The 71,469-nt window shown below is 32.3% G+C and overlaps 9 protein-coding genes, 2 non-coding genes and 1 pseudogene across 11 annotated transcripts; 10 read left to right on the top strand and 2 right to left on the bottom strand.

Moving 5' to 3' along the window:
* The first annotated feature begins 8,102 nt into the window (after positions 1-8,102).
* Positions 8,103-10,045, top strand: LOC126686245 (late embryogenesis abundant protein Lea14-A-like). The gene is made up of 2 exons (XM_050380288.2): positions 8,103-8,332; positions 9,688-10,045. The coding sequence occupies exons 1-2, from the start codon at positions 8,157-8,159 to the stop codon at positions 9,935-9,937; spliced, it is 426 nt and encodes a 141-aa protein (XP_050236245.1). The 5' UTR covers positions 8,103-8,156; the 3' UTR covers positions 9,938-10,045.
* A 685-nt stretch (positions 10,046-10,730) lies between these two features.
* LOC126654062 (desiccation protectant protein Lea14 homolog) lies at positions 10,731-11,849 on the top strand. Its single transcript, XM_050348104.2, has 2 exons — positions 10,731-11,008; positions 11,520-11,849. Exons 1-2 carry the CDS (start codon positions 10,806-10,808, stop codon positions 11,767-11,769), a joined length of 453 nt encoding a protein of 150 aa, XP_050204061.1. The 5' UTR covers positions 10,731-10,805; the 3' UTR covers positions 11,770-11,849.
* A 397-nt stretch (positions 11,850-12,246) lies between these two features.
* LOC126654061 (fructokinase-1-like) lies at positions 12,247-14,892 on the bottom strand (annotated as a pseudogene).
* A 1,529-nt stretch (positions 14,893-16,421) lies between these two features.
* Positions 16,422-19,464, top strand: LOC126687929 (uncharacterized). Its single transcript, XM_050382480.1, has 4 exons — positions 16,422-16,617; positions 17,217-18,395; positions 18,483-18,935; positions 19,022-19,464. Exons 1-4 carry the CDS (start codon positions 16,422-16,424, stop codon positions 19,462-19,464), a joined length of 2,271 nt encoding a protein of 756 aa, XP_050238437.1.
* Positions 19,465-35,038: 15,574 nt separating this feature from the next.
* On the top strand, positions 35,039-35,111 carry TRNAA-AGC (transfer RNA alanine (anticodon AGC)). The gene has a single exon. It is a non-coding gene; the product is annotated as a tRNA-Ala (tRNA).
* A 2,764-nt stretch (positions 35,112-37,875) lies between these two features.
* On the top strand, positions 37,876-38,866 carry LOC126688193 (uncharacterized). The gene has a single exon (XM_050382809.1). It carries the CDS (start codon positions 38,019-38,021, stop codon positions 38,676-38,678), a length of 660 nt encoding a protein of 219 aa, XP_050238766.1. The 5' UTR covers positions 37,876-38,018; the 3' UTR covers positions 38,679-38,866.
* Positions 38,867-42,559: 3,693 nt separating this feature from the next.
* LOC126687980 (late embryogenesis abundant protein At1g64065-like) lies at positions 42,560-43,390 on the top strand. The gene has a single exon (XM_050382533.2). The coding sequence runs from the start codon at positions 42,612-42,614 to the stop codon at positions 43,266-43,268; it is 657 nt and encodes a 218-aa protein (XP_050238490.1). The 5' UTR covers positions 42,560-42,611; the 3' UTR covers positions 43,269-43,390.
* A 4,863-nt stretch (positions 43,391-48,253) lies between these two features.
* LOC126686497 (RING-H2 finger protein ATL67) lies at positions 48,254-49,389 on the top strand. Its single transcript, XM_050380555.2, has one exon. The coding sequence runs from the start codon at positions 48,687-48,689 to the stop codon at positions 49,308-49,310; it is 624 nt and encodes a 207-aa protein (XP_050236512.1). The 5' UTR covers positions 48,254-48,686; the 3' UTR covers positions 49,311-49,389.
* A 253-nt stretch (positions 49,390-49,642) lies between these two features.
* LOC126686495 (probable methyltransferase At1g29790) lies at positions 49,643-52,214 on the top strand. The gene has a single exon (XM_050380553.2). The coding sequence runs from the start codon at positions 50,481-50,483 to the stop codon at positions 51,918-51,920; it is 1,440 nt and encodes a 479-aa protein (XP_050236510.1). The 5' UTR covers positions 49,643-50,480; the 3' UTR covers positions 51,921-52,214.
* Positions 52,215-55,974: 3,760 nt separating this feature from the next.
* Positions 55,975-58,177, top strand: LOC126686496 (reticulon-like protein B5). Its single transcript, XM_050380554.2, has 5 exons — positions 55,975-56,372; positions 56,869-57,049; positions 57,154-57,295; positions 57,574-57,643; positions 57,740-58,177. Exons 1-5 carry the CDS (start codon positions 56,174-56,176, stop codon positions 57,904-57,906), a joined length of 759 nt encoding a protein of 252 aa, XP_050236511.1. The 5' UTR covers positions 55,975-56,173; the 3' UTR covers positions 57,907-58,177.
* An 884-nt stretch (positions 58,178-59,061) lies between these two features.
* LOC126687251 (golgin candidate 4) lies at positions 59,062-67,293 on the bottom strand. The gene is made up of 15 exons (XM_050381736.2): positions 66,858-67,293; positions 66,335-66,433; positions 65,885-66,013; positions 64,834-65,001; positions 64,515-64,653; positions 64,349-64,413; positions 63,592-63,759; positions 63,396-63,470; positions 63,113-63,259; positions 61,908-62,204; positions 61,754-61,819; positions 60,927-61,129; positions 60,693-60,747; positions 59,785-59,964; positions 59,062-59,612 (listed from the first exon to the last, which is right to left on the bottom strand). The coding sequence occupies exons 1-15, from the start codon at positions 67,059-67,061 to the stop codon at positions 59,316-59,318; spliced, it is 2,292 nt and encodes a 763-aa protein (XP_050237693.1). The 5' UTR covers positions 67,062-67,293; the 3' UTR covers positions 59,062-59,315.
* A 1,630-nt stretch (positions 67,294-68,923) lies between these two features.
* Positions 68,924-69,069, top strand: LOC126654268 (small nucleolar RNA snoR145). Its single transcript, XR_007632520.1, has one exon. It is a non-coding gene; the product is annotated as a small nucleolar RNA snoR145 (small nucleolar RNA).
* The last annotated feature ends 2,400 nt before the right edge of the window (positions 69,070-71,469 follow it).

Below are 71,469 nucleotides of genomic sequence, written 5' to 3'. Positions count from 1 at the left end.
TACGGATCCGGATATGTCGAGCTCCAGACCCCTCAATATCCATGCGTATTATTGGACGATTTCTTCTACCAGGCTGTCTCTGCATATACCAATTTAAAATAATATTAGTTAAATAACAATATTTGAATTAAGTAACTAAAATTAAATGCAACTAATTAATTTACCGACTAAACTAACCTTAAAATACAAATGTTAATTAATTTACCGATAAATTATTTATATAATTTATTAACTAACTAATTTACCGTTAAACTATTTAAATGACTAAATATCTAATTTATAAACAAATGATTTAATTTATTAATTAAATAATTTACCAACTAATTATTTTATAATTAATTCATTTTAAAAATATTTAATAATTTTTTAAAAACAAATTAAAAAAAAATGAAAAGGGGACGTGCTTGGACGTTCCGGACGTCCGCCGGAGACGTGCGGCAGGAATCCGCACGTCTCCGGCGGACGTGCAGTGTCCAGCCGGACACGTCCGGATGGACACTGCACGTCCGGCGGAGAAGTGCAGATTCCTGCGGCACGACTCCGGCGTACGTCCGGAGCAGCTGCAGACGCATTCCGGAGGCGTCAGGATTGCGTCTGCAGCAAAAAAAAATTCAAAAAAACCGAAAAAAACTTGTAAAAATTTGTAAAAACTAAAAACAATTACTTACCGGTTGTTGTCGTCCACTTTCCCGGTTAGAATCCGACATTTGAGCTCGATATAATGATCGTCGTTCTTTGGGTTTGAATATGAGTTGAAAGAGTTTGAATGTGAGTTTTTTAGGTAAAGGATAGAAAGGTAATAATAGAGGCAGTATGTAGTTAAATTGGGGCGGTATTTAGCAGTCCACAGTAAAAATCACATACCAGTAGCCTCATGCCATATTATCATTCACTCTAAATTAAAATACAATATATATACCGGAAATCTTTTTTGGACAGAAACGTATTCTTCACATAATTTTTTCTTTTTAACTATCCAATTAAAAATCATGAGCCAATAGGCCTTATATTATCACAACATGCTTCAGAGTGATTTTAGACAAAAAAAAATAATATAATTATTTTCTATTTAACTCAACATTTATTAAAACAAAAACCTGCATATACATGGTATATACATAAAAAAATTGAACCAATAACAATATCACCTTTTCATTATATTTATTATCATTAAAAAAATAAACAACTTGAATGAATTTTACACTAATATGAAAATATATATAAAAAAATATTTATAATTTTCAGTATTTTATATAAGAAATTATATCTTTAAAACTGTGTAAATATGTCTACAAATATCTCAGATACATCTTCTGCATATCTTAGATGCATTTTTAAAATATTTTCAATATATTTTTTAAATATGTTACATATTTCTTCTGAAATAAAACAATATTCTTAATTTTTTGCTAAAAACATTATTTAAACTATCAACTACCAAAAAAATAGATAAAAAATAGCAGTAAACAATAACAAGCTGACGTGATTAATAGGATGAATATGATATACATAGATAACATATCTTTAAAACACTAGTGATACATGATATGCTTTAGATATACATAAATTATACATATTATGATACAATTAATAATCAAATGCATAAAATTAACATCAAAAAATATTAAACTACAAATATAAAAGTATTGTGACAAATCATATATAATTCTTTTTTAAGCTGTTAAAAATATCGATTAAAATTTATACAATTCTGATGCACTTTAGATTCATTGTATGTTGCAACATTTATGATACATAGCTTGTATTTTTTAAAATTAGTTAATTTACCTTGATTTTTTTTTTGTGTTCGCTGCTATCCTATGACTTTTTGTAGTGACTAGTTTTAACCTAAAATCACAACTTTCCTTTTTAACCAATCACCATAGACAACCATGCATGATGCACGCCAACATCTTCATAAAATCTGCTGAGAGCTAAAATAAAAAAAATATAAAAATGATCCTGTTTTAAAAGAGAGAGATGTATATACCTATGTCAAAGACTTAAGTGGCAATATGCCCCCTCAACTTGTAAGCAATGGGCAATTAACACATAAATTAACTTTGTGGATAAATTAGTACACGAACTTGGTGATTATGGGCAATTTACCTCATTTTGGCAATTTGCTCATTTAATTTATAAGTTAATTGTATTCTAAATTGGCAATTTGCCCCCTTAACTTGTAAATTAATTTTCCAAAATGGGCTAATTGCCCATAATCAGTATATTCGTGTATTGATTTGGCAACAAAGTTAATTTATGTGTTAATTGTCCATTGCTTACAAGTTGAAGGGGCAAATTGCTACTTAAGTCCTATGTCAAATGTTAATTGAACTCTGATCTTAAAACCATATATAAAATATCAAAATAACATATATTATTATTACTAAATTAAAAAGAAAGATAAAATAGAGACTGAAAAAAATACATACAATATACATCCCCTAAAAAAAATGAATATTTCGAAAGGACGACTTATAAAAGAAAGAGAACATCGATTTTTGTTTGAAAATTTACAAAATAAAAAAAATAGAGGTCTAGATTTAAAGGCGATGAAAATAGTAAAAGAGTTCAAATATAAAAGTTTGAAAATGGTAGTCATGGTTGGTAATTTACAAAATTAATTAAAGAAAAGAAATGGTGAAGTAACGAGAAAGAAAATAATTCTTTCTTGTTTTGGTGTGTTTATCTTTACTTGTTTTTTTTTTGAAATCAGTATGAAACTACATTAATAAAGAGCATCAGAGCTCAAAATAGGATACAAAAGAGAAGGAGGGATAGAATCCCAGAAGCTATAATCAGACGTAGAAATGGAAGCTCTAACTAGGCTATGAGCTGCATAATTCGCTGATCGAAAAACAAAGCGTATATAAATAGATGAAAGACTAGAAACAAGTGTCTTGCAATCAAGAATTACAACTCCGAAATAGTTGTGATCGGATGAATTTGAGCGCATTGATTCGACAACTTGAAGTGCATCTAACTCGATAATTACATTATGCAAACAATGATGCTTAAGTCAGCTTAAAGTTTTCTTAAGGCTTAAAGCTTCAGAAATGCTTGCATCCATAGGACCTCGAATTTTTCCACACTTTGCAGTTATCATAGTACATGATTGATCTCTAACGATCCATCCAAAGCCAAGACAATTTTGCGATGCAAAAACAGACCCATCTACATTGCATTTCAACCAACCAGATGGAGGACAAGTTCAACGTCGATCTCCATCACCTTCACGAAAGAGAACATGAGTGGTGATATTCTTTTGCCTTGCCTGCCACTGAAAGAGGAATGAGGATACCATATTTACATGTGTTTATAAGTTTGTTTTCCCGTAATTGAAATGAATTATATATATTGGAGTTATATACAATGTAAAAAGAGAGAGCGTATTTTTCTATAGTTTTTTTAGTTAATCAAGCTAAATTTATAAATGGGCTTTGATTGGTCGTTAAACTTATTCAGTTCGTGAGAGAAAATATAGATTTTTTTTTCCTCTTAAATTAATTTGAAAGAATAATAAAATATCAAAACTTTTGATTTTTTGATTTTGCAATTTTTTATTTAATATATTTTACCACTTTATTTTCATATTTATTCAATAATATAAAAGTTTGATTTACACTTTATTTATTTTTCTTTCAACTTTTTTTTTGTGCAATGATTTGAAAGGAAAGATCCACCATTAATCATGTAAATATAAGCTGGCAAGGACCCATTTACTCGAGGTTTGGCGTGATTCATAAGCAAATAGGAAAAATTATTATATAGTCTTAGTCTATTATTATGAACTGAACAATTATGTTATAACACGTTATTTTAAAGTTTAACCATCCAAAAAAAATGTCAAACCTATGGATTGGGATTCCCTCAAGTTCATTTTCAATTTAAGGGGGTCATGTTCAGATCTACACCGTTCATTATAAAATAAACGGTGTAGATCAAAAAGATACAATTTTAATTAAATTAATCTACGCCGTTCATTTTATAATGAACGGTGTAGATCTGAACATGACCCCCTCAAGTTGAAAATAAACTTGAAGGAATCCCAATTCCAAACCTATACATCTTGTGTCAATTATAGTCAAACCTTAAAAATTACTAAATTTAGCCAAATCTTATACGTTCTGTTTCCTTTTCAGCCATTTTTAAATCGAACCGGTTTTTCTGACACCGTGTCGTCCACGTCACCGCCAACTAAGCAATTAGCTGGCATAACATTTGAAATATTTAAATAAGGTTTGGCTATAACTGACACAAAATGCATAGATTTGGTATTTTTTGGTGAATAAAATTAATTATAAAATTAAATAATTAAATGATTAATTATATTATAATAAAATTCATATATATTTAAAAAAATAATATTTTTATTTAACGCTAATTAAAATTAATTTATTTTTTAACTAAATTTAAATAATTCTAATAATTTTTTTTTACATATTTGATGGATATATAATTAATTTAAATTCTATTAAAAACAAAAAATGTCATATTCATCTTAAAATTTATTTTTTTTAAATTCCAGTCGTCGGTTTTTTGACATCGTCGTCGTTTGAGACCAATTGTTCGTCTTCCGACGAACAATCTGAGTACACAACAAACATACGACAGTGTTCATAATTCAACTTTACACACATAAACATAAAAATAATCACTGAATAGACTGCTTATTTAAAGGACGAGTGTAATTATTTTCTCATTTTTTAAAAAAAAGTGAAGCTCATTGTGGTGTAATTAATATATATCATGATGTTTATAAGCATAAACGCATATGTCATTTTACTCGGCATAGCCAAAACTTACCTTAATTTACACATAACTATTTTATTTATTACCTAAACCCAGTCATAACAAGATCTCAACAACATTAAAAATAATAAATCAAGTTCAAAATCATCATGAACATTAAACCCTTTCACCAAATTTAATTCAACATTAATTCCTAAGTAATACATTAATTCATTTTTTTAATTACATATTCATTAAAATATATTATAATATAAATTTATTAGATTTAATTAGATTTAATAAAAAATTAAAAATAATTTTAATTAGTATTAAATAGGAAATATTAATTATTTTTAAATATAAATAAATTTTATAAATGATATAATTAATTTACTAATTGTTAAATTTAAAAATTAGCTTGAATTTAAAATTAGATTTATTCACACAAAAAATATCAAACCTGTTTTTTTGTGTCAGTTATAGCCAAACCTTATTTAAATATTTCAGCTGCCATGCTAGCCAATTGCTTAGTTGGCGGTGACGTGGACGACACGATGTCAGAAAAACCGGTTCGATTCAAAAATGGCTAAAAAGGAAACAGAACATATAAGATTTGCTTAAATCTGGTGATTTTTAAAGGTTTGGCTATAATTGACACAAAACGTATAAGTTTGACATTTTTTGGTGATTAAGCTTTATTTTAATTGTAATTTTATTTTTTATTTTTTTACACTTTTTAAAAATAATAATATTATTTTAATAATATGTTATAATGTGATTGGATCAGTTCATAAATGAAGTGATAGATTAAATTTATGTAATAATTTCTCGGCAATTCGTGTCAAACCTTCACTCTAGAATCAATATACACTTTACTTTTGGAGGTTCCAATTTTTATGATAGTGTATAAGTAATAAAAGTATAATAATGACAGATGAACAATATAATCATTTCACAGTTTAATGATACCTAAAAGATAATTTTTGTTTTCATAAATTCATATGAAACTTTTAAAGTTAATTGCAAAATTAAATTCTTATTCTCATTTTTTTTAAATCCTATTCTACAAAGAATCAATAACAACATCAAAATTCAATTAAGTATTCTATTTTTATTAGTGGTATGAGTAAAAAATAAAAAAAATTCAAAATATACATAAAATATAAAAATAGTTGTAATTGGGTGGATGATTGATACAGCTAAACTGACTGAATTTTTTTGATAGTATTATAAAAAAGTTATTAGATTAGATAGTTTTGCAAACTTTAAATTTTTTGAACAAATTTATAAAAAAAATTGAAAAAGTGACTTTTTAACATTATCAGGCTTTTAAATAAGTGTATATTTACATTACACTGTAAATGATTATAACTACTACTTTAAATAGAGAAATTTATCATATGGTTATTGTATTTTTTATTTTATCATTAAGAGTTATTTTTAGTTGGTATTTCTATTTTCGAAAATAATTTAATAAAATCCTTTTATTAATAAAAGTGTGGAAATGTGGTATACACGCGTAACCAGGTAAAATTATTTTTGAATATATAAAAACTAAGTAAAAAAAGAAAGATTTTATAAAACTATTTTTAAAAGTATAAGGGCTAAATAAAAAAATGCATAAAAATAAAATAGAGAAAAAATTCAAAATTTTTAGAATAGGTTGAGCCCTTAACAACTTAATGACAACTTGAGTTTTTTTATACAAAATTCTTCTTTGTAAATTGAATTTTCCATTACAAAAAAGGATACAAAAATAAAATAAAAGTTCATCATATGAGATTCATTTACTTTCAAATTACTACGACATATGATTCGAGTGAGATTCAGATTATTTGTTTTTCATTTAACTTTAAATTATCTAACTCCAAATTAAATTAAAATATAATACAACATTATTTGTAAGATTGAATTAATTATGTAAAAAAAAGTTTAGTGGTTGGAAGTGAATTCAAATTAAATTATGCATTCACACAATCACCATAAAAGGTTACATCCAGGGACAGATCCAAGGGGAATCGAGGAGGGTCGGTCGACCCTTTTCGCCGGAACTTAAAAAAAAAGATTATAGATTCTGTGGCAAGTTCCAAATTGCCCCTACGGTACTTGTAACCAACACTACACCATATTAACTATTGTTTAATTTTTTTAAATAGACGAACCCAACAAAATTGATCATTTTGAATTAGAGTTTTGATTTCGCCTCTGGTTACATCTATTTAGTATGGATATTATGTTTTTCGGTATATGATATTTTTCGCTAAAGCTACTACACATACATTAAAATAATACTCTATGTCTCATTTTAAAAGTCTCATTTGCTTTTACACACAAATTAAAAAAATATTTATTATCTCTGTCTTTTCATGTTTTTTCATATTTTTTTCCTATTAATAGTGGAATTTTTTATAAATTTTATTTGAAATGATTAAATAAAGATGAGACTTTTAAAAAAGGACATCCAAAAATAGAATATGAAATCTTTTAAACGGGACAGAGGATATAATATATCTCGATTTATATATTTTTATCAAATTATTCATATTTTATTATTATTTTTATGTTTGATCATTTATTGTGTCTCATTAAATTATTTGTTGATAAAGATTCATTTTTTAAAAAGTATTTTGATATTTAAAAAAAACAAATATAAAAAATTAATTTTATTTAAAGGATAATATTATGGATTATAGAAAGTAAGTCTTACTAATACCCACCCTTCTCATTTTTAATTAAAAAGCAGAATGATATCTATATTATTGATTAATATTTAATTTTAATTTAATTTGGAGTAGACAAATAAAAAAGGGAAACGAAAACTTTTATCATTTTTACAAGCTTATTTGGTGTCCTTGTCATTTGAGATTTGGGCTATAGAAGCAACACTTTCATCATTGACTGCATTTAGTCATAAATTAAAAACATTTGAAAGTTAAAATAAAACAAGAATACATCTCAATTTGTGCAATTAAAATTATAATCTCCGATCAAATTAAAGTTCTCTTTTTATAACAAATTTTATAACTTATATAAAGTTTATAAGCTGCCACAATTTGACCTGGAGACTGGAGATTAGTACTAAAACGGGTGTACAAATTCAATCACATGTTTGTTTAGTACTAAATCAATAAATAATCACGTCCATTTAGATGGGATCAATGATCTGGCAAGACAATTTAAAAATGAAAAAACCATATAATAAGAAAGTAATCACATGTCTTGTATTAAACTTGAAGCTCAACAAGTTAAATAAAAATAATATAATTATATATAAAAATGGCACAGATCTAGAAACAAGTTGAATTATATAATTAATACGAACCTTCCAACTTTATAAGCTAACTTTGCTATAAAATCAGTCCATTAGCAGCTATTTTTCTTATATACTTCTCTCTTTAATTATTTTCTGTGTGTGTGCAAGTAAAATGGGTATGATATTGGGGAAGTTCGTGAAGAAGCCGGAAGCAAAGGTGACGGATCTGGATCTTGTGAGCGTGCACCGTGATCGTGTACAATATAAGATTACGGTCTCTGTTTTTAATCCATACTTCCATCCGTTACCCATTGTTGATGTTCCGTTTTCTCTCAAAAGTGATGGCAGGTAATTTCAACTTATTTATCTGTTTGAAGCTGATGTAGTTATATAAGTCAAATAAATTAAATTGTTTATATATATAAATGTAAAATATTTACTATGTTAGCTTGCATATGGTCGTGGTCTACTGATAATCACATGATAAAAATAAATCTTTTATACAACTTCATGACATAGTAAAAGATTAACGCCTGACTCGATCTCTAACTATGCTTATGTAATTCGATAATCACATGTTAAAATTAAATCAGCTAACTCTTTTTGACATATATATATTGTGTAGTGTACTCTAGTTGTATACAAATAAAAAGTTATTTGATCTAATTTTGGAGAGTTTAGAAATTTAATTGATTATAATAATTGAAAGTAAATTCTTTGATCCAAATTACAAGTTTAAAGAGTGAGAATCTATTCTTTCTCCATTTGTTATTTGTTAGTAGTTTCATTGTTTCTGCATTAGGATCATGTTACTATTTTTTCTTGTTAAAGTAGGTTAAGTGTACCACTCAAACTTAGTTTATATCAACTCATGTACTTTTATTTATTTTTATAGATTCTATCAAAAAAGTCGGAACATTAATAATTGAGAGTAAAAAAATAAAAACATATTTTTTTAATAAATTAAAAATTATAAAATATTTTAAATTAGATAGTGGATAATACAGATTTATGAAGCATTCTTACTAAATTTTTAGCATCCAATATTTGAACGGGACCAGATGTGTTATAATTTTTTTTATCATTTATCTTTTATAAAAGTAACATAACACGTGTATTATAAGCAAATAGAGATGGCTAAAATTCAGAAAGCGACAAATTCAATATCTATGATTCAAACAATCTAAAAAATTAAATAAAAAATTAAAATTAAATTTAATTTTGATTCCACTTAAAAAAAGATTTATTATATTAAAAATTAAAATTAAAATATACGCTATTTATGTCATATCTTACATATGATATAAACATTAGCGGAACCAAATATTCAAATGGAATTTTTTTAATTAAATGATACATTGTTTGGCCATTTTTTAGACCGACCAATATATTGAATTTTATTTATTTATTTTAAATTAAAAGGTATATTATTTTAGACCAAATGACATGTTCTTTGATTGTCATTTAGTTTTTAGGATCAAATGGCATGTTGTTTGGTTAATTTTTTTTATAAAAAAAATCAATCTTCATTAAAATAATTATCCGGTACTTATCCATCTCTAACATTTTGAAAACGGAAAAGAGCGACCGCCCCACCTCTAGAAATAAAGGTTGAAGATTTTTAATTACGTAAATAAATTGGATGGCTATAGTATTTAAAAAAATGAAACAGAGATCGTAATTTTACATATTTTGTGCGACAGGGTGATCATATCGGGGAAGTTGGAAGATCCAGGATCACTAAAAGCAAACGACACAACAATTCTGACAATACCATTTGCGGTGCCGCATGATGTGATAGTGAGCTTGGTGAAGGACGTTGGTAAGGACTGGGACATAGACTATGACTTGGAATTGGGCTTAACTATTGATCTCCCTCTCGTCGGTGGTTTCACCATTCCTCTCAACCGGAAAGGCCAGATCAAGCTTCCCACTTTCAAAGATCTTCTCTAGCTGAAAAATGAAAATCATCTCTTGTATTTCAATAATTAAATGTCATTATATACTAATGATATATATGCACTCTTTTATTAATGAAATTTATTTCTTTTTGTATGCTAATTATGTTTATCAATTCTAAGCTAATTTGTGAAACAGTGTTGTTAACAACGGCCCAAAAGGTTAGACCAATAAGCTGAGATGGAAATATCAGAACCAAACATGACTCGTGTAAATTTAAAATTTTGGGTGTTGATTATTTTCTCGCGAATAGATATATTTAAAAATTAATTAATTTTACTTTAAATGGATGATTAATAATACGGTTAAATAACATGTACCGGTGAACTACAAAATTATAAAATTTATATAACTAGCAATATAGGTATGTAAAGAATCAAGTAAAAAGAAATGGTTTATACAATTATTTTTACAAGGTAAAATGATTATTTATTCTCCTAAAACTTAACTCAAGGATCAAGTAAGCTCTAAACGTCCAAAAAGATTTAAATATGCCCCTAATGTTTTAAAAAATAAATAATCAAATCCCCTAATTTTGACAATCAGGTTCCAACGTCTCATTTATGTATCAAAATCGAGATAAAGGTTGTTCATTTTTTAAAATATTAGGGGCATGTTTGAACTTTTTCAGAAGTTAGTGATTTACTTGATCATATAGACAAATATTAAGGGCATAATTGACCGTTTTTCCTTTTAAGATTGATAAAGAAAAGCAAAAGAGAAAATTATTCCATAGTATAAACCAAAAAAGGACACGGATCTTCTGACACGGGATATACACGAAAAATCTCACATCATTGGGAATTCTCACACTGCCCTGAATATAAGCATCTGTCTGTAATTCTCTTGTTTTGCAATTGAAATGGATTTGCTTGACAAAGCCAAGAATTTTGTGGCGGAGAAAGTAGCCAACATAAAGAAACCGGAGGCTTGTGTCACCGATGTGGATCTGGGTGGCATCCACCGTGATCGCGTAGACTATGACGCTAAGATCACCGTTACCAATCCTTATGGTCATCCCTTGCCTATTTGCGAGATTTCCTACACTCTCAAGAGCGATGGCAGGTAATTCTATTTGGTCTATTTACTTCTAAATATATATTGTTAGGGTTTGTTATGATTATTGATTAAATCAGATTATATCTAGTAAATTGAGTAAGTGTAATTGAGTGGATCAGCTGCTCTTTATTTAAGTATATATTTGAAATCTAGATTTTGATTAGATTGATCAAGATTCTTTCCGGTTGCCGAAATGTTTCGGAAACCGGACACGCAACTTTCTTAAAGTTTTTGTACTTCTTAGGTTATGCTGGCAATTGACCACCTTATTATAGTTTTTCCATCTTAAAATTTATAGCACTACCCACCTTAAAATTTATATTTTGTCAATTTTGTTCATCTTACAAACTTTTCATGCAATCTTCTATAGTTGTATCTGGTTTATCTACAAATTCTTTAAATTTATGATCAATGATTATATCAAATGAAATGAACTTCAGAATAAAATCGAATCAAACATAAGTAGTAAGTAACTTTTGTGTAAGTTTGTTGATGGGATTTATGTGATGTGAAACAGAGAGATAGCAACAGGGAAAATGGCAGATCCGGGATCACTGAAGGCAAACGACACGACGTTTCTGACTGTGCCGGTTGGGGTGGCACATAGTATACTGGTGAGCTTGGCGAAGGACATAACTAGAGACTGGGACATCGATTACGAGTTGGAGTTGCGTCTAACTATCGATCTTCCTGTCATCGGTGAATTCACCATTCCTCTTTCCAGCAAAGGGGAAGTCAAGCTTCCCAGCCTCAAGGACTTTTTCTAACTAAATCAAGTTCTTACAAACTAGCGGTGATGTGTAACATTACATTTTCAGTTTTGAATAAAATTCACCTTATAAAGGCATGTTTTTGAATAAAATTTACTTAAAAGAATTATTATAAAGGCATGTGTAACATTAGATGTTCTATAATTTAATTTAATTTAATACTGTAGTTGGTGAGCCTAAATTACTGTAAGTGCAGGGGTCAGTGGATGCAGTGAATATGTTTTGTTGTTGCTGCTAAACAACTTGGACTTCAGTTTGCTATCATTCTTGTACTGAAACTTCCATGTAAATTTCATACCTGAGTTTCAGTCAACTGTCCAAGTCAGTGGCGGAGTCTGATAAATGAAATCAGACCTTAACAATCAAAAAAACTTGGTATTAAAATAGAAAAATTTAATTTCATAGAGCTAAATAAATCAAAAATATAGAGTTCAATTTAATCTCAAGCTATTTAAATCGTCCACTTGAGAAGAATAATACATGGGTATGAAAAAAAAAAGAGCTTTTTCATCAGAGAACCTATTCTGAATCTTTATATTAAGACATCAACTTATTAACTAAAAAGCCTAACATAAAGAATAATGGTGCAACCATCTATGATCTACCAGTGATAGTTTCAGCTCCTGAAGCGAGGCAATAGATCCGATCTACTAAGATTCGGAGCAAAATATAGGAAATGGACTAGCTCCTTCAAAAATCAGATTCACTGAGAAAATACATGTTTTTGCCGATGTCAAGCGACTACTTCGCCCTTCAGCTGTGCAGACTCAAGTTTGGGCAACAACTCGGAAATTACCTTTTGTAATGCAACGCGATTTAACCGACTGTTGCTCCCATTATTGACCATTCTAGAAAGAAACGTGATTTCCTGGTCATTCAATTCTTTTACTAATAGTGCATCCCAAAATTCATTATCCTCGATAATGTCTGATCCCCTCACAAGTTCTATTACTTTCTCCAAGGTTGCAACATTTCGACCTGCACCGCAGCCCATGGCAGAAGCGGCACCCACTGCATTTGCAACCGCTAACGTATTTACCAAAGGCAAATTATGTATGAAACCAAAGGCGATAGCAGCTGCAAAACTGTCTCCACACCCCACTGTGTCAATGACCTTCACCTGATCACATTTCAGAATATCAACCATTTAAGAGAAAAGATTTAGTTGGAAAATTCTTGCATAAAAAAGCTTGCAAGAACATTTATGTGAGCATTAATACCTTGAATGCAGGTGCACAAGATAAACTTGATATAGTGACCAGAAGTCAACCCTTGGAACCCATCTTCACAATCACCCATTTGGTATGTAATCCATTCCTAAGCAACTCCTGCCCTGCCAATATTGGGTCTCCTATGCCAGTAAGTGTCTCGGCCTGGGAGATCGTTAATACAGACGAACAATGTTATGTAAGCAAATAACTGCGTACGAAATGCAAAATTTACATGTGGAAGCACTCGAAAAATTAGCTCAATCAGAAAATTATGTTCTAACTTCTAAGTAATAGTGAGCCAATGTTAAGATACGGTCGTTTTGAAGTAAGTTGAGGATAATGTTAAATGTACTAAGAAAATACCTCATCAGATGTTAAAAGAAGAACACTGCTTATCTTCAAGAGATGGTGAAGTGCTTCTTGCTCTTCTGGTGTTCCAGAACAAAGACGCTCTCCACGCGGCCCAGGATCGAAGAACACAGATGTTCCGACTTCAACAGCATAATCTACAGCTGAGATAATCAAAGCAGGAGAGAGTTCATCAAAGACATAACCATCGCAGAACAGGACTTTTGCTTGCTTAATAGCCATCTTTAATTCTCCTGATAATTTGCTCAACCAGCCGAAAGCAGGCTCCTTAGCATAATCAACTCGACTGGAAAGCATAAGAAAATAATCACAATCCCTCTGATACATAATAATGAATAGTACATAAGGATGACCACATAGGAAATTCAATGGAGGAAGTATTATACCTACAAAAGCCATGCCTTTGCAGAGGGTCTACAAGAGCCCAGCATAGAAGTGTCTCGTAAGAGGAACTAGAACTGTCAGTACCATCAGTATCTTCACTCATCATTCTAACCATTTTAATCCCCTCATCACGAAGCACGTCAAGGAGGAACTCTCCATAAATTTCGTCACCCACATGACCAATTGCGGCACAACGAAGTCCTAATCTTGCAGCTGCTATGGCCATATTGCAGTTACCACCAGCTTCCCAGTATCTCTATGTAATATAAGTATATAACACGAAACCAAATTGCATGAGAAAAATGAAAGCAAGTTACAAAAACAGCAACACATTCAGCATAAAAACAGGTTCGAATCAACTCTGTAAATTTAGAAGATAATTGAAGAGATTAAATTTCACATTATTATTAAAGCACAAATCAAATTGCTGGATCAATATTCCATCGAACACAATGTAATTGATATAAAAATTAGCAACAATGTAATCAGATAGTTTCCTACTTTATTATTTTGAATTTTTGAAAATTATTAATTGAAAATTTAATAGTAGTATACTTTTTCTTTATAGCATTGTCCATTTTAAAATTTATATTTTATTAATTTTGCCATCTTACAAACTTTCAATACAATCTTAGGCATCTTATAAAATGTTTCCGGGACCAATGAATCCAATGTAATAACTCAAATGCTTACAAAACCGTAAACAGAATCCGAAACAATTGAAGTGATGAAAAAACCTTATCAGGAGGAGTAGACGCTAGGCGTTCCACGTAAGCCTGGCGAGCAAAAGGAGGGCGAGGGGGTAATTCGGGAACATTAAGAACAACATCAACACAAAGATCACCTAATGTAGCAACATCCATATTTTTAACACCAATGCTCCTCATTTTCCAGCCTTGGGAGATGCCGTATTTGGCACGGCAAGAGAGGTAGAGCAGCAGTGGTTAATACTGCTGTTTGAGACGGAGGCTGCTGGATACCGCAGCAGCCAATGGTGAGAGTATGCATTGAGTGAAGATGATGAGACTGGCAAATAAAATAACACAGAGAGTTGAAGAAGAAGGTATTTTTGTATCATTAAATTAATATCCTAACGTTATAAACGTGGGAGGGTTTTTGTATTGCTGGTCCAGTTGTCAGAAGCTGCAAATTTCAAATGGGGATTCCGGGAATCATATTTCTGGAAATTGATGTATTAAATACAATACAATTATTTTGAAATTGTCATAAAATATATTCACCCGTGTTTTTATACGCAAACAGGAGTGACTATGAGCAGTGACGGACGCAGACATTTCGTTTAGGGGAGTCCAAATTTAAAAATAAATAAATATACAATATGCTTCGAAACAAAACATATAAAAACTAGTTGCCTTTTATTATAAAATAAATAAATAAATGTAAATAAATAATAATATTCTCGTTTAATCTTTAATGTCATGAAATCGTTGTGTAGTAGCTTCGTTGTTAATTTTTATAAACACATTTTTAATATAATTGGTCATATATTCATTTAATTATATATCTCTCATTCAATTGCGCAATAAATATTTAATGAGTTTCATCGTATAAAAAGTTTGTTTAACAACTATAACAATTTATAAATTAATGAATACTTGATTAACTAATTAATAAATAATAATAATATATTCTACTGTTGTTACCATTTTCCGTCCTTCAATTTCTACTATTTAGAGAAATTTATTATATTAGGTCTCAGTTAGATATATTTTCTAAATACCAATGTTATCTTCTCCTTATGATATTTGAGCAATAAGTTATTTTAATAATATTGATGTCTTTCTAACACTTGTTATTTATTTATAAATCATTCCATATCTAAAAGATTATACAAACAAAATATAACTAAAATGTTTTACGGAGTATAACAAGACAAATAAAATTAACAAGATTAAAAAAATTAATTATTATATGAATGTCTGATTATTAATATATTAAAATGAAATTTAGATATCATTTGATAAAAACCAATGACTTTATTAATAATTTTAAAATATTAATAAATCTGCCATGGGATGGTATGCGCAAGTTAGGTTGTTAATGGACATATATATAATGCTGCAATACCTATACATTCATAATCTTAAAGTGGTCTTTAAGTATTATGTTGACTTCAGGGGGGGCCAATGCACCCCTTTGACCTTACATGAATCCGTCGCTGAATATGAGTAACATTAGTGTTTTCTTAATTGAAAAATCAAAGAGTGCTTAAAGTTGACAGCCTGGTGGTTATGATTTTTGTTATGATATTCATATTATAATAACACATTTAGACAGATTAATCATTAAGCACATTACCAATAAGTTATAGCTCAAATGGTATAAGCGTCAAGCAGCAAACTGATGGATCGTGGATTCAAATCCTCCCACAAGCGCTCCACATTTTCCAATTATAAAAAAAAACAAAATCATTAACCAGATGAAACACAAGCTTATGCTCAGACAAAATGCTAGTCAGCATTCAGTGACTCATAATCAAATAGGTAAAATGGTTATATTATAGTATACAGTTTACATATTAAATAAAAAAATGAATGAGACCATACCAAAACATCGGGTTTATCCCAAATTTGTCCCATATTTGAAACATATTTACCCATTTGTGCCCCGGAAATTTATAATTCCGGATTTGTGCCTTTTTTATGGGCCGTCCGCAGAAAAGATATGCGGACGGCCCATTTTTGCATGCCGTCCGCATATCTTTTCTGCGGACGGTGCTTTTGCTCCACGTCTGCTCCTACGTGGAGCAAAAGTGGCGATGACAGTGCCGTCCGCGGAATACTTCCGCGGACGACACTGTCATTTTCAGGGAATTTATTCCCTGCATCGAGACAGGGAATAAATTCCCTGACCGAGGCAGGTCAATTGTTGACCTGCCTCGGTCTGTGTTACCGTCCGCATAACATTTATGCGGACGGTAACACTATATATATGAGGGCTGAGCCTCATTTTTTCCAACAGCCGAATAGTTGGAAAAAAAAGAGGCTCAACCTCTCATCCCCCCTCTCCCCCTATTCTGAAAAAATATAATTTTTTTTATTTTCTTCTACAATTTCAATATATTACGACGTTATCAGATTTTCAACGACTGCATATTGGAGTATTATTTTATATTATATACAGCCAGCGTGGACTACAAGAGGTAAGTTAATTTTATAATTTATTTATTATAAATAAAGTTAATATTATTTAATAGAGTTTAAATTTTAGGATTTAAAATATTATTTATTTGTTAAACATTAATTTAATATCGTTAAAATTTAGAATTTAATTTATAAAAAAAATCAAAAAAATTAAATGTCAAATATGATAATTAGAATTATTACAATACAAAAAAAATTTGCATGACAATTGAAATATTAAAATGTTATAATTAAATATTATAATTTTTTTTAGATGAATTAAATGTTATAATTTAAATGTTAAAAATTGTGAATTAATTTATTTTTTAAAATGTAGTGATGACGACCGTGATAATGCCGTCGTTATTAATTTATTGGGGTGGCACAATAATGAACACTCCGGGTGGAGTAGATTATCATTTAGGTTGTAGAAGAATAGCTGAACTGAGTTTGCGAATGAGCTTTTTAGAGTTAGAGAACATAGTTAGAAGGACAATTGGTTTAGGTGATGATACTGTGATTACGAAGATTTACTTACGCGTACCTCAGTATGATGCAAATCACATTGTCAGTTATTATGCCTATCCTATGACAACCGATGAGAATGTGTACAACATGCTTCGTAATGCTGCGAGGACCCCGAACATGCGGGAAATAGAGTTGTACGTAGAATACAACACGCCAGTAGAAATTACTGCAGCAATTAGTGGTCTGAACTTAGTGGAGTCCGATCCTTGTGATGACAGTGATGACATTGACGATGATGAACGCAACTTCTATCAGGCTGGCCCTGGGGACGACGAGGATGACGATGATAGTGGAGGTGAGAATATAGAGGAAGCTGAGGGGGTTGAGGGTACGGCTGATGCAGTTTGCAACGATGGTGAAGGTACTGAATATCATTCCCAATTTCCCTACGACTACACCCACGTCAACGTCAATGAAATGCGGGTGAATATGAATCTGTTTTCTGGACCATGTTTGATTTGGGAAGAAGGGAAAGAGTTTGCGAAGGGGATGCTTTTTAATTCAAGATTGGCAGTTCAGAATTGCGCAACTAGGTATCACATGCTGGCGAATAGGGAATACAAGAGTTGTCGAACAACTCTCAAAACGATAGTGTTGGTGTGTAAAAATAGCGATATCTGCAACTGGCGGTTGCGGGCGACATGCTTAAAGAAAAGAGGAGCCGGCGATTGGACGTTAACAAAATATAACGGTCCTCACACATGTAATCCCCAATTTGCCTCGCAAGACCACCGAAATTACAGATCTGCAATGATTGCTGAGCATATTCGGTTACAATTGGTAGCGCAGCGAAGTATAAGGGTGAAAACGCTTCAAGCGGGGATTTTTGAAAGGTTAGGAGTACGGCCTCGATATAAGAAAACTTGGTACGCAAAGGAAAAGGCCATTGCAAAAATATTTGGAGAATGGGACGACTCTTTCAAAAAAATTTGTTATTTCATGGAAAACGTGTCCATCACTAATCCAGGAACATATTGGCATGCTGAAGGTACAAATAGTCAATTTTGATCGTTTAATTTTGTTTTAAGCATATAAGATCACAATTACTAACTTTAAAAGAGTGGGTTATTTTCAGGTGACCCTGTCGTGCGAGACGGTGAAGTTGATCCTACAGTCAGAATGTTCAAGCGGATGTTTTGGACTTACGAGCCCATGGTCGAGGGCCTCCGCTATTGCAAACCCGTTCTCTTTATTGATGGGACATTTTTATATGGAAAAAATAAAATGGTTCTGTTAACAGCGCAAGTGATAGATGGAAACAATTTCATAATGCCTGTAGCGTTCGCGCTAGTGGAAAAAGAAAGCGCTGAAAGCTGGTCGTACTTCTTGACGAATGTCCGGACGCATGTGTTACGTGAGCGGAGGATGTGTATAATATCTGACCGCCATCCTGGCATTATGTCTACAATGCGAAGACCAGAATGGGCTGATTCTGACTACACTCACAAATATTGCATCCGACATTTGATTAGCAATTTTCATACAGCTATTGGCAGTCAATATTTGAAAGTGTTAGCTGAAAGGGCTGGTAAGTTATTTGATTATTCATAATTTGTTAGCGACACAAAAATAGACTTACTTTCAGTGTTTAATATATTAAAATAAATGGTTTAGGGCGGACGTACCAGAGGAAGAAGTTCGATAAGATTATGACACGTATAGAAAGGGAATCAACTGCAGCGTATAACTATTTGGACGGACTTTCTAAAAAAGCATGGTCCATGAGCGGCGATAAAAAGGGGTTGCGGCATGGAGCGATGACAACGAACTATGCCGAGTCGGTAAATGCGATGTTTAAGAACCTCCGAGGGCTTCCCGTCACGGCTATGTTAGAGGCAATTTTTTTGAAGCTGAATGACACTTTCTTTAAGCATTGTGAGACCTACCAAAAAGCCATCGCGAATGGGTACCATATAACTGCAGTATGTGGTGACACCCTACAGTATAGGGGAACAAAGTCTCAAACTCATATTGCCACTGTCTACAATTTAGCTGAAAAAGTATACATGGTGGAGACCATTCGATCAGTTGCCTGGTCCCATGCAGTTCCTTATTGACCGTACATGTAATACCCCGTAGAAATTTTAGTGTTTATTTTCGCTAGAGTCCAATTTTAATTGATTAGGACCTCGGAAATAGTGAATAAATTCACGTGATGAATTTATAAGGGTAAAAATGTGATTTGCTATGTGTTTGCCTTAAATGTGATTTTTGGCAATTTTACGTGTTAAAAGTGAATTTTGTGATTTTTCACTAAAAACCGTAAAAATAATTATTTTAAATATTTTTAAAAGCCCAAAAATATTTTAAAAACAGCCCATATGATATGATTTAATGTTTTTGAATATTTGGTAAAGTTGAGTTTATTTTGCCCCTAGAGTTCGAATTATTTACAAGAATGCCATAATGGCAAACTTGTAAATAAATGCACATTAGACTAAATATCTAGATATTTTCTAAGACAAGTCTTGGTGCCCAAGCTTCTTCAATCATCTTCTCCATTGTGTGGGTGCCGAACCATTAAGATCAAAACACAAAAAATTATACTTCCATTTTCTCTCAAAATTTTCTTCACGAAAATCGTCGGAAATATTGCGTAGATCATTAATCTATATTTGCATGTTCGTTTGAGGTATAATTTCAAGCTCAAATCTTAGTTTTTATTTGCTGATGTTGGTTGAGGTCTAGAAACATGCTTAGGATGGTGTAAATTTGATGTTTGAAGGTTAATTAACTAGTTTTGGTTGTTATTTATGTGGGTTTCGGTTTTAAAATAATTTTTCCGTGAAAATTAAATTATTTATTTAAATTTCTGGGCTGATCTATATGTTGAGATTTATATATGCTTTAAAGTTAAATTTTTGTGGATTAAAAATGTTAATTTATTCGGGTGTTAATTTAATTAGTTGGGTTTCGATTTTTAATAGTTTTAAAGCTTAAAAATAGCTTAAAAAGGGTAAATAAAATGATTTTTAATTTCTGGAAATGAATTGGTTCATGGATGGGTTATATTTGTGGTTGATGTTAATTAAATGGTTGATGGTTAATTTTTAGCGGTTTAATAATCGGGTTTAATTTTTAATAACTCTATTCGGCCAAAATTTATGGAAAAAGGGTAAAACTGTCATTTTAATTTCTGGGCAGAAAATATTTATGAAAAATTTATGAAATGTGTTTGATAATTATTTGTGGAGTTTAAATGATTTTTGTGTAGTGTTTTGAAGGATTAATAATCGGTTTTGATTATTAATTGTTATTTCGGTTTTAATGGTTAAAATAATGGAAAATATTATTTTAAAAAAATTGTGGGCTGCTGTTTCTACAAGATAAAAATTAAAAATGTATTTGAAAATAATTTTGGTGAATTTCGGTATAAAAATGGCTTAAAATGAATTTTTAAGCGTTTTTAGCGTTCTTGAGTTTTCCGGCCAAAACCACCGGAATACGGTGACCGGAGTTTGAGTAGAGGGGATAGAGCATGTTGGCTCAGTCCTAAACTCATTTGGCAGCAGTTAGTGCCGAAATGTTTTTGGCAGAAAATAAGGGGGGGCCGAGCCCCGGGTCAAAAATATTTTACGGAAAAATATTTTTGGATATTTTTGAATTGTGATATGTTTGTTGATATTTTCTAAAAGTGTATTTTAGAAAATTATGTGAATTGAATGTGTGATAGAATTATATGGAATTATAATTCTATGTTTATTTATTGAAATAAATAAACTACGTGGTGTATCGTATAGAAATACGATGACGCGGAAAGAGATAGTCGGAATCAAATTTGGTTTGTGATTATGTGGTTATATGGTTGAGTCGGTCTAGAGTTTATCCTAGAATTTAGAGTTATTACATTTATTAATGTTTTAATCTCTAAATTAGATCCAGCGAGTTTTGTCGCGGAAACCGGCGAGCAAAGGTTTTGAATATTCGACGGGTGGTATTTTTATATATTTGGAATAAGCGAGTACTGTGAGTGTGTTTACAACTTATACTGCTAAATATTAGTATTAAAAATATTGCGAACTGCTTTACATGATTTGCAAATGCTTTATTTTATTTTGAATTTAAATCGCATGAACTATTCATAGTGTTGAAACCGATTTAGATTCATTGAAACGTGCTTACTATTGGGCGGCAATAGTGCTGTGTGATCACCAGTATTGCATTTAGAATTTATTTGCATGTGAATATGGGTATGTGGAAAACTAGACGACGGTCTAGTAGTCAGGCGACGGCCTAGACATATGGCAGATCTTCAGAGGCAACGGAATATAGACGACCAAAGGTAGTCAGCAAACTACCGAGATCTGAGAGGTTGAAACCTTTTATTAAAAAAAGTGAAATTGGCGACGGTATTTATGTACTGCCGAAATCCGTTGTATTGTAAGAAGAGTCTGGGACTTTCAAATACGTAAAAGTAAACTAATCGGAATTTGACTGGCTAATAGTACAAAAAGAGAAAATAAATACGGCCAAAGAAAAATAAAAGGTTCACCCGGATGGAATGGAAAAATGTGGATTATTTATGTTTCCTGTGTTGAAAGCATATAGGAACATGAATCATGGTTTAGGGTTTCATATGAATCGGTAATCTGGAATGCATTGCTTTCATATTAATGTTTATTAGTACATGTTGTACGCATTCACCAGTTTTTATAACTGACCCCGTTGAATTTAATATTTTTACAGGCGAGTAGTTTGAGGTGCGGATTTCCAATTTCTTGTTCCGGAAATCCCTGGATTGAATAAGTGAGAATGACTTTCCTTTGTGTGTCTAGAGTTGCAGTAGCTAGAATAATGAACGGTGATACCTTAGTGGTCGTTGGACTTATTTATGCTTTATTTTATTATAACGCTAAACTCTGATAATATGTAATATGTGAATGCTGTGTGAAAGTCCGAGCGACTGCACTTGAATAAAATGCGGCGAACGCATCTGCATAGTGAAATGCAGTTAAGTCCATTAGAGAAATGGCCTGCATAGTGAAATGCAGTAATTACCATAGAAGATGGTATGCACGTGAGATGCATGGTAAACCATAGAGAAATGGTTTTGAAACTAAAATGCAATAATTAAAGAGAAAATTATGTGCATGTTTTTAAATGGTAATTTTGATGAGAACGTTTTAAACTGCGATTTTAAAATGTTCGAAAATGATTTGAATTCCGCGAAAAATTTTAAGTGATTTTTAATGTATTTTTAAGGCTTGCTACGGGTTTCGGAGCAACCACTCCCATTCCCTAGCGCCGGTCTCGATGCCGAGAATCGGGTCGTGACAAAGGTGGTATCAGAGCAATGGTCGAAAAACGGGCCATTGTCGAGTTTGATATCAAAGTGATGGTTTATTATCTTAAACCATTACTCATTTGAGTAAGGAGTGATAAAGACGATAAAAGTGATAAAGGTGGTATCATTGTAATATACCGTTTGGAATGTGAACCTAGGAAATTAATATATATAGAGTCTACTGCAACATATAAGTTTCTGTCATGTCATTTGTTAAGTCATCATTTGTTTTAAATATTCCCAGCTGTGCTCTAGGATCGAGTCTGTATGCTTGTTAGGAGTAAGTAGAGCCTGATAGTATACGATTAGAACGCTTAGATAGATTTTTAATAGACGACATGCTTTGATCAGAATGGCTGATCAGCATGAGGAAAACATTCAAGAGGAGAATGTTCATGATGAGGAGTCCGTTCATAACGATGCGATACCCGCAGCAGGCGAAGGTCGTGGTCGTGGACGTGGACGTGGTCGAGGTCGTGGTAGAGGCCGTGGGCCTAATTTTAATATTCCGGGCTTTGATTTCGAACAATTTTTAGCTGGCATAGCAGCCATGCAAACGAATCAAGTGGAAGTGCAGAATATGCACAGAGAGCAGTTGGATTACCAACAGCAGAGAGTTGGTGCTAATGTTGATCGTGATCTCGTTATGGCTTACATGAGGCTCAAGCCCATGAAGTTTGATGGATCAAACGATGCATTAGATTTCTTGGATGAAGTAGAGATGAATGCTAGACGTCTTAATGCTAGTGAAAGACAGTCTATACTGATGGTGGAGATGTCAGTAAAAGGATCTGCGAAGGATTGGTTTCAAAGGCATATTCAACCAAGTATGGGAGAGATGACTTGGAATGAATTTGTCACTCGATTTAAGGAATTCTTTCTGCCGTTATCAGTAACGGAGAATCATCGAGAGAAGTTGTTGAATCTGAATAAGATAGGAAAGACGGTGCAGGAGTATGTGACGGAGTTCACAAGGTTGAGTCGATTCACACCTGATCTGATGTTGGATAGAGATAGGGTGAATTCAAGGTTTATTAAGGGGCTAGGACCCGAATATATTGGATTGCTATCTGATGTTAGTAAGGATTTGGTGCAAATCATCGATAGTGCACGTCAGATGGAAAGTACTTTGATCCAATTTGGAAAGATCAATGTTACTGGTGAGCTCGTAAGAGAAGGAACTGCTAGTTCAAATACGAACAGGTTCACTGGACCATATCGTAAAGGATTTAAGAAAGGAAAGAAAGATAGGAGGTTCAGTATGTCTGGATCAAGTTCTAGTGGACGAAGTTCAGGAGGAACAGTACCACTATGTAATACTTGTGGGAAGAAGCATTTTGGGGTATGCTTTATGACGAGAGGTTGTTACACGTGTGGGCAGCAAGGTCATTTCTCAAGAGAATGTCCTATGTCTGGACCACAAGGTTCAAGTGCTAGTGTTGTTCAACCAGTGTTTCAACAACCTAGACCTGTATATCCTGCAGTGTCTGGGCAGGCACAGAACCAGAATGTGTTTAATGGACAACGTGGAAGAGGATATGGTTTTGGTAATCGTGGTGGAGGAAGGACCACAGGCGGACGAGGATCTGGAGCAACTGCTAGCGGAGGACAGGCTAGAGTTTTTGCGATCAATCCTCAAGAGGCGAATGCATCGAATGCGGTAGTGCAAGGTATATTTTCAATATCTTCGCATGATGCATCAATTTTATTTGATCCCGGTGCTACGCATTCATTTGTATCGTCGAGTTTTGCATTAAAATTAGGAATTCAACCTGTGATTCTGCAAAACCCACTGTTAGTAGCTACACCTGTAGGCGAAAGCATAGACGTTACCGTAGTGTATCCGTCGTGTCCTGTGTTAATTGGAGAGCGAGAATTGCTTGCGGATTTGTTATTGCTTAATGTCTTAGAATTCGACGTCATCCTAGGAATGGATTGGTTGTCGCGACATTATGCTAATGTGGATTGTAGAGAGAAGATAGTGACGTTCCATGTACCTGGAACTGAACTTATCTCTATACGGGGAGAGAAGTTGGAAACCCCAAAGAGTTTAGTCTCGGCTTTGAAAGCGAGAAAGATGTTAAGTAAAGGATGTCAAGGATTTTTAGCTCTGGTACGGGATGTTCAGAAGGAAGTTGGAAGTGTGAATGATGTACCAGTAGTTTCGGAGTATTCTGATGTGTTTCCAGAAGAGTTACCTGGATTACCACCAGATCGAGAGATTGAATTCTGTATTGATCTAGTTCCTGGTACAAGTCCAATATCGATACCTCCGTATCGTATGGCACCAGCAGAACTAAAGGAGTTGAAGGATCAATTAGAAGAATTGATTGATCGTGGATTTATACGACCAAGTGTCTCACCTTGGGGAGCACCTGTGTTGTTTGTTAAGAAGAAGGATGGATCTATGAGACTCTGTATAGATTACAGACAACTCAATAAGGTCACAATCAAGAATAAGTATCCTTTACCCAGAATTGACGATTTATTCGATCAATTGCAAGGAGCGAGGTATTTTTCGAAGATTGATCTGAGGTCTGGTTATCATCAGTTGAAGATTAGAAATGATGATATTCCAAAGACTGCATTCAGAACAAGATACGGTCATTATGAATTTTTGGTGATGTCATTTGGATTGACAAATGCACCAGCGGCTTTCATGGATTTGATGAATCGGATTTTTAAACCGTTTCTAGATCAATTCGTGATAGTGTTCATAGATGATATCTTGATTTATTCGCGCACAGAGGAGGAGCATGCGCAACACTTAAGGATTGTGTTACAAACTTTGAGAGATCATCAGCTTTATGCCAAATTCTCGAAGTGTGAGTTTTGGTTAGAAGAGGTAGCATTTTTGGGACATGTAGTATCTCAAAGTGGGATTAAGGTGGATCCTAAAAAGATTGAAGCTGTGATGGATTGGAAAAGGCCAAGTTCAGTGACAGAAATTCGTAGTTTCTTGGGTTTAGCTGGTTATTATAGACGGTTTGTGCAAGACTTTTCTAAGTTGTCTGCACCATTAACTAAGCTGACTCAGAAGAACGCGAAGTTCATTTGGAATGATCAATGTGAAGTGAGTTTCCAGAAGCTGAAGGAGTGTTTGACAACAGCTCCAGTTCTGGCATTACCTTCTGGTAGTGATGGACTTACAGTCTATTGTGATGCTTCTAGGATCGGGTTAGGATGTGTACTGATGCAACATGGTAGAGTTATAGCTTATGCTTCTCGCCAGTTGAAAAAGCATGAAGTTAATTATCCAACCCATGATCTAGAATTAGCAGCAGTGATTTTCGCATTAAAGATTTGGAGACATTACTTATATGGAGCAAAATGCGAAATATTCACTGATCACAAGAGTCTGAAATACATATTTGATCAGAGAGAGTTGAATCTCAGACAGAGGAGGTGGATGGAGTTGCTAAAGGATTATGACTGTACGATACAGTATCATCCTGGCAAAGCTAACGTAGTAGCTGATGCGTTGAGCAGAAAATCAGCAGGAAGTTTAGCTCATGTTACTTTAGTTGAGAAGAGACCAATGATTAGAGAAGTGCATTCGTTGTTTGATCAAGGAGTTCAATTAGAGGTTTCGTATTTGGGGAGTTTGTTAGCTCAAATGACGATTAAACCTACATTGAATGATCAGATTAAGGAACTTCAGACAACGGATCCTCAACTAAAGCATGTTATTGCAGAAGTTCAAAAGGGAATGAACTCTGAGTATAATTTGAAAGATGGTATTCTGAAATTTGGTACAAGGGTGTGCGTACCAAATGTAGAGGAGTTGAAACAGAGAATTATGATGGAGGCACATGGATCTAAGTATAGTGTTCATCCTGGTTCTACCAAGATGTATCACGATGTTAAGGAGATGTATTGGTGGAATGGTATGAAAAGAGATATAGCAGAGTTTGTTGCTAAGTGTCCGATATGCCAACAAGTGAAGTTGGAACATCAGAGACCATTTGGATTTTTGCAACAATTGCCAATACCAGAATGGAAATGGGAAAGAATAACCATGGATTTTGTCGTTGGATTGCCTAAGTCGCAACATGGTTTTGATTCGATATGGGTTATCGTTGATCGAATGACAAAGTCGGCTCATTTCATTCCGATCAAGGTTACCTATACAGCAGCGAAGTTGGCACAGATTTATATTGACAAAGTGGTCAGTTTACATGGAGTTCCTGTGTCAATTGTGTCAGATCGAGGATCAGTTTTTACATCCCGATTTTGGCAAAGTCTGCAAGAGGCTTTAGGAACGCGTTTAGATTTTAGTACGGCGTTTCATCCCCAAACAGATGGACAGTCTGAAAGGACCATCCAGACTTTGGAGGATATGTTAAGAATGTGTGTTTTAGATTTCGGAGGCCATTGGGATGAGTATCTACCGTTAGTAGAATTCTCATATAACAATAGTTATCATTCCAGTATTGAGATGGCACCGTATGAGGCGTTGTATGGACGTAAGTGTAGATCTCCAATTTGTTGGGAAGAAGTTGGAGAAAGGAAGTTGACAGGAGCTGAAATAGTTCAGATTACGTCTGAGAAAGTGCCGTTGATTAAGCAACGTTTAGAAACTGCATTTAGTCGGCAAAAGAGCTATGCTGATGTGAGGAGAAAGGATATAGAATTTCAAGTCGGAGATTTTGTGTTTCTTAAAATATCACCTATGAAAGGTGTAATCCGATTTGGAAAGAAAGGAAAGCTAGCGCCGAGATATGCAGGGCCTTACGAGGTAGTTGAGCGAATAGGAGCGGTAGCTTATAAGTTAGCATTACCGTCTGAGATGTCGCTAGTACATCCAGTGTTTCACGTGTCGATGCTTAGGAAGTATATACCTGACCCTCATAGACTTATTCAACCTCAGGAGGTTGAGATAGACGAGGAACTATCTTATGAGGAGGAACCTGTAGAAATTGTGGATACCCAGATTAGGAAACTCCGTAGTAAGGAGATACCTATGGTAAAAGTGCTCTGGAGGAGCCGTACAATTGAGGAATGTACGTGGGAAACAGAGGCGGATATGCGGAAACGATATCCCCACTTGTTTGCTCAAGGTAATAGTTTGTTTTGAAATTCGAGGACGAATTTCTTATAAGGAGGGGTGAATGTAATACCCCGTAGAAATTTTAGTGTTTATTTTCGCTAGAGTCCAATTTTAATTGATTAGGACCTCGGAAATAGTGAATAAATTCACGTGATGAATTTATAAGGGTAAAAATGTGATTTGCTATGTGTTTGCCTTAAATGTGATTTTTGGCAATTTTACGTGTTAAAAGTGAATTTTGTGATTTTTCACTAAAAACCGTAAAAATAATTATTTTAAATATTTTTAAAAGCCCAAAAATATTTTAAAAACAGCCCATATGATATGATTTAATGTTTTTGAATATTTGGTAAAGTTGAGTTTATTTTGCCCCTAGAGTTCGAATTATTTACAAGAATGCCATAATGGCAAACTTGTAAATAAATGCACATTAGACTAAATATCTAGATATTTTCTAAGACAAGTCTTGGTGCCCAAGCTTCTTCAATCATCTTCTCCATTGTGTGGGTGCCGAACCATTAAGATCAAAACACAAAAAATTATACTTCCATTTTCTCTCAAAATTTTCTTCACGAAAATCGTCGGAAATATTGCGTAGATCATTAATCTATATTTGCATGTTCGTTTGAGGTATAATTTCAAGCTCAAATCTTAGTTTTTATTTGCTGATGTTGGTTGAGGTCTAGAAACATGCTTAGGATGGTGTAAATTTGATGTTTGAAGGTTAATTAACTAGTTTTGGTTGTTATTTATGTGGGTTTCGGTTTTAAAATAATTTTTCCGTGAAAATTAAATTATTTATTTAAATTTCTGGGCTGATCTATATGTTGAGATTTATATATGCTTTAAAGTTAAATTTTTGTGGATTAAAAATGTTAATTTATTCGGGTGTTAATTTAATTAGTTGGGTTTCGATTTTTAATAGTTTTAAAGCTTAAAAATAGCTTAAAAAGGGTAAATAAAATGATTTTTAATTTCTGGAAATGAATTGGTTCATGGATGGGTTATATTTGTGGTTGATGTTAATTAAATGGTTGATGGTTAATTTTTAGCGGTTTAATAATCGGGTTTAATTTTTAATAACTCTATTCGGCCAAAATTTATGGAAAAAGGGTAAAACTGTCATTTTAATTTCTGGGCAGAAAATATTTATGAAAAATTTATGAAATGTGTTTGATAATTATTTGTGGAGTTTAAATGATTTTTGTGTAGTGTTTTGAAGGATTAATAATCGGTTTTGATTATTAATTGTTATTTCGGTTTTAATGGTTAAAATAATGGAAAATATTATTTTAAAAAAATTGTGGGCTGCTGTTTCTACAAGATAAAAATTAAAAATGTATTTGAAAATAATTTTGGTGAATTTCGGTATAAAAATGGCTTAAAATGAATTTTTAAGCGTTTTTAGCGTTCTTGAGTTTTCCGGCCAAAACCACCGGAATACGGTGACCGGAGTTTGAGTAGAGGGGATAGAGCATGTTGGCTCAGTCCTAAACTCATTTGGCAGCAGTTAGTGCCGAAATGTTTTTGGCAGAAAATAAGGGGGGGCCGAGCCCCGGGTCAAAAATATTTTACGGAAAAATATTTTTGGATATTTTTGAATTGTGATATGTTTGTTGATATTTTCTAAAAGTGTATTTTAGAAAATTATGTGAATTGAATGTGTGATAGAATTATATGGAATTATAATTCTATGTTTATTTATTGAAATAAATAAACTACGTGGTGTATCGTATAGAAATACGATGACGCGGAAAGAGATAGTCGGAATCAAATTTGGTTTGTGATTATGTGGTTATATGGTTGAGTCGGTCTAGAGTTTATCCTAGAATTTAGAGTTATTACATTTATTAATGTTTTAATCTCTAAATTAGATCCAGCGAGTTTTGTCGCGGAAACCGGCGAGCAAAGGTTTTGAATATTCGACGGGTGGTATTTTTATATATTTGGAATAAGCGAGTACTGTGAGTGTGTTTACAACTTATACTGCTAAATATTAGTATTAAAAATATTGCGAACTGCTTTACATGATTTGCAAATGCTTTATTTTATTTTGAATTTAAATCGCATGAACTATTCATAGTGTTGAAACCGATTTAGATTCATTGAAACGTGCTTACTATTGGGCGGCAATAGTGCTGTGTGATCACCAGTATTGCATTTAGAATTTATTTGCATGTGAATATGGGTATGTGGAAAACTAGACGACGGTCTAGTAGTCAGGCGACGGCCTAGACATATGGCAGATCTTCAGAGGCAACGGAATATAGACGACCAAAGGTAGTCAGCAAACTACCGAGATCTGAGAGGTTGAAACCTTTTATTAAAAAAAGTGAAATTGGCGACGGTATTTATGTACTGCCGAAATCCGTTGTATTGTAAGAAGAGTCTGGGACTTTCAAATACGTAAAAGTAAACTAATCGGAATTTGACTGGCTAATAGTACAAAAAGAGAAAATAAATACGGCCAAAGAAAAATAAAAGGTTCACCCGGATGGAATGGAAAAATGTGGATTATTTATGTTTCCTGTGTTGAAAGCATATAGGAACATGAATCATGGTTTAGGGTTTCATATGAATCGGTAATCTGGAATGCATTGCTTTCATATTAATGTTTATTAGTACATGTTGTACGCATTCACCAGTTTTTATAACTGACCCCGTTGAATTTAATATTTTTACAGGCGAGTAGTTTGAGGTGCGGATTTCCAATTTCTTGTTCCGGAAATCCCTGGATTGAATAAGTGAGAATGACTTTCCTTTGTGTGTCTAGAGTTGCAGTAGCTAGAATAATGAACGGTGATACCTTAGTGGTCGTTGGACTTATTTATGCTTTATTTTATTATAACGCTAAACTCTGATAATATGTAATATGTGAATGCTGTGCGAAAGTCCGAGCGACTGCACTTGAATAAAATGCGGCGAACGCATCTGCATAGTGAAATGCAGTTAAGTCCATTAGAGAAATGGCCTGCATAGTGAAATGCAGTAATTACCATAGAAGATGGTATGCACGTGAGATGCATGGTAAACCATAGAGAAATGGTTTTGAAACTAAAATGCAATAATTAAAGAGAAAATTATGTGCATGTTTTTAAATGGTAATTTTGATGAGAACGTTTTAAACTGCGATTTTAAAATGTTCGAAAATGATTTGAATTCCGCGAAAAATTTTAAGTGATTTTTAATGTATTTTTAAGGCTTGCTACGGGTTTCGGAGCAACCACTCCCATTCCCTAGCGCCGGTCTCGATGCCGAGAATCGGGTCGTGACAGTACAGGACTCGCAGGAGTTCTTCGGATGCGCCGATACAGCGTCGACTTACAGCTGATGACCGCTCTTGTCGAGAGGTGGAGACCAGAGACCCACACTTTCCATATGCCGGGTGGAGAGTGTACGATTACGCTACAGGACGTAGCAATCCAGAGTGGTTTGCCTATTGAGGGCCGGGTGGTGACCGGTGGTCCTGTTGGTGACTGGGGTACACTATTTTACAGACTTTTGGGATTTCAGCTCGATGATGAAACTAGGAGGAAGGACTCTACATACATATCCTCTCAGTGGCTATCTGAATTATTTGGTGGGTTCGAAAATCTTCCCCCTAATGCCACTGAGGAGGTTGTACATCAGTTTACACGAGGTTACTTGTTGCTGGCCATCACAGGATTATGCTTTAGTGATACTTCCACGGGAAAGACCCCTTTGAGGATCCTGCCGCTTCTAGAGGATCTCGAGGACGTTGCCGGGTATAGTTGGGGTTCAGCCACACTTGCCTTTCTTTACCATGAGTTATGCACGTGTTCTTTGCGTAGTCAGAAGCGCAAGAGTATAGCAGGTGCCACTTGGATCCTCCAGTTGTGGGCCTTAGATAGGCTTAGAGTTGTCACAGGAAGACTTACTGTTCCCGATATTTCGCATCATCTCCCATTGGGAGACAGGTATTTCTCATTTGTTAATTGTTTGTCTATAAATTTGTATTTGTTTGTCTATAATTTAATATGTTAAAATAACCAATGCACAGGTGGGGGGGTCGGCGAGACGTGAGGCGGGTCCCGAGACACTCTCTAGATGACATTCGCATGCGCTTTGACCGCAGCCGCTATGAAGATGTAAGAATTTGTAATAATTTCATGTATTAATTATTACTATTACTATAACGTTTAACATTTTATTCGTGCAGATCATTTGGGAGCCCTACACGGATGAGATATTGAGTCTCCTCCCCGCGTACTGTTTGGAGGGCCGACGTATTTGGCGGTCTGTTGTTCCGCTCATTTATTATCATATCGTGGAGTGGCACCACCCTGATAGAGTTCTGCAGCAGTTTGGTCTACAACAACCTATTCCACTTCAGCCTAGACAAGACCATGTCCTTCATAGTTATACGATGAGAGGCAGTGACAATTGGCGGCAGACACATGCTTTCTACATTGATCTTTGGGATCACAGGTTGGATCATGTCGTCGACGGACCCCCTTTTCAAGGACCCCCTCCATACCATTCCGAGTATATGGAGTGGTTTCGGCGTGTCACGCAAAGATGGATCACACCTCAGGGTGCAAGAGAGATAGCACAAGTACTTAATTATGATATATAGTTTATATATTTGTTTATGGTTTATCGATTTCTGGTTTTTTACGATATATCTCACTTTTCCATGTATGTTTTTTCAGGCTGATGCGATGGAGACTATGCATATGGAGGCTGACATTTCTTCACGGTTTCGGTCCATCACACGGAGTTCGCAGTTGGCATCACAGGAGGAGCGGCGTGACGTCACAATCCCACCGACACATCCTTCCATTGAGCCGTTTCGGCTACCGGCCGTTCCTCAGCCAACGATAGATCCACAGACAATCCGATCTCGTCGTCGACCACGGCAGCCGCCTCCACCAGCGCCACGGCCCCTTGCAGATGACCCTATGCCCGAGCCAGTGTTTTTTCACCCCTTCAGAGGACCAGATTACTACCACTTCATGCCACCACCACCCAGCTTCACTCAGGCATCCTCGCATTATGATCAAGGAGGACCGTCTTCACAGTTTCAGCATTCATCAGCATCCCCTTTTCAGCACGCATCTACACAGTATGGCCATTCTGGTTCAGCACCTCAGTTATACCAGGCATCTACACCTTTTGAGCAGCCAGCATCAGCTTCGCATTTGTACGAGTCCTCTTCGCAGTATCAGCAGCCGTCATCAGCTTCACAGCCTGGGATGTGTTCTTCGCTTCCACCTGTAGAGTATTCTCATTTTCCATTCCAGCAGACTGATCAGGCAACACCGGGGTTCTCTTCTTTGGATCTTTTCCAGAGCCCACATCGGATGACTCCCACCTTTACTGACTGGTCAGCGGGCGGATTCTCCCTAGATGACATCCAACATACAGAGTTTCCGCAGCAGGGTTTCGTCCAGTCCACCCCGGATTTTACTGGTACCGTCGAGGGATCTGCAGAGGACGATAGTGACGACGACGATGAGGACGACCAGGAGGAGGAGGACGGTGGTGGCGCGGGGAGGCGTTTTCAGACACAGAGCACAGGCCGAAGAAATAGACGTCAAGTTCTAGGTTTACGTGAAAACCTACCTGTAAATCGTAGATATGATTGATGTTTTTTAATGAATAGACTTATTTGTATCTTTAACGGAGAATAATGTATGCTTTAATTTTATTTCACATCATTTATGTTTTAATTTAAATTTTTTTTCGATTTTAAAATTTAAAAATATTATATTAATAATAGATATTTTATTATTATTTATTATTTATAACTTTCATATTAATAAGTTATATTTTAATTAAAATTAAAAAAATTATATTAAATTAATTGGAAAATTTTGAAAATTTAATTTTAAAACTTTAAGAAATTCTCCCAATCATTGTGTAAATGATTGGGAGAATTTCTCCCTAATGATTGGGAGAATATTAATCTCCCAATCATATATTTTGGGATGGTCCGCATAAAATAAATGCGGACCACCCCAAAATAATCCACGTCTGCTCCACGTAGGAGCAGACGTGGAGCAAAAGCACCGTCCGCAGAAAAGATATGCGGACGGCATGCAAAAATGGGCCGTCCGCATATCTTTTCTGCGGACGGCCCATAAAAAAGGCACAAATCCGGAATTACAAATTTCCGGGGCACAAATGGGTAAATATGTTTCAAATATGGGACAAATTTGGGATAAACCCCAAAACATCAGCATCGAGTAAGCCTACAGTTGGCACTTGTTTGCAAGCGCAACAGCTAAATTAACTGAAATTTTTGAAATTAACGAACCTATTCAAGAGCGATGGAAGGGAATCAGTTTACTACATCTAAATCTATGAGGTGTTATAATATGATTGGCTTAGTTCATAGATGACGTGATAGACCGAATATACATAAGAATTTCTTTACATAGGTGCTCTTCAATTTAATTTTACCATGTTGGATGGTTCCAAGAATGAATAACACTGCTTATCCATTGATTCAAGTGCAACATGTAGGGTAGAGTTCAACACTGGTTAAATAAATTGGTGATTCAAATTACAAGTTCATATTTAAATTGTAAAATTAAAAGTATGTGATCAGTTTGTTCTAATTCTTGTACTCAAACTTTAATCCCGGTTGAGTCAAAAATTACAGATAAACTCGAGTTTGACTCAAAAAATCGGTTGACTTAATTTACAAACTTGTATCTTTTGAGGTTTTAATTTAGGGATTCTATTGTAGTTGGAATTCCTTTCTTAATTCCTCTTTGGTTGGTCTTCATCTTATTTAAAAAAAAAAGAATTTGATAGAATAATTAAAAATCAAATTCGGTTTAATTATATTATTAATATAGAAATTTAATAATTAAACGTTAACATACAAATAAATATATTACTATAAATATATGATGATTATACTAAAAATTAATTAATCAATTTTTAATGAAATTCGCAAATTTGTTGAATTGATCATATTTTTGAGTGAGATGAGTTCCGTTGACAAATAAATAATGATAGCACAAGAATCAAATACAGTGACATAATTGTCTAATAAACAATGACAGATCCAGAAAAATAGCTAGTAGCCTATTGCATTTGAAATTTTTTGGACAAATTTTCATGATTGATTCGATGTTTAATTGAGACGACTTTAAAAGCAAATTTGGGCTACTCAGGCCAATTATCAACATCATATTAAACTTGAATATTTAAGTATTCCATTCAACAAATTCGTTTGACAAAATCAATAGAACAAGTTTGTAAACTTATTTATTTGTAGGTAAAATTGGAGTTTACTAACACTGAATTATAATAGTGGACATATGGGGATGTAGCTCAGATGGTAGAGCGCTCGCTTAGCATGCGAGAGGTACGGGGATCGATACCCCGCATCTCCATTTTTATTTGTTTTTTTTTAATTTTGAATATTAGCTCAGGATTATCAATACTTGGTCATTTGGTGCACATAGTAAGTACTTGTGAAGAGAATGATGCACACCATTGGCTCATCATTTGCTCATCTGGCTGCCACTGAATCCTAATAATACCAACTCTTGATCATGTAATATTCAAATCGAACCGTGAACCAACAATCCGGATAGAAATTGTCGGTTCATGAACCATGGTCATACGTGAGTCGTAGATCTAATGGTTTGGCACATGACTTAGTGTTAAGTCTTCATTTCTGCAAACGTTGTAATCTGCCTTTGTACTTTACTATTCTGATCTATCTATCTAATTTTTTTGGGGAAAAAAAAATTTTCTCCTAGTTTTTTTATTCCATATTGCTTTCCATGCTTGGATACTTAATTCCTTTTTCTATTTTAATTTTATACATGTTATTCATGACTTCAAATATGTCTTTTTAACATACTGCTGCAAAAGTATGTAATTGACGAAGTCCAAGCTTACATTTTACTACCACAGTCGTTGGCGCGTTATAAATTTGTCTCTACCGAAAACTTTAATATCTATAAATATCAAAGTGTTGATATAGTTCAATGTTATCGAGTATTTACCTCCCAAATAAATCTAGGAACTCAAATATTGAAATTGCTAGTTTTATATGTTACCAATTTTTGGGATAATTTATTCATCAAAAAAAGTTTTTGGGGTAATGTTCAATGTCAACCCTTTAACTTTCCTCTCTCTCCCTCATTATAGTCTTTAAAGTTTAGTTTATAACAAGCTTCTCTCAATTTCTATTGAATATTCGTATTTCTCTGATATTATTACAGTTATTTTTGTCAAAAAAGTATATGACGGGTGAATTTATGAATCATCATATAAAATAGGTAACAGTTAGTCACCACGTCATTAAATATAAAATAAAAAAGGGATATTGACAAAAGAAATTTCAACGTTTCACTTTTGTAGTGATTTAATCCAAACGTTTAAAACATTATAAAACAAATCATAACCTTTTCTATTTTTGCAAATTGTAGTCCCAATCAGTTTTCCGGCAATTTTGTCTCTTTTTTTAGACTACAAAATTCAAAAACACAAAAAATTAGGATTTTATTTAAAAATATTTTGAAACGTTGGGATTTAATATGCCAATACATGTATTTAATATGGATGCCACGTATGTACAACGTTGCCGGAAAACAGTCGGGGCTATAAATTGCAAAAATAAAAAAAATTGAGATTTATTTTGTGACGTTTTAAACGTTGAAATTAAATCGCCACAAAAGTGAAACGTTGAAATTTGTTTTGCCAATATTTCAATAAAAAATTAGAACAACATAGTTATATAACTGAAATGTTTTAGATTATAATGAGAAAGATGAGAGTTAGCTAGACGGTAAATTAAAATTAACCCCAACTTCTGTGTTGCTTAAGTTCAGAAGAAATTGGGCTGTAATCCAAAAACATTTATTGTTAGAGAGAAAAAAGAAATAGAGCATCATTTTCATTGAAGCTCTATAATTTAACCTCTAGTTAATTTAAAACACTTTTTTTAATAAAGAACAGCTACTACACGCCAACCCCAATCATTTAAATTTTAGAGGACTTAGTTTAAATTAATGTTGTATAACATATGAAAAGCCTAATGCTTGGAAAATCCAAACCTTTCTATTTTTATTTTTTGCAAATCTAATCAAAAAAATTAATTTCATCCGTTTTAGTCCAAATGAAAAAATCAACTGTAGTTTTGATTAATTTTTGAGCAAATTACTCTGAACCCCACATATGTTATAATTTACACTTTTATTTTTCTTATTTAAAAATCAAACGATCTGATCCTTTATTTTCTTTTTAACAATTTAGTCCTTCCGTCTTTTTTTATTGTTAATCAACCGAGTTTTTTAGTTCAATTTAACATATTATTTTAATATTTAAATTATGAAAAGTTAGATGTATTTTATTTTATTTTATCAGTTTTTGGAAGAAGTTTTTTGGGGTAACTATGAGGAAAGAGCTTAAAATATAAATCAAAATGTTTGGCTCTCGATAATCGATATCATACATAGAGTGTCTCTCGAGCTGATAACCGAGCAATCAATATTCGCAGATCTCTTGACAAAAATAACAGATATTTCAATTTATCCAAAAAAAAAACAGATATTTCAAGAAATGATAAAACAAGTTTACAATCTTCAAAAATATTCCATACAACGATTTATGAATTAATATTAAATTTATGATATACCTTACCTCAGTTGCCCTAATAGTATATAGTATATTTTTGGACCAACATTTTCTGTAAATGCAGAGATGCCAGCAAAAGAAATAAACTTCAGTTTTTCTATAAAGTAATAAAAACTCTCTCAAGTCTCATTGACTTTAACCAATTATTCTAAAGATTTGCATTTAATTATATTGAAATATATATTTCAGATATATTTCATCTTAAATTACTATACACTGATGTAGGAATCATGAGAAACGAGGATCGCAAATCTTATTATTTAACGATTAAATAAATCAAACAAACATATGTTATATATGTTAATGCATCATCATGTCTTTAAACAAAGGTTATACATAATTATTACTAACTTTTGCTTATTTATTTATTTTGATTACATGTTTTCTTTATAATCGAAGATATATTCCTTAAGATCTCCTTTAATTATAATTTTTTAAATATTGAAAGTGCAAAGCACTAGTTTTTATTTTATTTTCATAATTCCATTGATTGAGTTGGAAGTTACTTATGATCATTAAAAATAATGCTAACATGTAAAACAATTTTTTTTGCGAACATTACAATTGCATTATAAAAAGTAGTTTGAAGTTCACCATCACCACCATACCCTTATATTCATTTCCATCTCCAACACCTATTTTCCGGCGAAACCATGGCGGGGCAAGATCAGGAACAGCCACACTCTCCGTTAGTTGACCGGACAAGTAGCAACGACAAAGAAGCTGCCACCTATTCGAAGCAAATTCGTCGTAAAAGATGTATCAAGTGTTGTGGATGCATCACAATTGCATTATTAATCCCTGCCATAGTGATTATTATATTAATTTTCACTGTTTTCCGGACCAAAGATCCGTTCATTACATTGAATAAAGTGATCATCACTCATATGGAGGTAATCAACAACACAATGATTCCGAAACCAGGAACAAACATATCCGTAATTGCAGACGTATCGATAAAAAATCCGAACGCGGTGTCATACAAGTACGAAAATACCACGTCGGTTCTCTACTACCGTGGGGTCCAAGTCGGAGAGGCTCGAGGGCCACCGGGGTATTCGAAGGCACGACGGACCATGCGGATGAATTCTACGGTAGATTTGGTCGCTGATAAGTTGATTTCGAACCCTAATTTGGCTACTGATGTGGGTACTGGATTGTTAACGATAGGTTCCTACACAATATTACCGGGGAAGGTGAAAGTTTGGTTTGTAAAGAAGCATGTGACAGTAAAAATGAATTGCACTGTGACGGTTAATATTACAAGCCAGGTAATTTCGGCACAGAAGTGCAAGAGTAAGGTTGACCTCTAGGAGTTGTTTGGCATTAGTTCAAGCAGTTTTTTTTTTTTACTTTTGGTCATATTTGATTTTAATTGGTTGGCATTTGATGTTTTTACTTTTTTTATTGCAGTAAATTATATGTTCTGTAATTTTTTATTGTTTTTGATCATATGTTCTGTAATTTTACTCATGCTTTGATTCTTAATTCTTTTTTCTAATTTTTAGTTTATATTTAAACATTATTGATCACCTTCTTAACTATGTCTTTAACATCATAGAAAGGTACGTATTGACAAAGTCCAAGCTAATATCTTATTACCAAAAGTCCCGGCGCCTACTATTCTTTTCCTTACCAAAAGATTTAAAATATTACTTACCAAAAACAAAATATAGAGAATAATCAATAAATGACAAAAAATATAGGAACTCAAATATATGTTGCCATTTTTTATTGGTAAAACAATTTTTTATCTTCATGATTTCAATTATTTTGTTACATATAATTTTCTTTTAAAATAGTGTGGTACATTAATTTTGTAAGATAGGACAATTAAATTTTACTTTGAATTAAATTAAAGTTATAAAAAAATTCTTCTCTACTTGGATCAATTAAGTAAATTCACGTAAATAATTCACATCGGATCAAACACGTTTCAGATATATGCGTCCTACTTCATAAGAGTCAATTGAACTTTTAATTTATTATCAAACTTTTTAATCTAAAAATTTGAATTTAAAGTAGATAATAAATTTGATTGTCTATGTGTGGAGAGTTAATTTCATTCTCTATTTTATTTTTATTGATAAAATGTCAGTTTTTAAATAAATTAGTTACTTTTTGTTTTAAAATAATGTTTTATTATTTTTTTAATATAAAAAGTAGTAAATAAATAAATAACATAAAAATGAAATGAAATAGGTCAATATTATTAATATTTACGAAAGTTAAATGAAATAAAAAGTTAATATTATCGAACTAAAATTGAAAATATTATTTCTATTTTTAATTTTAAGATGTTTTTTTATTATCGGAGATACTCTAATAGTGTCAAAACCAAATCTCTTCAACTTTTGAATATCTATCTATTTTTATTTTTTGATACATGTACATGAGATTTTTTAACTGATTCCAAATATAAGACACCATCTTTAAACTTTCCATATTTAGATTAATCCACATTTGAACCGTGTGAATTTCTTATGAAGACAAACTTTGGTCCAAATTTTAAACGGTTGCATACATGAGCAATTAAAGTTTGAACCTGCGACTTCATTTAAACCATCTAAAAAATTTAAAAGTTATCAATGTACTTCAATTAAGCCAATTAGCTGAAAAAATTTATCATTTTTTTAAGAATCGATTTAATTGTGACTATATGATAATTGAATGTGCAATTTCTATAAGTTTGGAAGAAGAAGAATTCGCAATTAAGATGCTACATGACTATGATAAATTATCATTTTATATTTTATGCCACTTGACAATGCTATATAAACATAATTAAGTTAATTTTATAAAACCGAATAGATTTTCAACAAATTGGCCAAATTGGTATACATTTATGATTTTTTAAAATATTATAAATTTTTTAAAATTAAAAAAATTGATTTTTGGCAAGGTAAAACATTTTCGTTGAAGCTCTGTATCTTTTCTTTGATTACAAACTTATATCTTAATTTCTAGCTAGTTAATTAAAAAAAACTCATTATTTTAAAGATATCATTATTTGTTACAACTACTGCCTGCCAACCCCAATTATTTGTTTCAATTCAAAAGTACTTAGTTCTAAATTAATGATGTATAGCTAGCTCTTTTTTTCTAAATATATATGAAACTGAATGATTTATGATGAAATTATTATTTTTTGTTATATTTAAAAAACGAACATTATATATAGTATATTTGAAACACGAACATTTTTCAGGTCTGCCGAAGATTAAATTCCGGCTAATAATCACTCATGGCCTTTAAACTTTAGAGTTACGTGTATAAAACTCCCTGAAATTTAAAAACGGACACTAAACCCTATAATTTTGTGGCGGCACTCACAAAACCCCCTGAGGACGAAAATACTTCTGATGCCGTCTTTTCTGGTCAACTGCCATTTTTTTTTTAAAAAAACTGACGGCGCCACATCATCTGACACATCATCAAAAAGTCAAAAAAAGTTAAAACACCCAAAATATCCCAACTCAATCTAACATAAACTATTCGGCCAACATGTCCACCGCCCACCTGACCACCACCGCCACCCGACCCCGCCGAATTTTTTTTGATCATTTTCCCCAAGTTAATGATGACCGAAAAATTTTCCGGTCATCGAACCGGAAAATTTTCCGGCGGTGGTCGAGTGGGGATAGTGGTTCGGTCGGTTGTTGTGTTAATCTATTGGTTTAGATTAGATTGAGTTGATTTTATTTTTTTGTCTTTTCTAAATTAAATTAGGGATATTTTGGGTGTTTGAAATTTTTAAGGTATTTTGCTGACGTGGCAGAAGTTGTGATAGTGTCATATTTTTTTTTTTAACAATGACAGTTAACTGAAAAAAACGGCGTCAGAGGTATTTTTGTCATATTTGGAGTTTATGGGAGTTTTGTGAGCGCCGCCAAAAAGATCAGGGGATTTTGTGCCCGTTTATAAACATCAGGAGGTTTTGTGCACTTATCCTCTAAATTCAGAAACTATGGGTGATTATTAGCCTTATATTCCGCATCACATTTTTTTGTGAACACAAGATGCCGGCAAAAGAAATCAACTTCAATTTATAAATGGCGCGGAATTTTTTTGTTAGATGGTGAACAATCATTCAATTACTAATAATTAAGTCAAAGAACTCTTCGATGACTTTAACCAATTATTTCATAACTTTGCGAAAAAATAAATTGAAGTATTTATTCATCAAAAAAAAAACTTTGCTAAAAAATAAATTGAGGTATTTATTTTAGAGAGATTTTCATCTTAAATTACGATAAATTGACGCAAGGATTATGAGAAACGAGGGCCTATCTCATTATTTAACGATTAAACGAGGGCGTATCTCATTATTTGATTTAGTTGGATTTTCTTTTTTACTATTTAGTTTGGAGAAATACTTGTGTAGACTCGGTCTATCACGTCATCCGTGGACTAAGCCAATCATACCATAACACCTCATTAAAATGAGGGTATTCTTGTAATTTTATTTGTTATTTGCATACACTTTTGAATAATGATATTATAAGAATAACCTCATTTTAATGATGTGTTATGATATGATTGATTTAGTCCACGGATGACGTGGTGGACAGAGTCTACCTAAGAATTTCTCGTTAGTTTGTTTAGATTGGGTTAGTGATTTGAGATGTTGCCATGTCAACTAATTTATTGAATTGGAGGTGACATGGATGACATGGAAGCAATAAATTTAATTCGATTCAAAAAATGGCTGGAAAAAAATATAACAAAATTGGCTAAATTTGATAATTTTAAAAGGTTTGATTATAACTTACAGAATATGTAAAGATTAATTTTTTTTTTTAATGATTATGCCTAATTTTAATTGACTTAGCTTTGTGTACTGAGTTTACTAATATAAGATTAGTGCCTAGTGACCAAAACAAAATAAATATCTTAAACCAATAGAGGAAATTCACCTGTTTATTCAAACGTTACATTAGTTGAAAATGTAAACCCTATAGGATGTGATAAATTATCAAATGAAAAATATTTTAATTATAACAAAATTTTGATTTAAATGATCTATGTAAGTCAACATTCAACGCCTGAATCTTTTGTTAGGAGACATAATATATATAAAAAATCAAATAAAACTAGAAAAATTATTAAACATCAAAATCAAATGATGCCAACATGTTTGACAAATTTTTGCTTACACTACAATTGCATTATAAAAGCAGTTTCAAGCATACCATCACCACCGTACCTTATTCATTATATCCAACACCAAATTTTCTATCAAAATCATGGCGGAGCAAGATCAGGCACGGCCACTAGCTCCGTCGGCGGACCGGACAAGTAGCGACGACGAAGAAGCTGCGATCCATTTGAAGAAAATTCGTCGTAGAAGATGTATCAAGTGTTGTGGGTGCATCACAGTTACATTATTAATCCAAGCTATAGCGATTGTGACATTAATTTTCACTGTTTTCAAAGTTAAAGATCCAACCATCAGATTGAATAACGTGATCATCACGCATATGGAGCTAGTTAACAACACAATCCCTAAACCAGGCACAAACATATCCTTAATTGCTGATGTCTCCGTGAAAAATCCGAACGTAGCGTCGTTCAAGTACGATAATACCACATCGACTCTATACTACCGTGGGATCATTGTCGGAGAGGCACGAGGGCCCCCGGGGCATTCGAAGGCGCGACGGACCATGCGGATGAATGCTACGGTAGATTTGGTCACAGATAAATTGATTTCGAACCCGAATTTGGCTAGTGATGCGGGCTCTGGACTGTTAACGATAGATGCATTCACAAAACTACCGGGGAGGGTGAAAATTTGGTTTGTGAAGAAGCACGTGACGGTAAAAATGAATTGTAGTATGACGGTTAATATTACAAGCCAAGCAATTCATTCCCAGAAGTGCAAGAATGACGTGGACCTCTAGGCAGAGTAAATTTTTTTATATTCATGTATATGTAGAATTATATGGTTGTTAGTTATATTTATTCTGTTTTATTTGTTTTTTTTACTTTTGGTTATATGATTTCTATATTGTATTTGAATTAATTAGTTTGCATTCGAGATTTTCACCTTTTTATTGCAGTAATTAATTCAAATAATATTACCATCTTTTCCTCGACCGAAGCTTTACAATATTCGAGCAACAGTTTTTCTAAATCAGTTTGTAAATATTAGCGCCAATAATTGTGCGACACTTTATCTATCCCCTTTTGGTGAAATCCGTCGGAAGTCACTCAAGTTCATATTCGTCGGTAAAATATGTCGTTAAAGTATAAACTTGAAACAAATTTTTAACCCGTCGAAAATATACTGCTTTTATATTAGTGTTCTGTTCTAATTTAAATGAAGTTTTAATTTACATCATTCATTTTGTAATGAATTGTGTAGATTTATTAAACATCCCAATCAAGTTATAAAATAAAAAAATTAATTCAGATGGAAGAGTACCAAAGTTGTGTGGGAAAGAAATAAAAACTGGGAAAAGATATTATTTCACTTTTCATGAGTATTTAATTTGCGGCCGGCAACATTCATATAGGAGGACTACCGAAGTGGTATTCGAGGTAAGAATTTGAGCTATTGACTAAGTTTCAGTCCATTAAATATAAATTATTAGATAAAATAAATGAAAAGATGAACCTTTGATTGTATAAAATTGCTTTAGAAGAAATTATTGCATTTTAATATTGTAAACATACATTTACGTTGATCTAACATACAAGAAGATATTTATGCAAACATACATATAATATTATTTATTATTTCCAAATTATTAAATGAATTTGAAAAAATTAAAATGTATAACTGTTTTGTTCAAATATTACAACAAAACTTTTCTAAATTTTCATAGAAAATAATAAAATAAACTTCAAGAAGGAAGATATTATAATTTTTTTTATTAAAAATCAAGAAAAATACGAAATAAATGTGCTAGAAATGTTTGAAAAAGAGTGAGAGGTGCAAGTATTTATATTGAAATAGAGGAAATTTTGAATATGAACATCATCAGAACCATAATTCAACTGCCTAGTGGATTTATTCATATGTTGAACTTTTGCACTTAATTTGTCAATATCAGAAATTAATGTGCAGTGCCAGAACCACAAAAATATATCATATCATAGTAAATGAAAATGAAATATCAAACTCCAGTCACAGTCATGGAAAATTTTCTTCGACAACACACTTGAAAGAAAAAGAGGGCAAATGCTCGAGCATAAAGTAAACTATGCATACAGAGAAGAGATTTTAAATAGCAATTTACTCCTCGATTTATAAGCAATACACAACTAACATATAAATTAATTTTACGAACAAATCAATTTAAATGTAACTAGTTATGGTCAATTAATCAAATTTATGTAAATTGGTTTACAAATTCACGGAATAAATTTCATGGAATAAATTTCTAATTGAAGAGACAATTAGCTTATAAATTGAAAGAACTTCTAAATTTAAGACTAATTTTTTCATAAAATTAATTTATATACTAGTTGTTAATTGCTTATAAGTTGAAGGGAAAATTGCTACTTACGTACAGGAAGAGAGTTTATCTCATATAACCGTTGTGCTATATTTCATATTTATAACAAGATAATAAACATTTGTCATAGAAAATCTTTTAATTATTATCATTTATTTTATCATTAAATAATTTCATATTACTAATGCATTACTGTTTAATGCACGAATAACATAACGGAACAGTTGTATAATTTTGATATAAGAAAAATGTAAGAAAGATTTGGCATTGAAAAAAATGTTATTTTATGCTAAAAAAATGCCGTGTAAACTGAATGTGCTTAAATAAATCAGTTTTTGAATCTAGATTTATATTCAGACACCACGTTTTGAATAAGTTTAAACACTTAATGAAACTTGTTTTTTGAGAGATTGATTTAAAATTTAAAATTTAGCAAAATTTTAAAACAATTATTATCAACGTTTATCAATTAATTTTTACGACTAAATTTTATCAATTATAATCGAATTTTATCAATTTATTTAATTGATAAAAAAATTAAAAGTTTGAATTTAAAAATCATTTTAGCCTTATAAAAACATATCATGTCAACATATTATTTGGTCTTTATTTTGGTATATTTATTGCTATAGATGATTATGATTTTCAATTTTTTTTCTCAAAAAACTGAATCAATTTTTTTAGAATATTAATACATTCAGCAAAAATAAAAATATTATACTATACTAGTAAATTTAGAAAAATCGTGCCAAACGTTGGCGTGAAACGTATAAGGGCTTCACTTGTTGCATTGATAGTGTGGGCTTTGTCATCTACAAAAACAGCCAATTGGGCTGAAGGATAATTCTCTAATCTATACTATATATAAAAGCACGGATGGGGGACAGGCACATTTACCTAATAATCCTTTTTAATTTATAACTAAACAATCATTTAAAATATGGTTTTATAGTAATTTACAGTTCTATTTAATAGGTGACTGTTTTCTATTTAATAGGTGACTGATTTCGTATTATTAGAATAGAGTCCTAATTAGATGAAAATTATCTTATGTATGAATGATTATGTAGAGTTTTTGGAGTTTGTTTGTCATGCAATTAATATAGAAAACTTAGGTGATTGTCTTCGTGGGTATACCTAAGGGCATGTCGTTTTCTTACTATAAAATATAGGACCTGAAGCTTAGGTATTTGCATTTATGCACTTAAGAAATCAGATGATCAATCAATTAATTCAACAATGATTCTAATTAATTTTATACTGTATTAATTGATATATACAATACTATATTAATATTATTTAATTTTGATACTTAAATAGAATATTTAATTATAAAAATAATTATTAATTAAATATAAATATAAATATAACTATCGATAATCTATAGTCTATAATCTATAATAAATATAATTATAACTATTTGACGAGTCACAATACGAGTCACGTGTGAAACACGTAAAGCGACACTAGTTCCTACAAATAACTGTGAAGGTGTGAAGTTTGTTACTAGTAGAATGGCAAATAAGCCGGCACACTACCTAGCTAGAATGGCTTTGAGAAGTGATGACACAAATTATATCTGGTTGGGGTCTGTCCCGCCAGAATTATTAAACTCTATAATGGCTGATATTCCAGCTTCTTCACAATGAAGTGTTTACGTTCAAAAAAAAAAACAGCCAATTGGGCTGAAGGATAATTCTCTAATTCCTACAAATAAGCAATCCAAACTGTTAGCACGGATGGGGGGGACAGACAAATTTACTGAATAGTCTTTTTCAGTTTACTACTAAATAAAGGTTTTATAGTCATTAACTAATTAGTTATTTAATTAATCACTATTGATTATTATAATTAAAGTTCTAATTAGAATAGGTAGATAAATTATCTCCAATTTAGATTTTAGTATGTAAAAAATAACTAAATTGCCTCCAAATTAGTAGGAATACCTATCTTTTAGTTTGATTGAACTACAAAATTAAAATTCTATATTTGATCAATATATTATTATTTAAATTTAAATCTTATTATTTTTAAAGATAGAAATTAATAAAATTAAATTAATTATTTAATTATGGTTATTATAAAACTAAAAGAAGAATAAATTTAGTATGAAAAAAAATTTAATAACCGAATATATTATATTTACTTTTACAAAAATTCTTAACTAATTTAATATTAATTATAAATAAAAAATTGATATAATTATACTAAATTTACTAATATGTTCATTGACGAGTTACGTTACGAGCCACGTGTATAGCACGTAATGCGAAACTAGTCCCTATAAAAGCTTGACTTAAATATGATTTTTGCAATCAATAATCAAAAACAAATAAATTATTATTAATTTAAATAAAAATTACATTACCAATAAATTATAATCTTTTCTTTTTCAAAAGTTACCAATAAATTATAATCAAATGGTATAAATAATAGACTGAGTTCATCTTTTTCTATAAATTTATTTTTTTATTCAATGATTGAAATAAAACCGCCAATAGAATTTTATTATTCAAATAATAAAAATAATTATATTTTAAATTACATTTACCTGTACAAATTTAATATTTTTAATATTGAAGTCAAACAAACTTCAAATAAAAAAAAAGTGACAATTCCACTTCTTTGGAAACAAAATTTCTAACAGATTTAATTTAGGCTAAAAACATGTTAAACATCATTCAAAAATCTAAAATACTACAAATATAGTGAAATATGGAAAGATTCTTTTGCTTTAAAAAAGAAAACAAAACTATAATAAAAAGGCTTAATTTTTTAAAAAACCCTCACCTTGCACTTTTTTTTCGTTTATACCCTGACCTTGTAAAAACACCATTTGTACCCAATTTTGGGTTTTTATGTTTCATCCCTACCCAAAATCATTAAATTGTACTCTTTTCATTTAGAAAAGAGTTAAAACATACTTTTTTTTATTTTTAAAAATACAAATAAATCCTTAAACTTAAAAAACGATCAAATATATCCAAATAATTAATTAATTTTTTTAATTATATAAAATAATAAAAAAATTAAATTTTATTTTATTTTTTTTAATTTTTTTGTTAGAAATATTTTTTAAAAAAAATTAAAAAAATAAACAAAAATTCGGAATTATTTTAAAAAAAAATAATAAAAAATTATTATTATTTTTAATTTTTTGAAGAAGATGGTATTTTTGTACTATTAATAACTTTAATATCTAATTAGTATATAAGTTAAAAATGAAGGATTGTTTTAAACTTTTTTTCAAATGAAAAGAGTACAATTTAATGCTTTTGGGTAGAGATGAAACATAAAAACTCAAAATTGGGTACAAATGGTGTTTTTACAAGGTCAGAGTATAAACGAACAAAAAATGCAAGATGGAGTTTTTAAGAAATTAAGCCTAATAAAAAATAAAAATCTAATGAGTTTGACCACCAGATCCATCCAATCTGTCTGTCTGTGCACTAGACATGAAGTCATCCTATGCGCGCATTCAACGCTCACTACTACGCCACCCTCTCAGCTCTTCAATCATCACTCCATAGAATTGACCTCCACCACCACCACCACCACCACCACCACCGTTCACATTCAGTACCAACAAAAACACAACTTAAGTACAACCTTAACAACAACTCATCATCATCATCATTTTTACGGCCCGTATCATAATTTCCAACACAAAAGCCCAGAATCCCAATTTCATATTCTATAAATACGTAAAATATTGTATTATTATGAGTAATAAATGCAGTGCTCAGTTTCCAAACCTACAGTATTAAATGCAGCAGCTGGAAAATCCACCCACTTCCCCTCACAAAAATCTCCCCTAATCCCTTTCTCTTCCTCAAATGGATCCCAATTTCACCTCAAATGTCCACCACCACCGTCGCCGCCATCCCCACCCTCCCCACCACCACCGCCTCCCCCACTCCTCCCGGCTACCTAACCAACCTCGGCCTCGGCTACTCCATCGCCATAGCCCTAGGCTTCCTCGTCCTCCTCTCCACCATCCTCCTCGCCTCCTACATCTGCTGCCGCGCCTCTCGTAACCGCCGCTCTCCCTACTCCGACAATGACAATAATTCCGCCGCTAACCCGATTTCCACCGACGGTATAATGCTGCCCCGTATTATCTTCGTCGCGGAAGACGACGACGAACTCGAGCGCGACCAGGATTCCTCCGCTGCTATTGGTCTTGACCAGGCTGTCATAAATTCGTACCCGAAGTTTCAGTTTAATAAAGACGGGAATTATAATAGCGGCGGTAATAATACTTGTTCGATCTGTCTGTGCGAGTATAAAGATTTGGAGATGTTAAGGATGATGCCTGAGTGCCGGCATTTTTTTCACTTGTATTGTCTTGACGCTTGGTTGAAGCTTAATGGGTCTTGCCCCGTTTGTAGAAACTCGCCGCTGCCTACTCCGCTTTCTACGCCGTTATCGGAGGTTGTGCCGCTGTCGCAGCACGCGGCGGATCGGAGGAGGAGGAGGTGATTTTGATTTGATTTTGTTATTGATTGTTTGTGGAGTTGGGAGTAGTGGTAGTAGTAGTGGTGATTGATTTTTAGTTTTATTTGGGATTGTATATTTTTTTTTCTTTTTGGGTTCTTGATTAAGCTTTTTTTTTTTAGTTATTTTGATTTGGTAAAGAGCAATTGAAAAAAAAAACTCAAAATATAATGTTAGTTTGTCTTTCTAATTCAAGAACTTGGTGTTACTGTTGAACTACAATTGAACATTTTCATCAACTTTTTTTCATCATATGAATAACCTTTTGTTGTTCTTTGTTTAGTTATTTTTCCTTTTTAAATAATTGCTTATTTCAATCATTTCATGTTGTCTCTAACTAATCAAAAACATAAAATGCTCTATTATTAGAAACATATGTTATAAGTGCTGGGCATCATTCTGCTAGACTTTTAAGGTCGTAGGTTCATTCCCCGCGCTGATGATAAAAAAAACAATGTTAGTATTTTAGTGTTTTTATGTTCAAACCATTCCTTTTTAACTGGTTCTTTTCCTTAACCTGCATTTCTGCCTGCCTTTAAGTGTTTTTATGTTCAAGTAATTTTGACAAACTCAAGTTTCTGAACAATGGCACATGTCTGCTTATGGACTTATCCTATTTTTAATTTTGTAAGAAGAGCTGTGTTATGTATTATTTTAGTGCAGGAAAACTGGAGTGTTTAGCAGAACGAGATGATGACTGGGTGAGTAAATAAATTATTTGTTTAGGTTTAAATAGCAATATAGAATGATGGAAACGTTGACTGCCCCAAGTTCTAAGGCTTCTGACTGACGTAGAAGTTACTTACTCTGATAAAATAACTATAAAATTCCAACTTCTGGCTCTGATCTCAATGTATTTCTATGCCAATTATAATAATAATATGATCTTTTGTCAAGCTGAGAAGCAGCCTATAGTTCTCCCCTGCCTCTACCTGCCAATATCTTTCAGCTTCGGAGTTTCGGAGGTATTTTATTACAGCCTTTTCTTTGTTTTCTCGTACGATATATCATCTTGTTAAGTTCGCGTTTTATGATTTTGTTGTTGGTTGTATTTGATTGTATTATCTTATTATATGAGAGTTTGCTATGATGCAAGTTATTTTGGCTCTTTAGACACTTCGGTTAGTTTGAGTTCTTCTTCCACAGTAAAAAGGGATGCGAAAATCGAATAGTTCTATGAAGTTAGGAAGATGGTGCGGTGTTCTTCGTAAACCGATTTTAATACTGGGTATCTTAGCTCTCTTGATTTGCATTGCTACTTTGTCGAAATTCTACTCAGTTAGATCTGTTTTCATTTCCGATACCTTATTCAATCATTTCAATTTTGAGCATCAGACGACTGTTAGAAGTGATGACGTACTAGTTACTGTTGAAAGTATTGTTCGTAAAGTCCGGGATGAAATTAATGAGATAAAAGATTTAAGAGTGGATTCGTCTGTGGCAACACATTTGTCGAGATATACTAATTTTCTTTCGGATATTGTGAGTCTTCTTGAGTCATTACCAGAAAAATCGCCCTCTGATAAAGGAGTTGATGTGCAAGACAGTGAGATCAAAGCTGTTCATCCTCTATTAAGGCGAAAACAACGATCAGATGAACCTGCTGACTTTTTCCTAATCGAAGAGATTCGGAAGTATGTGAGGATTAAACCTAACAGATTAGGGAAACAGAATTTCATGGGAGCTAATGGGACATTCACAAGCATTGGCCATGCTTGTTTTGCCATGAAGAAAGAGCTTGAAGAGTATATGGACTACGACGTCGGTGAAATCTGCAACGACGACTGGAAACTAGCTCAAAGGCTGATGGTTCATGGCTGTGATCCCTTACCGAGAAGAAGATGCTTCTCTAGAGCTCCGCAACTATACAGCAAGCCGTTCCCTATAAACGAGTCAATGTGGAAGCTTCCTGATGATCGGAATGTTCGGTGGAGCCATTACAGATGCAAAAACTTCACATGTCTTGCCAACAACGCCACTCGCAAGGGGTTCTTCAAGTGTGCAGATTGCTTCAATCTCACCGATCATGAAATGCCAAGATGGATCAAACACGTAGATATTGATCCCCGGACAAGTATTGAAGCGGATTTTCTGATGCCTGAAGTGCTCAACATAAAGCGCGGAGGAATCAGAATTGGATTGGACTTCAGTGTCGGAACAGGTACGTTTGCAGCTCGAATGAGAGAGTTCAATATAACAATAATCTCAGCAACTATAAATCTCGGAGCACCTTTTAGTGAAATGATTGCTCTTCGGGGGCTTGTACCACTTTACTTAACTATAAACCAACGGCTTCCATTCTTCGACAATACGCTAGACTTGATACACACAACACGATTTCTCGACGGTTGGATTGATTTTGTGCTACTAGACTTCATATTATACGACTGGGATAGAGTTTTGAGGCCGGGCGGCCTGCTGTGGATCGACAGCTTCTTTTGTTTGAAAGATGATTTGAATGATTATTTGGAATCCTTCAAGTTGCTTAGGTATAGAAAACATAAATGGATTGTTGTTCCTAAGCTGGATAAAGACGACGATCGCGAAATTTTCTTCTCCGCTGTCCTAGAAAAGCCTCACAGACCATTTCGTTAGTTATTTTTTTTATAGTTCAATAAATGGGGTGTTAGATATAAATCTAAATTCAATGAAATAGTTGATATAAATATACTTTTTTTTAGCAAATTAGTAACTGTTTTTTCTCTTTGATTATGACTCCAAAGTATGAAATGTGTTAGTTCTACATTATTCAAGGGACCACCTGTACTAAAAATTGAGTGCGACATGATAACCACTAGTACCAGTAGTGTTGGAATTGTAATTGAAGAAGAAGGTTGAAAAGAATGTGTATGGTGATTGAGTAATGAAGTTGAAGTAGATAAGAATAAATTAATACAACAGTCAACAGTGTCTGTGTCATAATGGCTTTTTTATAGGAGAAAATTAGGAAAAATACTCTCTTTTTGAAAATAATATGATTTTTTACCTCAACAAGAAAAAGATAGAGAAAATACCTCACCATTTTAATGTTTTTATTTTTTTACTCTAACACCTATTTATATTATAATTATACCTACCTTTAATTATTATTTTACTCTAACCATATTTTTTCTACTCTTAAATGACAACTGTCACTTATTTTTTTTTTTCTCTCTCCTTTTTTTTTTGTTCTCCATTCCTATTCTTCTTCTTCTCTGTTTTTTTTTTCCGCCATTCTTTTTCTTTATTTTCTTCTTCTTCTTTTTTCCTTCTTCATTTTTATTCTATTCTTCTTCATCGTTAATGCATCACTCCGCTGTCGCTCCACCATCATTCCGCCGTTTCTCAGCCGTTTTTCATATTCAATTTTAGCGTTTTTTTCTCGACTCGTGGTGATTAATACGATTTGTTTAACTTTCAGATCTAAATAAATTACTCTTGAATTTTTTCAATTTTAGATTTAAAAATCTGCATTAAAACGTTTTTATACACAAAAATGATTTTCTGGAAAAAAAACTGCTTCTGATTATCATATGAGTATCATCACTGCATTATCATGCAAGTATCATAATACTGCAGAAAAAATCAATTTTTTATTAAAAAACAGCGTCTGATTATCATGTTATTATCATGTCGTTATCATAATATTAATTATATGATTATGATAAGGTTATGATAATGCAAATGTACGATAATGATAATAGTATGATAATGTTTTTATGATAATATAATGATAAGCTTATAACAGTATGATAATATGATACTTACATGAATTTTTTTTTTTACAAAAATAGTGTCATATGATAATGTTTTATCATATGATAACGAGATGATAATATTTATGGTAAATATATGATAATATCTATGATAATGTATGGTAAAATAGTGTCTGATTATCATGTCGTTATCATAACACTGGAGTATGATAATTAGATGATAATGAATTATGATAAGTTTATGATAACTGGATGATAACGTACGTGAAATTAGAATTACAAAAAGATTCATGACACCAGTATGATAATCAGATGATAATAAAATAATAAAATTATGATAATAGTATGATAATATGATACCTATATGTAAAACAATTATAGAAAAATTATGATAATGAGATGATAATGTAAAGATAATATGATAGCTGCATGAAAAAAATAATTACAAACAAATTATGATAACGAGATGATAATGTGAAGATAATAGTATGATAATATGATACATGTATGAAAAAAACAATTACAAAAAAATTATGATAATAAGATGATAAGGTGAAGATATGGTATGATAATATGACCTTATTATACTTCATTATCATAATATTTTTTTCACATTATCATCTCGTTATCATAATTTTTGTGTAATTTTTTTCATATAGGTATCATACTATCATACTGTTATCATAATTTTATCATTAATCATAACATTATCATTTAGGTACAATAATACATTATCATCTCGGTATCATATGATTATATTATGATAACGAGATGATAATACAGTGGTAACAACATGATAATCAATTTTTTTTGTAGAAAATCTTTCTTTATACAGTGTTATGATAACAACACGATAATACAGTGATACTCATATGATAATCAGAGACTGTTTTTTTTTTATATAAAAAATTATTTTTTCTGCAGTGTTATGATAATCATATGATAATCAGATGCTGTTTTTTTGCAGAAAATCGTTTTTTGTGCAGAAAATCATTTTTTTCATCATAACATCGTTTTTCATGCAGATTTTTAGATCTAAAATTGAAAAAAAAAATCAAGAGTAATTTATTTAGATCTCAATGTTATAAAAATCGCAAGAATCACATGAATTAAAGAAAAGTTTGGTAATATAAAATATGAAAGAACAATGCAGTGACGGTGGCGCGATGGAAAAATAACGGCGGAGCGATGAAGGAACGAGAAGAAAGAAAGAAAATGGAGAAGAAAAGAAGAAAAAAAAACTGACGAAGAAAAAGAGAAATAGAAAAGAAGAAGAAGAAGAAGAAGAAGAAGAAGAAGAAGAAGAAGAAGAAGAAGAAGAAGAAGAAGAAGAAGAAGAAGAGAACGAGGAGAGAGGAGAGAGGAGAGAGAAAAAAAAAGAGAGAGTCATACAAAACTGACAGCTGTTACATGATAAAAGTAAGAAAATATAATTAGAGTAAAAAATTAAAGAAAAGTAGGTATAATTATAATATAAACATGCTTTAGAGTAAAAAAATAAAAACATTAAAATGATGAGGTATTTTCTCTATCTTTTTCTTATTGAGGTAAAAAATCAAATTATTTTTAAAAATAGAGTATTATCCTAATCTTCTCTTTTTATAGTGTCAAAATCATGTAATGGGTATGGGCCCAATTGAAGGTTGAAAGTGAGTTCTGTCTGTGCTGCTGCTGCCAATATGGGAACTTACTAGCTCATTCATATGCCTTGTTTGGCTCATGATATGGTTAGCCGTACCTTATTTGTTCATCTTTTCCTTTTCAATCGGACCGGCTTGTTTATAAGGCCTATCATATTTTTGAGTTTGATTGGGCTTAAATTCACGGACCAAACTCTGAATTTTAGGCCTTTTATCATGGCCGTTTTTAAGTATTAATTTCGGTTTATAAATTTCTTGAGTTTTAATTTGGATACAGAGTGAAAAAAAATTGTCTAATTTTTTTTGGTTATCACGTTAACATTCACTGACGTGGCACTTAAAAAAATTAAAATACACTCCACATCATTTAATATATTATTAAAATACTATAAAAATTTAAAATATCCCTAAAACCTTAACCTCTAAACCTTGCTGTTTCCGCCCTTCTTAGACAAACCTACGTCTGGTTTTGTCTAAAGACGAGCAGATCATTCCTCTACGTTCGACTGAGACAATTCCGGCTGGATTCATCTCCTCAAACGAACACGATATGTTCTCAAACGAGTACAAAATAAGTATTGCTTATTTGATTCTTTATTAATAAATCATTTTACATCAATATGTATTTGTCTATAATTATAATTTGTATATTTTTGTAATTTGTTTATCTAAGTGGTTATTAATAATTATATATAACTTGAATTGAGTAAAATTTTAAATATAACTTTACTCATCATATTATTAATTAAATACTTAATAATTATTTGAAACTTTAATTAAAACTAAATTCTTGTAGTTATATTACTTTTCAATAATATAAATAATTATGTATACTCGTCCATAATAACTTGAGTAAAAAAATATTTGTAATCATTATATTTATTATTTGACTATTAGTATTAGCATTTTCAGTGTCACCAAGATTGTAATAATATGATTATTTTAAAATATATTTTAGTATGTACTTTTTATTATGCTATTAAAAATATTACTTGTTTTTAAATTTAGAAATATTAAATATATAAAATTAATTTAAAACTAAATAAGGTATATGGAGCGATTGTACCTTTTGCCAACAAAGTGCTATCAATAAAAGATCTTCCACCCATTATTTTTCATCCAACCGCACATTATTGACACGTGTCGAAATCTGTTTTGCCAGGTCGGTCCTTTTTCAAAGATATGAAAAATCCACCGTCCATTTCATTTTAATGCTCTTCACGTTGCTTTGTACTAAGAAGACAAATGGCCACTGCCAGAATCTCTAAAACGGCATCACTCCTCGATCTTTTCAAATCTAACGCCGTCTATTTCAAAATTTAAATTGAACCAACCAGCTCGGTTCGTAAAACCCGAACCCACGGCTCGGTCTGCATTACTGTTTATATAGCCAAACACCACGCTCTCGCAACTTATAACCTAAAACCTCTCGTTCATTTCCATCTCTAGTCACTGAATATTTACCGGCCACCGGAAAGGGTTTTTGGATTGGATTTATCGGATCTCGATCAGCATGACGGAGAATTCTGAAAATCCGATTGAATCTGTTATGGAGAAGATAAGTGAAAAGATTCACGCTCACGATTCCTCATCGTCGGATTCGGATTCGGATTCTGAGAAGAAACCGTCATCTCCGTCGTCGATGAAGGCTAAGATTTTCCGGTTGTTTGGCAGGGAGAAACCGGTTCACCACATTTTTGGCGGAGGAAAACGTACGGTTAATTTATTTCTTTGCTATAACTTGATTTGCTATTTATTCATTTATTTAAGTATGTTCTGCTTTTTATTGATTTATAATGGAGAATTAGATTAAATTGTGTTCTTCTATATATTTGAGATTAATATTTGTTGCTCTTGAGCAATAGTATTGAGAAATCAAAGCTAAATTATTCGCTCTGCTTTGCTGATAAATAACCAGTGGCCCTAGAAATGTAGAACGTGGGTAAGATTGTACTAAAAGTTTGTGATATGGGCAAAATTGACAAAATATAGATTTTAAGGTTGGCAATGCTATAAACTATAGGGCGAGTAGCTGCCCACCATTAGGTCTTCTTAGGTCCGCCCTTTGTGAATTACATCTTTTAGAGAACTTGAATTTTACTAATTAAGCAATTAATAATAATAATAATGAAATTGTATATTATTCTAGGTGTTTTGGTGAAATAATATTTGAAAAGAGGCTAATTTGGTTATAATTGGTTGATGCAGCGGCTGATGTGATCTTATGGAGAAACAAGAAGATCTCAGCTAGTGTGCTTTTAGTCGCTACTGCAATTTGGATCCTTTTCGAGTTGATTCAGTATCACCTCCTTGCTCTAGTGTGCCATGTTCTGATTCTCTCACTTGCAGTCTTGTTTTTGTGGTCCAATGTTCATACATTTATCAATAAGTAACCTTCTTCTCTGCAATTTTCCTTTCATTTGTTTTTGTATATGATGTACGGCCACTACAGGGCTAATGCTACCTTTTATTTGTTAATATTTATGTTTTCAGGACTTCACCCCGTATCCCGGTAGCTCATATTCCTGAAGAACCACTCCTCCAGATTGCTTCTGCACTCACAATTGAGATCAACAGGGGATTTGCGGTCTTACGTTCTATTGCATCTGGAAAAGATTTGAAGAAATTTTTAACTGTAGGTTCCATAATTATCCCCTTGGTTTAAGTAGATCAGTTAAAGTTCATCTCCTGTTATAATTTCACAAATATGATATTATGGGTATGAAATTTGTACACACTCTTAGATTGTGGAAGCAAGGAAATTTGGTAGCTTTAGTGGTTTTTCATTTCTTTAAAATCTGCACTATTAGCCTATTAGGATATTCGAGTTTTATATAATCATGCAATTAGGATATTATTTGTATATCGGATTGTGATTTCTATAATTGGTTGAATATTTGTTTCCAATTTCAGGTTGTTGCTGGATTGTGGGTACTATCAATTGTTGGGAGTTGGTGCAACTTCTTGACCTTGTTTTATATATGTACGAACATGATAACTCATTTTACATAAATTACCTATTTATCACTCTAGATATATGCAATTTCTGATTGTTTTTTGTAACTTTGACATTAAACAGGCTTTGTTTTATTGTACACTGTTCCGGTTCTGTACGAGAAGTACGAGGACAAGGTTGATCCATTTGCAGAAAAAGCGTTGATTGAGATTAAAAAGCAATATGCCGTGTTCGATGCTAAGGTTTTGAGTAAGATTCCGGTCGCTGCATTGAAAGCTAAGAAGCTTTAGGTAGATTGGTAATTCTATTGCCATGAAGACATTTTGGTTATCATGCGATTGTTTGTGATAGCTCAATATTTTGCTAGAGCTCTTCATTTTTCACCCCATCTACTGTTTTCCAAGAGTTAGGATTGCAGTTTGATTTACTTTAGGTTTTTATGGGGTTACTTAAAATTGTAGCTTTGTTTTGAAAACTTTATTATCTATCTGGAGGTTGTAGCACCGGCATAACAGGAATTTTGACATTATTTTTGTGTTGGTGAACTTTTGCTTTGTTGTATATGTGGTTTATCGATTTTTCTGTCTAGACCACTATTTGAAATTGCAGCAGAGTAGATAATAAAGAGGAGGGTTTTGCATTTGTGCAATATACATCAAATATCATATGGTGTAGTCCCAAAGACGCCTAACTTTTAACTTTTAAGCACATTTTTGTGAAACAGAAGTAATTTTAAATGCATTATAACTTTTTGGATCCCTGCACTTCACCTGTTTTTGACATTGGATCCATCAACCTTTTATTTGCTAATATAAGTTTTTATATTTTCAATTTTATTGATGGATTTAGACGTCAACAAAAATGAAAATTTAAGAACTAAATTTTAATAAAGTTAAAGTGAAAGATGAATAAAAAATTATCACATTATTACAGTTGCATTAACGACAAATCAAGCAACAAGCTCTATTTTTTTGATCCGTAATGTAAGAATTCAAAATGGTTAATATGAACGTTTGATCATAATTTTTAAAAAATGCAAAGGTTTAAAATTTTAAAAATGAAATTTAAATTTTGGTCATAATAGTTTCAGTTACATGCTCTATTTTTGTGATCTGTGATGGAAGAATTCAAAAGGGTTAATATGAACGCTTGATCGTAATTTATGAAAATGCAAAAGTTTGAATTTAAAAAATTAAATTCCATAATTGTAAAAAAAGCTTTCAATTTGGACATAACTGTAAAAATTAAAAAAATTAATTATAATTGATAAAAAAACGCAAAAATTTGAATTTGAATAATGATTAGGCCTTGTGATCCTCGGCACATGCATTAATTTGTTACCCTCGTGCCCACTGAAGAAGTGTTTGACATAATAAATGTGTTTAGCTTAATTGATAGAGCTGTTGAAACAAAATTTGATTTTGAAGTAACTCTTTTGATCAGACTAACGACAATAATAGCTAAATCAATAATCAAACACAGTTACATATCTTAAAACCGGATCAAACAGTCCTACAGATAACCGTGACATATTGAGCCCTTTTCTGAATATAATTTGGCCTATAAGGAAAAAGGAGAATATATTTCTACCCAATTGAATTTGAAATTGAAAGAATTGAATAAGACTGCAATCTACAACATCAAAAAGAAAACCTGTTACTTTGAATAATTACATCTACATTTTACGCAGCATATTCTTTTAATGTTTCAGTAATCTTGAAATACGAGAAGAGCTTTCCGAGGATGTTAAAGGAACAGTTGAGAACTCAGACTCAGAATGTTCAGATGGACGTAAATTTCCCTGAACAGGAAGGGGACTATAGTTCTGGTTTGGAGAAAAATTTGATCTTGAGATTCCGGAGGGAGTACCTGATGGTGGAACACCACCCGAAATAGGACTTCTTTGAGAATCTTCACCTCTATCTTCTGTAGATTCCCTCCTCTCCCTTTCTTCAGTTTCCTTGAGAAGATAATCCACCCACAGATCTGCGAAAGACTGAAGATAAAGAAAATTTAAGAATCAAATTGTCCTCGTCTATTACCCAAAAAAAACCGATAATATTGTTGAACACACATACAGCTAACTACATGCCTGCGTCCTAATCCAATCATTTATTTTGTGGTTAATCTATTACAAGTTAGCCATGAGGAAGAAAAATAAAAAAAACCTGGTTTTCGGATGCTGCATTTGCTTGAGCATCAGAATTTCCTCCTAAGATTCCACCAACTATGCGGCCAGGCAACCCAAAAACTCCCCGAACAACCCCTCTGCCACCTTGTTGAGAGGCACCTATCCTTTGTTTGTCTTCATCAGTGAATCCAAGCATCCGAACCATGAGATCCAGAACCTGTAACCACACAAGAGAAGTCACTACCCATCAAAGGGCTTGTCCAGTAGGGGTGCGCATTGGTTGGTTTGGTCACCGAACCGAACCAAATTAACATTGACCGAATTTCTCAAAAAATTGATTACCTTGACCATAACAAGATTACATAAAACCGAATTGTAACCGAACTGAAAAAATTGTTTAGTTCGGTCCGTTCTTTCCGTTAACCGAATAACTGAAATTGGTGTTAATTTTTAATTATATACAAATTTAGAGGGTAAATTGATATACAAGTCCTATAAAAAGTACAAAAATATCTTAAATTTTCTATAAAATTATAAAATAACAATTAGGCATATATATATATAATTCGGTTAATTCATTCGGTTTGATTAATTTAAATATTCATACCGATAACAGAACTGAGTTAAACAAAAATTTCCAAATTGTTAACCATAACCAAACTGAATAAACCGAAAACCAAACCAAATTAAAATTTCAGTTTGGTTCGTTTGGTTAATTCGGTTATGCTCAAATACCACACACCTCTATTGTCCAATTTTTAATAAAATTTGTAATAGAGCAAGTCTGCAAGAGGTGGAGCTACTACTAAAGGGATTCCGAAACAAAAGCCTTCTCTCTAGATTATCCGACTTTGGGGATAAGGTTTGACCGTGAACAGTGTACCATTAACTACTGAAAAAGAGTTCTTGTCAGTACTGATTGATTGTATGGTAAAAGAAGCACACCTCTTTGCTATGGTTCCTCTGGAAGTAGGTCACAAGTAATTTGATCACTATTCGCCTGTCAACAAAAAGTCAATCATCTTTTACAAGATGCAACACCAATCTTATTAATGGAACAGGGCGCAACCTAAATGATTACTCCAGCAACTATACAGCATCACAAATAAGTACATATGTGCGACAGCTAACAATTTTTGAAAGAGCAGAAAATGTACTCATAGAACCAAACAGGCTAACCTGTCAACTAGAAAATCGGAATCCACAGACATTCTATTAAGCCTGGTCATACTCTGTTCAAGAGCACGGCGCAATTTTGCATTATCTTCTTCAAGCTTGTTTACTCTGTTTTTCCCTTCTGCTAGCGTCCTTTCAGCATGTGAAAGCTTGGATAAGATCTCTTCATTTTCTCTCCTTAATGCTTCTGTTCCCTGTTCCGCACCCTGATAAACCAAAGACCTATAAATCTCCAAAAAATGGAGTAACATGCTCTTTCCAAAAAAAAAAGACATATTTCTAGGCCAAAAATAAAAATAGCTTTATTTCAAAGAAAATCAATTTACTCATCAGAAAAACTGAAGTTGGAACAAGAAGTAAAACAAGCATTTAAGAAACTATGACGTCGTAGATTTGTAAACAAGATACAGGAAACTCATCAACCCCACACTAGTTAGACGTGAAATCCAACACGAGATTTCTAAATCCTACTCATAAAGTGTAACATGGTAAGGGTTATAAATTTTACAGGCACTAGCTTTTGTTCTAGTTGCAACTTGGCAACTTACCTACACTTAAAGGAAACAACATCAGGAAAAATGAAAATTCACTTGAGATTTGGAAAATAGAATATGATTGGAAATATCAAAAAGATGAGAAACCCCCAACAATTGTCATATCTAAATCCGTCATTAAACCACAATTTGGAAAAAAGAAAAAAGTTCAAGGTAAAGATAAATAAATAAATAAAAACAGCTGACAAAGAAAATAAATAGCATTTTATACAAGAATGAAATTTGAATTTGCATAGCCAAATCACTACCAACAGTTGAAAAGAGAGAAGGTCATACTTTCAAAAGCTCAGAAAGCTTAGCTGTTCCTTCTCTTGCCAAAGCCAAATTCCGCTCCAGTTGTTCCTAAACGAGGAAGAAGAAACTATAAAATTAAGAACTTGGAGATTTCAAGACAATCCGAACAAAGTCTACATCACCAAAAGCAATTTACCTTAGCTTCAATTTCAGCAAAGTACTGACCAAGTGCGGTTTGAAGATTTAGAAGCTCGACATTTTTGGAGTCAATTGTGCTCATACAGCTTGCAAGTTTCTTATTCAAATCTTTAATTGTTTCCTTGAACTTCTGGATTTCATTGTCATTACTTATCCTGACTTCCTCCTGGTTTGCAATGGCCTGCTTCAAAGCTTTCTCTAGCTGTGAAATTTGAGCCTTTTGATACTCATTTCTCTCGCGAAGTTCTTCAATTATTTTACTGTCCTCGTACATTTTCTCTGATTCTTCAGATTCCTGGACAATATTACAGTAAAGACTATCTTTAACGCGAGGATTGACTGCAGGCAATCTGATACCTTACAATATCTTATAATGCAATGGGTGTGAGAATACATACAAATACAAAGATAATATCATCTTTAAAATTACTTGTAATAGCAATTTAAAAGTGTATTTACTGAGCACGCGTGTAATGAGGAAAAAAATGATATATGAAACAACTGACTAGTACTAACAGAAAATTTTGAAGAAAATTTACTTTCACAAAGAACATGCAGAACAGGGTGCCTATAATGATACAAAAAAAATCACACGAGTTGTAATCCTTGTTCAATTTCTTAACCAACAACCCCTGCCTGCTATGAAGTCTTTAAGAAAAACAGTAGAACTACAAATGCTGTGGACCATTCAGAATACTAAGGAACTAATATTTAAATATTCAGAAGAAAACAAATAGAATAAACATCAATCAATTGTGAAATATAGATGAAATTCATTTATAGTGTTAGAGGTGAGTCTCAAAGAACATGCAAACCTCAGTTGACTGACTTTAACCAGTGTTTTAGAAACCGAACCTGTGGCAAACCAGCAAGGCGACCAGTTCCCGATTTAACCGGTTCAATGAAACTTTTTAAAAATTGAAAAAAAATGGAATTAGCGACGGATTTTAAGTATTTAGCGATGGATTTTTCCGTCGCTAATTCTCGTTGCCGGTTCAACGACCGGTTTAATTACGGTTTTCCCGGTTTGATCCGCTCCAGTACGGTTCTTCCGGTTCAATCCGGTTTTTTACAGTTTTTGGACCGAACCACTGGTCGGTTCCCGGTTTAACCGATCCGGTTGGTCGGTCCGGTTTTTAAACTCTGCTCTTAACTATAAACTAAAAGCAAAGACAACGCTTGAGATCTCAAAAGAAATGTGACCTTTTCCAATAAATGCTGCTTAAGACGAGATAATTGTTGCAATGCTTTATCCTTCTCACGGCATGCTTCCTTCAATTCTTTCTCCAATTTTTGCAACCTTGACTCCATTTCTTCCTTTCCAGGAAAACTTCCAGATGAGTCTACCCTCTGGGCAGCATTGGAAAAATAAATTAGTCATTCACATAATCAAGGAAGCAAATAATGTGCACTACTATAGTCATTTAAAACTGCCAATACTCAATAATTAATGGCATGTGCATGCGAAGATAGAGAATGAGATTACCATGCCCGGGGAAATTTTGTCAGGTGAAGCATCTCTATTCGTTTCCAAAGCAGCCTCAAGTTCATTCTTTGTTATCTACAAATGACAGCATTTGAAGTGCCCAATCAATACAAGAAAGTGGACATTAAATTGTTACTTACTAGACATGGAAAATAGCTTGCATGGGAATATAATTAAAATAGTCAAGCATATAAACCTTGAGGCTAGTGTTCTCCTTCTCCAATGTTGCAATTATCTTTTTTAAACCCTTCACAGAATCATCAGCGTCTTCATCTTCCCTTTTACTTAACTCCATCTGCAGTCGTCTTATCTCTGAAATTTTATCATTCAACTCGCTGCGCAGTTTACTCATCTCCGTGGATGTCTGACAATAGAGATGATGAACCAACTAGGTCAGTGCCTCAAAATATGAAAGAAAGCTATAAGAAAAAAGCATCACAACCAAAGGATAGAGAAAAATTGAAGCAAATAAAATTATAGTCTCAAAATTAAACATTTCAGATAGTTAAAGCACATACACATTACTCTGTAGTACAAAGGAACTCTAAAATGAGAAACTTGAAATCAATCAAGAAGTAATTAATGAAGGTGGACATTCAATCAAAAGCATAGATAGGCAACTTGGTAAATCTTTGAAATCGAAAATCAATCAAGAGGTTTCGATAAATGGACATGTCAGTAGAACAATAATATGTCCTAACCAGAGGATTTTTATGCTGCCCTCAAAGCAAGAAATATGATAATACCGAAACCAGGTAAAGTAACAGCACTAAATTCTACATGCTATCCTCACAGATGCATCAAATACACATATAAACTAAGAGTAGCTCAAAAATAATGGTGATATCACAAGCCCATCCTTCAAAAATGGTAGAATGGTGAATAATGAAATTTTATACAAGCTGCACAGAATCTTCAAAGAAAGGTTCGGTATCAAGTCCAGTCGCACTCACATTGGATTCACCCATCTTTAGCATCCTCAGCTCCCTTTGAAGATATTCATTAGACTTATGTTCTTCTGGCATTCATAAATGAATAAAAATTTGGCAGTATTTCATCAGAATAAAGTCGATTTATCACGAACAAAAGGAACTAGATATTCAGAGTTACAAATCATACCTTGTAACTTAATATGTACATTTGCTGCTTTATCACGCTCCTTCTCAAGTTCCAACCGAAGCTGTTTCATTTGTGACTCATGAGTAGCTTGCATTTCTGCTACTGATCTATTTTTCTCCTCAAGCAAATCTGCAAGCTCCTAGAAGGCATTCACATATCTGTTGTCAAGTTCATTCATTGTGTAAAAAACAAGAAATTTACATTAAAATAAATAAATATAACCGTCTATCTCTCTGAAGAATCCAGCAGAAAAATGTCTTGAAAATTATCACATCACAATTCATCAGCATAAAGAGCCCAGGATGCAACAGGCCATTACCTTTTCTTTCCCCCTATGAATGGTATCAGCTTGATCAACATGCATAATCCCATTGCCTACTCCATCATGCTTTGAGAAAAGACCATTCTGTATGTGGTTTCCAACACTCCGGCTTTTTGCTTGAGCTGCAGATTTATGCTGTCGGTTGGGTGACTGATCACCAGTTCCCTGCAAATTACAGTAACAAATCTCCTAAATTATGTTACAGGGAGAACAAGAAGTGAATACAATATTTCCAGCTTACATGCAGCAAACAGAGCAAAACAAGAGAACAAAAAAGCTAGTTCAGGACTTAAAAAATGGATACTAGAATAAAGTCTATCATGGTTAGCATGTGTACATTATCCACTAATCTACTGCTAATCAACGAAAAAAATTCATAACAGATGCATAATACAGGTAAATATGCCAAAGTTCCATAGTCAAATGGCCATACTATCACCAGTTCATCACAAAGATGCAAGCTTAAGCTGCATGTATGCCTTTTATGTCTTCGTATTAAACTTGCATTAATATATGTCACCTTTTGCTAGTGCAGCATCCAGTTTTGCAGATGGTCTTACTGAAAATAAAAACATGGTTTACATATTAATCTGACTCGCCAGCATAAGAATATTGCTATATGTCATTTATGAAACTAGACTGGTTAGTAGTACTATAAGTATGAATATCTTTTAAGCACTGAGTCCAATGGTTTAGATTTCAAAATGTTAAATGAGCATAAACACAAAGCTGCCTAATGAAAGATCACCGAATTGAGGAGCGCATTTATGCTGGTAGACAACAATGTTGCAACATACACCCATAATAAATAGATGGGTTTACCAGGCTATTACATCATACAACAGAAATACACCATATAAGATATATTAGAGACATTTTGAAAACATCTACACTCCTAACAACAAGCTTATTAAAAAAATTGATCTTAAACAATCATAAGATATAAATCGAGAATACCAAGAGTATTGTGCAAATCATATAAAACATCCAACAACAAACAAATGGGTCAGGACTGGCAATTAATTTTAGATAAAGTTTCAGGAAATGCCTTAAGCATATGGATGCCATTTGTTGATGACTTTAAAATCTCACTTCTGGATACATTCAAAGCCTCCTTTGTTGCATCTAAATTCTGCTTCAACGAGCCATTTTCTTGATTCAGTGTAGCAATTTGATCCTACATATGAACAGTATAATTAATTGTGAACAATAAATCTACTTAACAGCTATGAAAATTTGTGTGACAAAAACCATATTCCTGAAAAGCTACTACGACAGAGTTTCATAAATCCTAAAATTCATAAATTTAACTGATGCAATGCCCAAAAACATAGTTTCAGAGCTTAAGTCTCTCGTTTATAACATCACTAGCTGGATTATCCAAGGTCTACCTTAGAAGTTCTACAAGTTAAGTAACTACTTCCATTTCAGTCTTTGGAAATAAAATACTAGCAGTACGACTAGAAAATAGATATCCGGCAATAAGAAGATGCCATACCTCTTTTTCTTTTAACAAGGCCGCATAATTAACTGATAATGCTTTAATCTCTGATTCAGATTCTTGAAGCCTCCTAATTTCCGCTTTATACTTCTCACTCTACGAGTATGCGCAAACCATATCAGATTTTAAAATACAAAATTAACCACGTAGTTAACGAAATTAGAAATGCAACCAATGGCACAGCAGAATCAAGTCGGTTACACATTCATCAAATAAAAATTAATAAGTGAATGAACTTACAAACAACATTTAGTTTTTGCATAATAATCTGAAAATTACAGATTTCAATACTATCAATTAACTACAACTTCTAAAGTCTCTAGTAAGACACAAATTAAGATTGTGAAACATTTGAATTAACTGAAGAATCCTAAACTGTAAATCACTGGCTTCCTAGCTTAGCTTAGAAGTACATAATTATATTCATTCTAAAATACTGACTCAAATTGCAATAAAACTGTCAGTTAAAACTCAATTACCTAAATATTAATCGACAATAATATATAACAGAGCATAATACCTCAGAATTAATAGGTGAGTCGATTCCATTAGCACTTGGAGAGCGGGAAGCCGATTTAGAATGCGCGTAGCTATGAGAGTTTCTCCGATCAGAGTAATCTCCTCCGCCGTTAGTGGAGGCGTAGATCTCATCGTCACCGTCTTCATGCACATCCAGTGCAATCTTATTTAGGTTTTGTTTCAAAGCCTCAATGGAGCTCCACATAATTCAAAAAAATTGAGACCAGTCGATTAATCTTATGAATCAAATACTGATTCTGGAGAGGATTGAATTAAGAGTGTTTTGAGAATATTTAATTATTAAAAGATTTTTGGATTTGTTAAGTAGGTAGATCTGAAATAAGGAGATCAAAATAAGATGTTAATTGTTCGTGAAAAAGGATAAAATTGATTACGGAGAGAAGACAGAGTACGTTGCGTGAGCGGGTCAGTTGAAGGGTCTTATAGTTTTGGCCCGTTACTTACACTTCAATTTTGGCTGATGCAACCGCTAGTTTTATTTGGTCCTGGTTATTTCTTGGCTCCTTCTTTCTTTTTACCCCCATTCATCTAGAAGTCAAATTTTAAAAAACATGATGATCAAAAAAAAAAAACATTAATCTTAGCCTTTTTTTTATGGATAATCTTAGCCTAATTTAATATCACTATTTAAACTTAAAAAATACGGATATTTCAATAAAGTTATCCTTAACAAAAAATATTTTAATGAAGTTGTGTCTTTCATTTTCAATATCAAAAACTTATTCAAAACATTTAAGATAGTTTTTATAAAATATAAAATATAAAAAAATTATAAAAGCTTTTAAAACATATTTATAAATAAAAAAAATTTAATTAATTACACATTAATTCTATCATTCAATCGGTTGATTGGTTTAATTATATTTTAAACAATTTTAATAAAAATAATAAATAATTAGAGTTAATTTGGAAGAAGAGGGTGATAAAGTAATACTAAAAAATTAATAAATATAAAATTTGTTAGGAATTTTAAACATTAAGATTAATTTTAAACTGTTTTTATAAAAATTTATGAGTAACACGTCAGCAATTGATGTTGGCTTCTAATTTTGATGGACGGAGGGGTTTATTTGTTTAATTAAAAACCACAAGAGTTTAAAGAAATTTTTAGATAGACCGAGTCTACCACATTATTTGTAGATTAAGCACTCACAATACAACATCTCATTGCATCGATGGCAATGTCGTAATTATTATAATAAATGTATTCAAATTTAAAATGTGATATTACAATATTGTCATCAATTTAATAAGGTGTTGTATTTTGAACACAGATGACATGGTAGACTCAGTCTATCTAAAAATTTCTTCAAAAGTTTAAATGTGTTTGAAAATATTTAAAGACTGATCTGTACTTTTAAGCAAAACAGAGAGTTTTTTTGGTATTTTTTTGCCAATTTTAAATTAATGCGTGAGAATATTTCGCATCTTGGGCCTAAGGTAACTTCTTAATTCTGAGGTCCATAAATAACTTTACATCAAGCCCACAAAAAAGAGGACTGTGGCACTCCAAAACTATTTTATACAGAAACGACAAGTCGCCTAACTGCATAAAATAAGCTGCGCGTTCTATATAAAGAGACTCATATTTTGGTATCTTCAATCAAAGACTAGGGTTTCAATATTGTTTAGCCTCCTGCTATTATTCTACTTTATCTTTCAAATTAAAAATTGTTTGTAAATTTACAAGACTGGATGCAATGAAGATTTCATGTAAATGAAATCGTGATTGTGTAATGGTTTAATCGCTATTATGCAAGATGAGTCTCTTGATTTTCGGTTCGTATTCACTGAGCATCGTTCTTCTAATTTTTATCTTTGTAAATTTTTCATTTAATTTTTAGAAATATTTTAATAGGAATCGAAGGCACCTATGGAGGGAGTGCGATTTTAAAATGATGCACTCTTATCCAAGTTTACCTTCGGAAATTGATATTGACGACGGATCTTAATGAACCATTGATTTTTGTGAAATGATTTTGGATCGTAGATCTGTTTTTGTACATTTTTTTAAACGAAACAAAATTTTTTAGTTTATTTTTAATGAAGCGAAGGTCCCAGCAGAGGGGTAAGAACTCTAAAATGAGGCCTCTCTAACACTAATTAATTACCTTCGCAAATTAATTCGCCGAATCGTAGGATGCCCTGAATTTTTAATTTTTGTGGCATCTTGAACCCTTGGCTATATTCGTTATTTCATTTTAAAACTATTTCGTTGTTTAATTAGAAAAATTGAAACTAGTTTCAGAAACGTAATTATAAATTTATGAATTTCACCGTAGTTATTTTTTTTTTGTCAAGTAATATTTTATTGGTGATATTGGAAAATAATAGAGAAACGGAAAAAACAGTTAATTGAAATGCTAGGATTTGGACTTGAACTTGCAAAAACTGCAAAAAAAAAAATCTAAGTTTAAGATTGGACAATCGGTTGCATAACTTAAAATAAAAACAGCACAAAAAAACGCACCAATTTTCAAATTACAAAACAAATACATCAGAGAAGAAGAACCAATGTTGATAAATTGCATGTATTCATTTGTATTCAATTGGCAGAAAAGAAAACATTAGGCCAAAAATGGATGCAATTATATTAAAAAAAAAAATCTTAAACTCATCATATAGTACTCATATAATTTTAAGTTTACTCCTTATTTGAAAATTAAAACAAATGACATAGCACTTGAAATTATACAAAAGGCTTAATTACTAGATTGAGATTTCTTTAATTTCATTTTTTCATTTAAAGGGTCATGTTCACTAGATCTACATTGTTCATTTTAAAATAAATAATGTAAATTAAAAAAATATAATTTTAATTAAATTGATTTACACCTCTATTTTACAATCGTGAACATGATGACCTCTTCAAGTTAAAATAAATTTGACTTAATCCCTCAAACATAGTCTAATAGACTGAATATCCACTTTTTTTTTACAATAGCAGCATAACGTTGTAATTTCGTTGACTGCACCTTTAAGACTAGGAGTTGCCCTATATTTGATTTTGTTGAAATACATCTTTGGCGTTTCAAAACTGGCCTATTTATACTCTTATTTTTTTACGGAATTAAATAATTCAAATTTTCTATCATCTCTTTTCTACATAGCGACGATGACATGGTTGTACACCTAATTACAAGTTTGTTTTATACCCCTAATGTTTATCCTAAGGTCTGTATATGCCCTTAAATTAAACATTAATTTAAATTATTTTTTCAATAAAAATTGAAGGATTTTTTTAGAAAAAAATTTACACTCCGTAACTTCGGTGGATTTATCAAAACAAAAATTGATACAAAATACGTAATTTTAATTAATCTCTAATTAACTTAATTAATCATAATTATTCTACTCTGATCTATAATTATAATCTGATTAAAATTATAATTAATCAAAAAATTATTTTTAGTCCGCCGCCATCATTCTCAGAATCGTCCACTGCCGCCTTTTCTTTCGTACTTCGGACACCTACTTCTGCTAAACACCAAACCACCGTTCATTCTCAAAGAGGATGAATTCCGGCGAGATCATCCTCTCTGAGGATGAAGTCGAGGAGCATCGACTCGTTGTTTGCCCGCGGACAGTGGCTCTTTTGAGGTGTATAAAATATAAAAAAAAAATCTCTCAAATTTTATTTCGATGAACTCGCCAGAGTTAGGTGTGTCAAATTTTTTAAAAAAATTCCTTCAATTTTTATTGAAAAAATAATTAAAATTGGTGTTTAATTTAAGGGGCAATCCAGGTTTTGGGGTGAACATTAAAGGTATAAACAAACTTATGTTTAGGTATACAACCATGTCATCATCCCCGTAGTAAAGAGATGATGGAAAATTTGAATTATTTAATCCCGTCAAAAATAAGGGCATAAATTGGCCAATTTTAAAATATCATGAGAGTATTTCAGCCAAAATTAAACATAAAGACTGATCATGGTCTTGGATAAACATTAGGGATATAAACAAATTTTTTTTCCTAAACATAACGATACTCAACTTCAAGCATGAGTTTGTGTCTATTTGATTCCTATTAAGCCCGATATCTAGTAACCCAAACTATTATTTTATTTTATTTTGTCAATTATATATTTTTCTTACCACAAATTTAATTGGCCTAATTACTAAAAAAACCCTACATTATAATATTTTTCCGTTTATGCTCTAATTTAGAAAAAAGTTTATTTGTACTGTTTTTTTAATTTTTCATTTTCAAACTGTACCCAAAGCATTAAATTGAACTTTTTTCATTTAGAAAAAAGTTTAAAATAATCTTTTATTTTTTAACCTATATTCTAATTAGACTTTAATATTATTATTAGTACAAAAATAAATTCTTCTTTATAAAATTAAACTTATAATTTTTTGAATATAAAACCGTAAAAATATATAATTTTTAATTAAAAATAATAATTTCCGACTTTCCGTTGAAGGAAGAACTCGCTGCTCCTCCTCCATGAAGGAGGAGCAGATCTCCTCCATGCAGTGACGGATACAGACTTTTTGTTCAGAGGGGGTCCAAATTGATAAATCTTACAAGACAATAATATATTTTTATCAAACTCAAACATAACTCTTTGGAGTCAAAAAATGTCA

This window comes from Mercurialis annua, linkage group LG6 (assembly GCF_937616625.2).
Source record: "Mercurialis annua linkage group LG6, ddMerAnnu1.2, whole genome shotgun sequence".
Taxonomy (NCBI): Eukaryota; Viridiplantae; Streptophyta; class Magnoliopsida; order Malpighiales; family Euphorbiaceae; genus Mercurialis; species Mercurialis annua.
The sequence above is the reverse complement of the archived record's forward strand: the minus strand, read 5'-3'. Positions and strand labels throughout refer to the sequence as shown.

Bases quoted from the DNA above. Each gene is read 5' to 3' on its own strand.
- LOC126686245 (XM_050380288.2), top strand. From the start codon at position 8,157: ATGGGTATGATATTGGGGAAGTTCGTGAAGAAGCCGGAAGCAAAGGTG. The intron at 8,333-9,687 runs GTAATTTCAACT...TTTGTGCGACAG, and splicing joins TCTCTCAAAAGTGATGGCAG to GGTGATCATATCGGGGAAGT.
- LOC126654062 (XM_050348104.2), top strand. From the start codon at position 10,806: ATGGATTTGCTTGACAAAGCCAAGAATTTTGTGGCGGAGAAAGTAGCC. The intron at 11,009-11,519 runs GTAATTCTATTT...GATGTGAAACAG, and splicing joins ACTCTCAAGAGCGATGGCAG to AGAGATAGCAACAGGGAAAA.
- LOC126687929 (XM_050382480.1), top strand. From the start codon at position 16,422: ATGCGGACGGCCCATTTTTGCATGCCGTCCGCATATCTTTTCTGCGGA. The intron at 16,618-17,216 runs GTCAATTGTTGA...TTTAAAATGTAG, and splicing joins AAATTCCCTGACCGAGGCAG to TGATGACGACCGTGATAATG. The intron at 18,936-19,021 runs GTAAGTTATTTG...TAAATGGTTTAG, and splicing joins AGTGTTAGCTGAAAGGGCTG to GGCGGACGTACCAGAGGAAG.
- LOC126688193 (XM_050382809.1), top strand. From the start codon at position 38,019: ATGGCGGGGCAAGATCAGGAACAGCCACACTCTCCGTTAGTTGACCGG.
- LOC126687980 (XM_050382533.2), top strand. From the start codon at position 42,612: ATGGCGGAGCAAGATCAGGCACGGCCACTAGCTCCGTCGGCGGACCGG.
- LOC126686497 (XM_050380555.2), top strand. From the start codon at position 48,687: ATGTCCACCACCACCGTCGCCGCCATCCCCACCCTCCCCACCACCACC.
- LOC126686495 (XM_050380553.2), top strand. From the start codon at position 50,481: ATGCGAAAATCGAATAGTTCTATGAAGTTAGGAAGATGGTGCGGTGTT.
- LOC126686496 (XM_050380554.2), top strand. From the start codon at position 56,174: ATGACGGAGAATTCTGAAAATCCGATTGAATCTGTTATGGAGAAGATA. The intron at 57,050-57,153 runs GTAACCTTCTTC...TTATGTTTTCAG, and splicing joins GTTCATACATTTATCAATAA to GACTTCACCCCGTATCCCGG. The intron at 57,644-57,739 runs GTACGAACATGA...GACATTAAACAG, and splicing joins CTTGACCTTGTTTTATATAT to GCTTTGTTTTATTGTACACT.
- LOC126687251 (XM_050381736.2), bottom strand. From the start codon at position 67,061: ATGTGGAGCTCCATTGAGGCTTTGAAACAAAACCTAAATAAGATTGCA. The intron at 66,434-66,857 runs GTATTATGCTCT...GCATACTCGTAG, and splicing joins ACTCACCTATTAATTCTGAG to AGTGAGAAGTATAAAGCGGA. The intron at 65,002-65,884 runs GCATTTCCTGAA...TGTAATTTGCAG, and splicing joins ATGGCATCCATATGCTTAAG to GGAACTGGTGATCAGTCACC.